Source organism: Poecile atricapillus, chromosome W, assembly GCF_030490865.1.
Source record: "Poecile atricapillus isolate bPoeAtr1 chromosome W, bPoeAtr1.hap1, whole genome shotgun sequence".
Lineage (NCBI taxonomy): Eukaryota > Metazoa > Chordata > Aves > Passeriformes > Paridae > Poecile > Poecile atricapillus.
The window spans coordinates 66123505-66195593 of record NC_081288.1 but is presented as its reverse complement, the minus strand read 5'-3'; the positions used below and the strand labels follow the sequence as shown (position 1 = coordinate 66195593).

The following is a 72089-nucleotide window of genomic DNA, read 5'->3' as shown; positions in this document are numbered from 1 at the left end:
GATTGGGATACCGTTTGGTTGGGGTTGGTGTTCCCAGAGCCCAGTGTCTGAGAGGTCTCCTGGAGGCCAAGTGAGAGTGGACCCTTCATTAGTGCGGTTCCCACAGTCCGCGAGGACCTGGGCCACGAACAAGGGGAGTGTGTGTGTGTGTGACTGAGGGGGCTCTGGAAGATGGGACAGAAGGGGAGCAAGCCTTCTGGGCCCATGGGAGGGAATAAAGGGAAGTTTCCCAAGTTCCCTCCTGATATCCCGTTAGGGCTAATGTTGAAATATTGGGATGAATCACCCCGGAGAAAAGAAAAAATAAGAGAAAAGATGATTTATTAGAGTATTGAGGTCTGGGGAGGAAAAGCAATTCATGGACCAGGAGTAACATGGCCCCCATTTAGCTCTTTTGATGAGTGTGTCCAACAGGACTTGAACCTCTGAGTAAACAGTAAGACCCCTATGAACCCAGAGGAAAGCGAGTATGCCTCCCTTTGGCTTCCAGAGGACACACACAAGACTGATAAAAATGTCTCCTTGTAGCCACTAAAAGATAAAAAGAAAGAAAGAAAAGGGGGGAGCGATGAATTATTATACCCACCTCCCTATGCCCCCCCTGAGGAAGAAGATGAAGAACCACAAGGGGAAATACAAGCACAAGCACCACCGTTACCACAGGAACCACAGAGACCATGTACACATAGTCAAACTAGGCAGAATTTATATCCTTTAAGGTAGGTGCCTATGCCGGGTGGGAACAACCAGGGCATTGGGTATGTGTCGGTTCTCCTTAATACTGGGGATGTCAGGGATTTTAAGAAGGAAATGGGTAATCTACTAGAGGATCCTTTAGGGGTGGCTGAACGTTTAGATCAGTTCTTGGGTCCCAACATATACACCTGGGAAGAACTCCAGGCCATCCTTGCCATATTATTTACAGCCGAGGAACGAGACATGATACAGAGGGCAGGGATGTGGGTTTGGGATCTAACACATCAGGCCAGACCTACCGCAGACACTAAATGGCCCATGCAAAATCCTCACTGGAATCATCAAGAACCAGCAGGGCGTAATAACTTGGGTGATTTAAGGTCCATAATAATCCAAGGGGTAAAGGAATCTGTCCCGAGGGGACAAAATATTAATAAAGCATTTAAAGAGGAGCAAAAGAAGGATGAGACCCCAACAGATTGGTTGGAACGTCTCCGAAAATGCATGCAATTATACTCAGGCATTGATTCCACTACACCTGTGGGACAAACCCTCCTTAAAACCCAATTTGTGGCTAAATCTTGGCTGGATATAAGGAAAAAGTTGGAAAAAATAGAGGATTGGCAAGAAAAAACCTTGGATGAGCTGTTGAGAGAGGCTCAGAAAGTGTATGTAAGGAGGGAGGAGGAGTTTCAGAAAAGGCAGACTAAGTTTCTGGTGGCTGCAGTATGGGAGGGGGTTCGTAACCCAAGAGAAAGAGGGTTTATTAAGGGACCCCGAGGGCCTGGAAAACCTATTGGGAAAAGGGATTTGAGTGAAGTTGAATGTTTTTATTGTCACAAGAAAGGTCATTTGAAGAGGAATTGTAGACAGAGGATTCAAGAGGAGAAGGTATTTGAACAGGATTAGAGAAGTCAGGGGCTCTATTTATTTGGGATCCATATAAAACCATCAGAGCCCTTGATAAAGTTGAAAGTGGGTCCTCAGCAAGAGGTACTCGAATTTTTAGTAGACTCTGGGGCAGAGTGGTCCACTGTCCAACGAGTACCTAAAGGATGTACACCTTCATTAAAACATATCCAAGTAGTAGGGGCCAGTGGAGAACCCTTTTCAGCTCCCATAACTGAGAATGTACAATTAGAATCAGAATGTAAATTTGGAGTTGGGCCATTGTTATTAGTTCCAGAAGCAGATTATAATTTGCTGGGACGGGATTTAATGATAGAATTAAATATAAGCTTGGAAATAAAAGATAAACAATTGGCAGTAAAATGATGTCCTTTAAGGACACAAGATGAAGAGAAGATTAATCCAGAAGTATGGTACACTCCTGAAACTGTAGGAAAATTGAATATTGAACCTTTTGAAGTAATAATTAAAAACCCTGAAATCCCTGTAAGAATAAAACAATACCCCATTTCCCAAGAAGGGAGAAGAGGGTTGAAGCCTGAAATTGAGAGGCTTCTACAAAGAGGTCTCCTAGAACCTTGCATGTCGCCCTACAATACCCCGATTTTACCAGTTAAAAAGCCGGATGGCAACTACAGATTGGTGCATGATTTGCGGGAAATAAATAAACTAACTGTGACCTGCTTCCCCGTGGTTGCAAATCCACATACATTGTTAAGTCAGCTAAGCCCCGAATATCAGTGGTACTCAGTAATAGACTTAAAAGATGCATTTTGGGCATGTCCTCTTAAGGAGGAGTGCAGAGATTATTTTGCTTTTGAGTGGGAAGATCCAGATACCCATAGAAAACAGCAGTTAAGATGGACTGTACTCCCTCAAGGATTTACTGAGTCACCTAATTTGTTTGGTCAGGCTTTGGAACAAATTCTCCTGGATTATGAATTAGGGACGGGGGTGGTTTTATTACAATATGTGGATGATTTATTAATTGCAGGGGAAAGTGAAGAAAGTGTTAGAGCAGAAAGCATTAAATTGTTAAACTTTTTAAGTATACAGGGGCTTAAAGTGTCCAAATCGAAACTGCAATTCGTGGAGGAGGAAGTGAAATATCTGGTACATTGGATTACTAAAGGGTGTAAGAAGTTAGATCCCGAACGGGTAAAAGGTATTTTAGCTTTAGAACTCCCTAAAAGTAAGAGGCAAATTAGACAAGTGTTGGTATTAATGGGATATTGTAGACAGTGGATTGAAGGTTTTAGCGGAAAAGTGAAATTTTTGTATCAGAAGTTAGTGGGAGAAGGAGCAATAAAATGGAGTGAAGAGGATTATCAGGCTTTTGAAAACTTGAAGGAAGATTTGATTCAGGCTCCAGTGCTCAGCCTCCCTGACATTAGGAGACCTTTTTATTTGTTTGTGGATAGTCGGGAGGGAACTGCTTATGGAGTATTGACCCAAGAGTGGGCAGGGAAAAAGAAGCCTGTGGGATACCTTTCTAAATTGCTAGACCCTGTAAGCCGAGGATGGCCCTCATGCTTACAAGCAATTGTGGTAGTAGCCTTGTTAGTAGAGGATGCTAACAAACTTACTTTTGGGAGTAAATTGAAGGTATTAACTCCACATAATGTTAGGGGAATTTTACAACAAAAAGCTGAAAAATGGATTACAGATGCACGGTTATTAAAGTATGAAGGAATTTTGATTCAGTCCCCCAACTTGGAAATAGAAACAACCTCTTTACAGAATCCAGCGCACTTTTTGTATGGGGGATTTGAAAAAAAACATATCTCATGATTGTATTCAGTGCATAGAACAGCAGACCAAGATTAGAGAAGATTTGGAAGATAGTGCGCTGGAAGAGGGGGAGAAAATTTTTGTAGTGGATCCTCTAGAGTAGAAGATGGAGAAAGGAGGTCAGGGTATGCATTAGTTAGTGGAAAGACCCTTGAATTGATTGAATCAGGTCCGTTAAGTCGGGCCTGGTCTGCACAGGCATGTGAATTATATGCAGTATTACGGGCATTAAAACTATTAAAAGGGAAAAAGGGAACTATATATACAGACTCAAAATATGCTTTTGGGTGGTACATACATTTGGAAAAATTTGGGAAGAGAGAGGACTTGTTAACTCCCAAGGAAAAGGATTGGTGCATGGGGAGTTAATTAGGCAAACTTTAGAGGCCTTAAGAGGACCCATAGCAATTGCAGTGGTCCATGTGAGAGGACACCAGAGAGGAGTAACTACTGAAATTAGAGGTAACAATTTGGCAGATGAAGAAACAAAAAAAGCAGCAATAATGGTTTTTAAACAGCCAGAAAATAAAAATGGATCCTTAAATGGGAATGCTTATCGGTTTAATTTGTCCTTTACTAAACAGAAGGAAGAAATATTTAAGAAAGAAGGATTTATTAAAAAGGGAAATCAGTGGTTCCTCCGCGATGGTAGAGAAGTCCTCCCAAAAGGACTTGCTTGGAAAATATTCAGGGATATTCACTATAAAACACACACTCATTGGTCGGTAAGAGCATTGGTGTATCAGTTTACCAATAAATACATGTGTATGGGTATTTATAATTTGGCCAAACAATTAGTAGGGGCTTGTATGACATGTCAAAAAGTGAACAAACAGCACCTGAGAGACAAAGTGCTGGGAGGATGAGAGCTAGCAATCAGACCCTTTGCCCGAGTACAAGTGGATTTTACCGAACTCCCCAAAGTAGGAAGATATCGCTATTTGTTAGTCATAATTGATCATCTCACCCACTACGTAGAAGCAGTTCCCACGGCCCGTGCAACTGCACAGACAGTGGTAAAAGCTTTTTTAGAACAAATAATTCCCCGATATGGGATAGTGGAGGTTATAGATTCAGACCGGGGACCACATTTTACTTCAAAAATAATAAAACAAACTCTGGAACCTTTAGGCATAAAATGGGATTATCATACTCCTCATCACCCCCAAAGCTCCAGAATGGTAGAGAGAGTGAATGGGGAAACAAAGAAGCAGCTAACCAAGCTAATGCTAGAAACCCGACTATCCTGGGTAAGGTGTGTGACATTAGCTCTTTTAAATATCCCCACTCAACCCAGGACTGATACGGGAATTTCACACTTTGAAATGTTATTTGGAATGCCATATGACATGGAAATACCCCCAGACCACCCGGTATTAGAAAACCAGCTGTTAAATGAATATATTTTAAATCTAATGAAAAGAAGGAATGAGCTGAGAAAACAAGGACTGATTACCCAGAGATCTCCCCTGAATGCACCTATTCACTGTGTACAGCCTGGAGACTTTGTCCTCATTAAAACTTGGAAAGAAACCTCTCTCACCCCTAAATGGGAAGGTCCTTTTCTTGTTTTGCTCACCACAGATACAGCTGTACAGACTGCTGAAAGAGGATGGACACACGCCAGTCGGATAAAGGGTCCAGTCACTGATGCATGGGAAGTGATTCCCCAACCTGATGAACTGAAAATCCGGTTAAAACATAAAACTAATGAGTGAAGTTGTGTTTTGCCCTGAACTTAATTGTATTTGTTGTCCTTTTATTTGTTTTAAGTGTAAGTTGTGTAAGGATAATTGGTGGGGACATTGTAGAACAGGGTAGTAAAATTTGTGGAGAATGTTACAACTATGAGAGGTTATTAACTTCAATCTATTTAGAGCAAGAGGTGAACATTGGGCAACTCAAAAAGGGGTCCCCTGAGTGGTGGAAAATATACGCACACAGAATCCATCCAGAAAAAGGGTGTGCACATCCTAATTCATCTGGGAGCGCACTTAATATATTAGGGGAATTGGAAATCATTGAGGTGGTGTGCAGGAAACACATACCCTGGGTACCGTGCTCAGCACCACAGGTAAAGAATAGAAGTTGGAAAGTGTATGTGAACCGGTGTAAAGCCAAAGGGAGAACCCCTGAAGAATACGACTGCTGCCGAGAAGATGGGATACCTCGTTGCTCCAAGCAAAGGAGTAGGCAGAGGAGCCAGAGACATACAGAAACTGTGGGGAACCAACACTCCCAGGGCAGTGACCCAGGAAGTTCCCAAACCTATGTCATACCTGCGTCCCTCTAAAACACCACCTCGAATCCTTACTGCAGAGGTAAAACACTGCATTATCGCTCCCTGCTGGTACCCACCATTTCTCCTGGGATGTATTTTGTGGATTTGTTGTCCAGCAGCTCTAATCACTCAACATGCCCACCAGCCTTTTAAATGGTCTCTTATTAGATGGAATGATCAAACTGTGCTCCAAAGTTAGGTTACAGTGGGACCTCCCTCCTTCACACCACAATTGTGTCAGCTAGCGCCTACAGAGATGTGCCAGAATCAAAAGAGTTTTTACATGTTTCCTAGCACTGGGCCTTCTTATTGTAATTATCCCGGGCATTATTATTGTGCCTACTGGGGATGTGAAACTATAGCATCTAACTGGAAAACAGTAGGGGATAAATTTTTAACTGTGGGGTGGGGGCCAGCTGGATGCAAGCCTCCCCGGCCTGATCCCTCCGGGGGCATGCAATTGGGCCACCGGCAGGTGGTATTTCCAGATGGAACTTGCACCCACCTTTATCTTAATGTAACCAATCCTGAGGACAGAGGATAAGTTGTGGGAAAAACACAGGGAATGAAATATTGGGAATCAGGAACAGACAGGGGAGGTCTCATTATTATTAAAAAGGAACCTGCTTTAGAAGACCCTCAGCCAGTGGGTCACAATCCTGTGATTAGAAACAGTCCTAATCCTGTTATCAAACCGGTTATCAAAAACAATACCAATCCTGCTACCAAGAACAATCCTCGCAAAATAAAAAAGCAGGCACCAACTGAGGGGCCCTCTAGAGCCATAACACCTCCAGTATACTGGACAGAAACCCTGACTCCAGAGCAAGGCTTGATAGATCCTTTATGGAAAATTATGAGGGCTAGCTATGCCTTTTTAAATGCTACCCATTTTGAGCTGGCCCAGCACTGTTGGTTATGCTATGATGTCAAGCCTCCTTACTATGAAGCCATTGGGACCCCAGAACCATTTAATCGAAGCAATGAGAGTAATCCAACACAATGCAATTGGAGAGACCAGAAGGTAGGACTTACTTTACAAAATGTAAAGGGAGCAGGAACATGTGTGGGAAACATACCAAAGAGAATAAAAGGATTGTGTAAAACCACTCTAAAGGAACCTGAAAAGGTCCAAGGGAAATGGCTTATTCCTGTCGGTGGAGCAAAGTGGATTTGTTCTAAGGTAGGCTTTATACCCTGTTTATCTTTGGATGTATTTAATGGTTCCAGGGAATACTGCATACAGGTAATAATTATGCCACGAGTACTATACCACTTAGAGAAAGAGGTCCTTGACAGAATTGAAAATAACAATCATAGAATACAAAAGAGGGAACCCTTGACTGCAATAACAATCGCTACACTTTTTGGGGTTGGAGCAGTAGGGGCAGGAACGAGGATTGCATCCTTAGTGAATCAACAGCAAGGGTTAACTAGCCTTCGGGCAGCAGTAGACGAGGATTTAGAAAGAGTTGAAAAGTCTATTACAGCTTTAGAAAGATCTCTTACATCATTATCTGAAGTGGTACTTCGAAATCGGAGAGGAATGGATTTGTTGTTCCTACAACAAGGAGGATTATGTGTAGCCCTTGGGGAGGAATGTTGTGTCTATGCAGACCACACGGGAGTAGCAAGAGACACCATGACAAAACTGCAGGAGGGGTTAGAAAAAAGACACAAAGAAAGGGAACAGCAAAAAAGTTGGTATGAGGCTTGGTTTTTCCAGTCACCCTGGTTAACGACTCTGCTATCCACTCTGATGGGTCCAGTGATTGTAATACTGCTAAGCCTCACTTTTGGTCCCTGTATAATCAATCGGGTAATATCAATAGTGAAAGGAAGATTGGAAGCAGCCCATCTGTTACTAATTCACCAACAGTCTGAAAGGGAAGAACTTGAAAGTGAGGTGATGTTAAATAAAGCAAGAGAGGTATTAAGAAAATTTGATAAACAAAATGAAAAATAGAAAAGGGGGAATTGTAATGAATTTTTATTATTTGATCAAATATAATATTATTACTAAAATAAAATATGATTGCTAAGGTTGTTTTAAAAAAGCTAACATTGCAGAAACGCTTAACCACAATGACCACATATCCGTCTGTGAAGGCAAGAAGCTGAAACTGCAGAGCTGAAGCTGCAGGATGATATCCGGCTGTACAAAGGGGAAGTAAAACATCTCCTTATTCAGGAGAAATGCCTACCCACGACCACCAAGAAGCAGAGGAAGGCCCTACCCACGACCACCAAGAGGCAGAAGAAGACCCCCTAGCAACAAGAGGCGCAGGAGACTCGTGGAGATGGTGGCTTTGGATCTACTGGAGTGCTGCAGGTTTTCTGGTCTGCATGCATTTACAATCAGCGACCTCAAATGACGTGTACGCTGAGTCTACCAAATGCCAGCCCGCCTCAGATCCAGCTCCGAGGTCTCATCGACATTGGCGCAGATGTGACGATTGTCTCCTTCTCTGCATGGCCTCCGTCCTGGCCCTTGACTTCTGTTGGTTCAACAATTGAGGGTCTGGGAGGTGCTACACAGACCTTTGTGGGCCAATGGTCTGTGCTCATAAAAAACCCAGAGGGGCAAACAGCTACAGTCTGGCCATATATCACTGCAGCTCCACTTAACCTCTGGGGGCGGGATGTTTTCGCAGCATGGGGGGTACGGATTAGGATGCATTTTTGATGGGGGCCGCTGTGGTGAAGGGCACACAGCGTTCCATGCTGCCTTTACGGTGGCTGGGGACCAAACCCATCTGGGAAAACCAGTGGCCCCTGGCAAAAGAGAAGTTAATCACCCTTCATGAATTAGTCCAGGAACAATTGCAGCAGGGACACATTGAGCCTTCCACTAGTCCCTGGAACAGTCCCATGTTTGTGATCAAGAAAAAATCTGGGAAATTAAGATTGTTGCAGGATCTCTGCAAGATCAATACAGTCATGGAAAGCATGGGGGCACTGCAGCCTGGCATGCCCTCACCTACCATGCTTCCTATGGGGTGGACAATTCTGATCACTGATTTAAAGGATTGTTTTTTTACGATTCCTTTGCATCCTGATGACAAGCAAAAATTTGCTTTCACGGTACCTACAATTAAAAACTCTGAACCTGTGCAGAGGTATCAATGGAAGGTTTTGCCACAGGGCTGCAAGAACATCCCAACTATCTGTTAATGGTATGTGGCTCAGGCCTTGTCCAAAGTTTATGAGCAGTTCCCTGAGGCATACTGCTATCATTACATAGATGATATCCTGGTGGCAGCATCCACCCAGGCCGAACTGCTGAGGATACAGCCTCAGCTGTTCAATGCCCTGCTTTCTTATGGTCTGCAGGTGGCTCCAGAGAAGGTTCAACAGCATCCTCCTTAGAAATACTTAGGAGTAAAAATCTTAGATCGAACCATTTGCCATCAGGAGGTACAATTCACAGATTCTCTCAAGACTGAATAATGCTCAGAAATTGATGGGTATCATCACGTGGTTGCATCCTTACTTGGGGCTGACCACAGCACAATTGTCCCCATTGTTCAATATTTTAAAGGGGGACCCTTTTTGGAGTCCAAGACACAGAGTGTGTGCCCTTGTTTCTGATACTTAGTTCTAAGATCCAGAAAAACACTGAATTTCATACAATATGAAATTCATGAGCATGTTTTCATGGTGATACGTGAAAACAAATGTTAAAGTTAGATAGAAAAAGCTAAAAGGGTGAGTGTGAAGATTAGAGAGTTTTCTTAAGTCACTGGGTGAAAAACTTAAAGTTTAGAGTTTAAGTTAGTTTAGAAAGCAAAAGATAAGATGGAGGATTTAGACTTGTTTATTTTCCTTCTTTCTTCTTCATGTTCTTTTTCTAGAGGTTTTTGGGTAATAGTAAGTGATTGGACAGAAAATGCTGCAGTACATCACACAGGTGATGGGTCATTGGGTCATTAAGAAAAATAATATACGTGTCTATTGTTAATTGGATAAGAATAAGTATAAAGATAAAAGAACTGCGTAGTTCAGGGCCATTTTGTGCTTTCAAAGCCAAAGTGAGCTACAAAGTGAGCCACAAGGCCATTCTGTACCATCAGAAGAAAATGAGCCAGATTGCAGTGAATTGAACTTATGTAGATAGTCTGGAGAGACCTGCCAAGTTTTCTGATAACATCCTAATAAACACAAGAAACAAGATCCTAACAGACTTTGGAGTTTTTGTTTTGACCTGGAGGACTGTGATAAGAGGGACTCCCCATGAAGGAGTATCCCAAAGGAGCTCAGCTCAGAGAAGACTGAGAAATCCAGAAGTGGAAAAAAAGTACAGAAGTGCAGCAGAATCAGAAAGAGAAAAAAGAAACAAAAAAAAAGAATTTTTTAGAAAAGTTACAACCCTGATCTGAATTCACCTCGAGAGCTGACTCCTGAAGCGCGGTGAGTACTGGAGGATGTCCAACAAGCTGTCTCTGCTCAGCAGGTTTACCAAGTTGTATTTGTTTTGGTTTAGGGCAAATTTAGGAGAAAACTTCTAGTGGGGCTTCCCCCCCTCCCCGGGAAGGAAACTCACGTGGCTCTTTTCCTTCACTCCTTAACCGGTTTGGGAAGAGATTTTTCTGAGAGAAGTGGAAAAAACCTGTTTATTTTACAGGCACAGCACCACCCAGCACAAAAATGAATGATATCAAATTACAAAACTTCTCGCCGTTCAGAAGAGATGACAAAACTTTAGAGGGTTTCTTTCTTGTGGGTGTTTGCTTTGTTATCAGTCCTTTCGTCGCTGGAAAATGCCGCTGCCTAGGCTGGGCTCCCGGTAGTCCACGGGTGCAAGCTCTCGGTGCTCCCCCGAGTCCCTAGTCTAAAGCAGGTTCGATTTGTTTCAGAAAAGGGAAAGAAAACAGTCTAGGAAGACCTCTCTGCTCCGGCTAGTTGGAAAGCCAAGGCGATCTGTGTCTTGTTGTCTGTCTGTGCTGTAGTCAAAACTCCCGATGTGGGGGGGGAGCAAGTACAGTCTCTGATAACAGACTCGGTGCTTCTTTTCCACTCACTTTTAGTCTTAGATGGAATTTTAAGAATATAAAACCTGTCTCTGGGTTAGGTGGACGAATGGGGATACAATTTAACATCATAATCAACCCAGGACATTCTACCCCTTATCTTTATATCGTCGACTTACTGCCAAAACTAACATTTTAACTCTGCACACCTTTGCATACATAAAAACTTCCCCTCCGTTCTACCTAAAAAAATACAAACAATATATTCATCATGCTTCTGTCACGCCTTACACCAAGTTACTGAATCTAGACATTTTACGCTAGAGAGTTGCAGGATTCTCTACTCTCTCATTTTACTCACTCAAAACACTATCTTTCACTTGCTCATACTTTCAACACTTGTACATTTCCTTATATTTCACGTCTGCATGGTTTAATGTACAGACAATGGCAGTAACCTTTTACCTAATGATCAGGTTTCTCTGAGGTACACAGCGTGTTGTTCTATCTTTCTGCATTATTCACTATGTACAACCTGGTCCTTGAGCAAAGACAACCCCATGAATGGGTTTGTCTGTGCTCGAGGTAGAATTGACCTAAACTGTCTTTTCTAGCAGATCTCTGACATGTACTACTGGGACTTTGTCTCTGTCTAGTACATGTAAAGACTCAGACTGGGCAGGACTTGTTTGGTTGGTGGAACTTTTGGTGTTGACTAACTAGGTGGCATTTGCTAGATGTTGCTCCCAGTTTTTAAAAGATCCTCCACGCAGTGCTTTTAAGGTGATTTTTAATAGTCCATTGTACTTAATGCCATGCTTTCTACTTTCGGTTCATCTTTACGATGCGACAGGAACTATTAGTGAAAAGAGCATAGCGTGTTTCTTCTGCTGGAAGCTGGTTATATGGTGGAGCTTTTTTAGCTCTTGTCACTTCTTCTTGTTCTTCATTTGTGAGACCAAAATTTTCACTTTCAGGCCAGTTTGTAATTATTTCTAAAATTTCAGGGCGGTTCAGTTTACTAATACGGGCGCGCTGTGTGATAAGAGCAATCCACTTGCTCTATGTGGCACTGGTTGCATGATGGGTGGAAGGAACTTTTCTCTTGAACATTTCTTCTAGCACTGGTAGTCGGGGTGCCAGGAGGAGTTGTGCTTTAGTGCTAATCACTTCTGAGGCAGTTTGGACTCCTTCATAGGCTGCCAAAATTTTTTTTTTTGTTGGGGTGTAATGGGCTTTGGACCTTCTATAGCTTTTACTCTAAAATCTTAATGGTCGACTTCGAGTCTTACCAGACACTTTCTGCCAGAGGCTTCAGGACAGACCATGGCTCTCGGTTGCAGAGTAGAGCACGTTCTTTACATCTGGTCTTGTTCTGACTGGGCTAAGGGCTACTGCATGGGCGATTTTTTGCTTGATTTGAGCAAAGGCTTGTTGCTGTTCAGGGCTTTAATGGAAATTATTTTTCTTTTGAGTGACCAGGTAAAGAGGGCTCACAATTTGACTGTATTCAGGAATATGCATTCTCTAGAACTCTATGGCACTTAAGAAAGCTTGTGTTTTCTTCTTATTAGTTGGTGGAGACATTGCTATGATTTTGTTGATGACATTAGTAGGAATTTGACGCCGTCTATCTTGCCACTTTACTCCCAGGAACTGAATCTCACGAGCTGGTCCCTTAACTTTGCTCTTCTTGATGGCAAAACCAGCTTTCAGGAGGATTTGGATGATTTTTTCTCTTTTTTCAAACACTTCTGCTGCTGTGTTTTCTTAGACAATGATGTCATTTATGTACTGTAGATGTTCTGGAGCTTCACCCTTTTCCAGGGCAGCCTGGATCAGTCCATGGCAGATGGTGGGGCTGTGCTTTCATTTCTGGGGCAGTCGGTTCCAGGTGTACTGCACTCTTCTCCACGTGAAAGCAAACTGAGGCCTGCATTCTGCTGCCAGGGGAATGGAGAAAAATGCATTAGCAATGTCGATAGTGGCGTACCACTTCGCTGCCTTGGACTCCAGCTTGTATTGGAGCTCTAGTATGTCTGGCACGGCAGCGCTCAGCGGTGGAGTCACTTCATTTAATGCACGATAGTTCACAGTCAGTTTCCATTTTCTTTCAGATTTACGCACAGGCTAGATAGGGCTGTTGAAGGGTGAGTGGGTTTTGCTGACTACTCCTTGGCTCTCCAGCTCTCTGATCATCTTGTGGATGGGGATCACAGCATCTCGAGTTGTTCTATATTGTCGGCGGTGCACCGTCGAGGTGGCAATTGGTATTTGCTGTTCTTTCACTTTCAGAAGTCTTACTGTAGATGGCTTTTCGGACAGTTCAGGCAAGGTGTTCAGTTGCTGGACACTCTCTGTCTCTACAGCTGCTATTCCAAATGCCCACTTGAATTCTTTTGGGTTTTTGAAATACTCACTTCGGAGGTAGTCTATGCTCAAAATGCATGGGGCCTCTGGGCCTGTCACAATAGGGTGTTTCTTCTATTCCTTTCCAGTCAGGCTCACATCTGCTTCTACCAAGGTAAAATCTTGTGATCCCCCTGTCACGCCAGTAATAGAAACAGATTCTGCTCTTACATGTCTTGATGGGATTATTGTGCACTGTGCACCTGTGTCAACTAAGGTTTCATATTGTTGTGGTTCTGATGTGCTAGGCCAACGAATCCACACAGTCCAAAAAACACGATTTTCCTTAGCCTCTACCTGGCTAGAGGCAGGGCTCCTTTAAGCCTGGTTATCTTTCTTTCTTTTGGTATATGTCTTGGATGTTCTTTCAAGGGGATCGGACATGTCATCATCATCATACTTGGCAGTTTGGCTACGGGCAACTGGAGCTGCTTCTCTTTTGGTGGAACTTCCTTTGTGACTCTTCTCTTCCTTCAATTCACGCACTCGTTGTGCCAGAGCTGCAGTAGATTTTTCATCCCATCTCCTCATGTTTTCTCCGCAATTACGCAGGTAGAACCACAGCTCAGCTCGTGGGGTATACTTTTTCTTTTGATCTGCGGAACACCTGCGTTGAGTGCTAGGATTTCTGATCTGTACTGCTGAGATTTGGAGAAGGTCTTCTTTAATCTCATCTTTAAGTTTTTTGTGATTCTCTTCTATCTTATCTTCTAATTTCAGCAGACGTGTTTCCACAGCTGTGATTTTTGCATGGGTGGGCCCATGCACGGCATCTGCGTATGCTCGAAGCTTTTTCGCCATATCCAGCACGGTTTCTTGCTTTTCATCCCGTTTCATCATTGCTAAAGCAGATGCATATTCTTGCGGCCCAAGTCGTACTAATTTTCGCTACATCACGGATGTACATGGCACTAAGTCAGGATTTTTAGTTGGTATGTCATCTGAAAAAACTATTTCTGCCACTGCCATTTCTCTCAGGCGTTGGATCTCTTGTTCGATGGTTTTTCATTGTGTTTGTTGCATGTAGAGGTCATTTACACACAGATATATTTGGGTTACACTTTCAAGGACTTGTGCCTAGAGACTGCGAGGGTTAGCCGCCCTCATCATCTCCTGGTCAATAACTGGATCATGTGACAGGGATTTCAGATGCCTTGCTTCAGTGCTATCCAGAACTGTAGCTTCACTTGCAGCATCTCACAGACGGACTAACTAACTAATTATAGATTCATCTGGTCGTCGAGTGTAGTCCTTCCTCAGGCCACGAAGATCTTTCAGGGAAAAGGACTTAATATTAGCTTCTGATCTTGTTCCAGTTGCTTTGACTCTTGGTTTTGTGTCAACAGGTGTTGAAGGTCTTTCTCTTGCATCTTCATCATCATCATCTATTGGTCGATCGGTTTTGTTTGTGTACTTTCTACTTTTTGTGCTAGTAGCAACAGCCATTGGTTGAGGCTTGCTGTCTGGTTTAGCTACTAGTTTTGTAACTGGGAGGTTGGCTGCAGCCTGAGTAATTGGGGTAGCTGTTGATTTATCTCTCTGTTCCCTTCTTCCTGTTTGCTGCCTTACAGTATCCAGCAATGCACGGTACGCATATGCCAGGGCTCAGCTTACTGCAATGATCTTTTTTTCTTTGGAATTAACTTGACACTTCTCTTTCAGGTATTTTCCCATCTCAGCTGGATTCAGAATTTGTTCATGTGGGAAGTCCCAAACTACAGGGTCAGAGAATTATTTCAGGATTTGGCCCATATCTTCCCATTCTCCACCCCACTCAGGATTTTTTATGCTCGGTTCAGGGGTCTCATCAGTCCTTCTAGAAATCTCAGCCCTCATTCTAGAGAGGCTGAAGACTGTATAGAGGAAACTTACTAGATTAAATGCCAGGAAGATGGTCTCTTTAACATTCAGGGGGAACTGAACACTCTCCAATAGTGATGTAACCGATTCAGAGGAGAAGAAGGAAAGGAAAGGTTGAAAAGCCTCGTTCCCTGCTTCTCTTTTAACAAACTGGGTGCATAACCATACCCATGAATCTTTTATATTTGGGACAGACTCCAGCACCTGAATAAACTTCTTAGAAATCATAATCACTAGGCCCAGCCCAATAGCTATTCTAGTCCGTGCCCCTCTACTGTAAAAGCTATGTGTTAGGGACAACACCGGGGCTAGTTGTGGATAAGAAAATAAACCAAGGGACCATAAAGGTATTAAAACTTCAAAAAAGCTTAGCGACCAGAAACACATGAAGGCCTGCACCTCAAAAGACATTATTAATTCAAGCAGCATGGCTGGATGGCTAGGGACTGCTTTATCTTATCCCAATACAAAGTAATTGCCACTTTAATACAATCAGTACAGGGTTTTTCCATTCTCTCGTGCCCCACGTTGGGCGCCAATGAATGTATTTCTTCTGGTTTAGGGCAAATTTAGGAGAAAACTTCTAGTGGGGCTTCCCCCCCTCCCCGGGAAGGAAACTCACGTGGCTCTTTTCCTTCACTCCTCAACCGGTTTGGGAAGAGATTTTTCTGAGAGAAGTGGAAAAAACCTGTTTATTTTACAGGCACAGCACCACCCAGCACAAAAATGAATGATATCAAATTACAAAACTTCTCGCCGTTCAGAAGAGATGACAAAACTTTAGAGGGTTTCTTTCTTGTGGGTGTTTGCTTTGTTATGAGTCCCTTCGTCGCTGGAAAATGCCGCTGCCCAGGCTGGGCTCCCGGTAGTCCACGGGTGCAAGCTCTCGGTGCTCCCCCGAGTCCCTAGTCTAAAGCAGGTTCGATTTGTTTCAGAAAAGGGAAAGAAAACAGTCTAGGAAGACCTCTCTGCTCCGGCTAGTTGGAAAGCCAAGGCGATCTGTGTCTTGTTGTCTGTCTGTGCTGTAGTCAAAACTCCCGATGTGGGGGGGGAGCAAGTACAGTCTCTGATAACAGACTCGGTGCTTCTTTTCCACTCACTTTTAGTCTTAGATGGAATTTTAAGAATATAAAACCTGTCTCTGGGTTAGGTGGACAAATGGGGATACAATTTAACATCATAATCAACCCAGGACACAAGTAGATCCCTCCACTGATATCACTGTTTTTATTACCTACCCAGATTCTCATCCTACAGGTATCATTGGCCAATGGAGTGAACAATGGTCTGATCCTTTGCACACTTTGGAATGGGACCTTCTGCCCCATCAACCAAAAAAGACAGCACCCACGTTGTTTGAATTGGTTGCTCAATTGATAATTAAATGCTGTCAGCATTGTTTGCAGTTAATGGCAGCTGACCCTGGGAAAACCATCTTCCCAATACAACAGGAGAAATTTGAATGGAGTCTTATCAACAGCGCTTCCTTACAGAGTGCGCTGCAAAACTTTTCAGGGCAGATTGCTTACCATCTGCTTAGCCACAAACTATTGCAATTGGCAAAGTCAGCCAAATTGTTCTTTCGGCCAAAAAGTAGTCGGGTGCCAGTGCAAGGACCCACTGTCTTCACTGACGGCTCAGGAAGAACAGGGAAAGCCATTGTTACATGGAAGGATGAATTTGAGTGGCAAGTGCTGGAAGGCCATGAGTCAGGCTCAGCCCAGTTAGTCAAACTAAGGGCTGCGACCATGGCATTCCAGCAGTTCTCTCAGGAACCACTGAATTTGGTCACTGATTCTGCTTATCTAGCCAAGCATTTGGATTGTGCACTTTTGAAAGAAGTTGATAACGAGCACTTATTTCGGTTGCTGAAATCTTTGTGGTGTGTAATCCAAGCCCAAGTTCACCCATATTATATCCTGCATATTCAGAGTTACACACCAACTTACCAGGTTTCATAACAGAAGGTAATGCCAGGGCTGATAGGTTAGCTAACCCTGCATGGGTAGCACCTCAGCCTGACAAAATTGCACAAGCTAAGGCATTGCATGATTTTTTTCATCAAAGTACACATACCTTGCAAAAGCAATTTCACTTAACACCAACTGAGGCTCGTGACATTGTCAGCTTCTGTGCTGACTGTCATGGACTTGTTGCACCTTTACCAGCAGGGGTAAACGCCAGAGGTCTAAAGGCCTTGCAGCTTTGGCAAACAGATGTCACTCACATTGCTGAATTTGGTTGATTTAAATATGTGCATGTGTCTGTTGACACCTTCTCATCTGCTATGTGGGTATCTGCTCACAGTGGAGAAAAAGGTCGTGATGTTATAGCCCATTGGAAGATCACGTTTGCGGTCTTAGGCATACCTTCTTCTGTGAAAACTGACAATGGTCCTGCCTACGCCTCACAGAAAACACGGCAGTTTTTACACTTGTGGGGAGTTTCACACAAATTCGGTATCCCACACTCTCCCACCGGGCAAGCCATTGTTGAATGCGCTCATGGTACCCTAAAGCGTGTTCTGGAAAAACAAAAAACAGGAATGACTGGAGAAACTCCATGCAGTCAGTTGGAGAAAGCTCTATATACAATCAGTCATCTCACAGTGCAAAAAAAATTCTGACAACCCTGTCATTTTGAATAATTTTCTTTTGTTGCAGTCCTCAGGCGAGACGCACCTGCCTCGAGTGAAAGTTTGGGTGAGAGACCTAACCACTAACAAGTGGCAAGGCTTGTGTGAGCTCATCACTTGGGGTTGTGGGTATGAATGTGTTTCCACAGATACTGGGATACAGTGGATACCTGCAAGGTGCATTCACCCTGACCTGTGACACCAAAGGCAGAAAGTAGCCAACAGGTGACCTTCGGATGATGATCAGGATGTCGATCATCATTCAGATGGTCCTTCTACAAGCAAAGAGTGAGCATTCTTCCCTGTTGGCAAGTTAGACTGACAGTTTTGAGCAGACTAACGATGTTTTGTTTGCTGTGTTAGTTTAACTAGTTGCATTAGAGTTAATCATCAGTTCCTTGCAAGAAAAACAAGACTTGACAGTGGTACATCAAGGATTTGGTAACATACGCCAGAAAATTTCCCAGATCATTCTAAATCGGTGTCCATTTGAAGTTTCATTGATAACTGAAAAGAGACCTCTTGTGCTGTGTTTGTTCGCTTTCCTGCAAGGGCCCAGCAGGAAATGACAAACTCTGCCTTTTTGCCCTAAAACAAAAAAGGGGAATTATGGATGCTAAACGTAGGCAGCAAGCAGGGAGCACAGTGCCTGTGGAAAAGCAGGCCACATAACTTTCTCAGACTCACCTGAGAAAGCAGCCTGGGAAATCATAAGGAGGAATCAAAACAATCCTTAGAGATAGAAGGCAGCCTTGCAGGTGTTGTTTGTCAGTTTCTTGTTTTCTTGCAAGAGAAGCTCAAGGGGTAGTGTACCCCACTGACCAATGATGGTGATGTGTTAGTTCACTGACCAATAAGAATTTCATCTTTCTGTACTTTTGCATATCGGTCTATAGAAGATCTGGAGTAATAAAACTTGCTCTCCTGTTCAACTCACAAGAGAATTGTGTCGTACTGCCTCACCGTTCCTAATATAGTGTGACACATACCCTGTCTCCCTGTGCTGTTGGTGGGAAGGAGGGAGGGGCTGGGGGTAAAAAGGTGTTATAAGGGCTTATTTTACTTCTCATATTCCTCCATTGATTCTGTTATTAATAAATTCACTTTGCAACCTTAAGTTGAGCCTGTTTTGCCCTTGAAGTGTTTCTCCTGGTCCTTAACTCATGAACCCTTTGTTAATTTTTTTCTGTCCTCTACCCAGCTGTGGCAGGGGAGGGTGAGCAAGCGACTGTCATAGGTGCCTGTCCTTGGGCCAGTGTCAAACCATGATAGAGGGGATTGTCCTGCTCTGCTCTGCACTGTTGCAGCCTTACCTTGACTATTGTGTGCAGTTTTGGGCAACACAATATAAGAAAGATATTAAGCTATTAGAGAGCATCCAGAGGAGGGCAACAAAGATGATGAAGAGTCTTGAGGGGAAGCCTTAGGAGGAGCAGCTGAGGTCGCTTGGTCTGTTCAGCTTGGAGAAGAGACTGATCACACTACAACTTCCTCATGAGGGCAGGAGGAGGGGCAGACACTTTTCAGTGGTGCTCAGTGACAGGACCCAAGGGAATGGCCTGAAGTTGTGTCAGGGGAGTTTTAGGTTGGATATTAGAAAAAGGTTCTTCACCCAGAGGATGGCTGGGCACTGGAACAGGCACCCCAGGGAGGTGGTCACAGCATCAAGCCTGACAGAGTTCAAGATGTATTTGGACAATACTCTCAGGCACATGGTGTGACTTGGGAATCATCCTGTGCATGGCCAGGCATTAGACTCAATGATCCTTGTGGATCCCTTCCAACTCAGCATATTCTGTGATTCTGTTAAATGGACCCCTTTTGCCACATCCTATTTATGTCCTCAAGAGCACCCTTGTGTGAGCAATGTCATTGACATAACTGAGTGAAATAGGATTTGCCACTGCAGCAATTATTTTCCCCTTCTGTCTTCTCCTTTCCTGTTCTCATATTACCTGGAATCTCATGAGTATACCATCTTGTTATTCCCTTTACACTCTGGGCTCACTGCATGTAGCAGGACGTGTCTACCTTCAGCTTCAAGGTCAGTTTAACTAACTCCATTGCTTATCTTATTTGAGGTAACTCAAATGGTGGCATTTCAAATACAGGGCTTAGTAAAAATTAATTGAAAGCACCACAGGATGTGGTGTAAGTTTGTTATAATTTATTGATTTGCATAACTTCTCAGTGCAGAAAAATGTGTCATCCCACTCTGAAGATGTTTCAAATGTCAACCCTTAAATAACAATTTAAATAAGGGGAAACATAAAGTCCTTTGCAGAGGTTCAGAGAAACCATCTTTATTTTGGGAAGTTATCGGAGAGTTTAAAACTGTAAGCACTGTCAGGATTAGGTTTTCATATTGTAAAATAGTGGTTGACTGATTAAAAAAAGCAAGCACTACCAACACCTTTCACTAGCTTCAGCAAGAGAACTTGGGGTTCTAAATCTCACTGGGTCAAATTTAATGGACTAGATCTTTATCTGGTAGAAATCAAAAAGAATTTTGTGACTGAAGAGTAGTTGTGTGACTTATTAAGAGTCACAGTCTTTTCCTTCTCTCCTCCTTTCATAGCAAGGAATTTTGAACTTTTTAGTTTATTCTTTTTAAAAAGAGGCTTTTATTTTTATACTGGTTCACTTACCTCTGGAATTACAAGGAGAAAAGAAAACTGAATTTTAGTTTATTTTTCCTAGAGACATTCTATGCTATGATTAAGACATACTTAGCATGATATCTGCACTAACATTATTTATGTGCTATGGAGATTTTTATATTAAACAGAGATCAGTCAGAAAGGATCATGTCTTGCTCAGGCTGAGCTATGAGAAATTGAAAAATCCCCACCAATATTGTTTTATGAGATTTAATGTTTTAATTTAGATCTTATCCTCTGACCTTGTAGAGTGATATAGCCAACCAAGAGCAATGTAAACAGTTTTTTAGGTATCTAAAATTATATACCAGGCATTTAGTCACTTATGACATTTCTTGCAGATGTTTCTAAAATGCCCACAACTGCTGTAGAAGGGCAGAGAAAAATTTGCACTGGGTTCTGTGGATTCTAGATCAAGCTAAGGATTACTCAAAGGATTTATTTCTCAAATATAAAAGACCAGTATATTTTGTAACTAATTTCTCCACCACATGGAAAATTCTGCTCAGTACAGTATCACCGTTAGACAGCTAAATAGTTTAAAATTTGCAGAGATGTTGTTTATGTGTCTGTGTAAACTTTAGCCATGACTCTGATATTCCCCTAAAATGTCACTCAGGATCACATGGTGTGGTACTTAATATACCCATGACATGATTCAAATATTTAAACTAGTTCTATTTCTAGAAATGTCACCAGTCAGTCTGTAACCCTTGTACCTTCTTTGCATCCTTGGTTAAAGGAACATGTGCAGTCTAGTACAAAATAAAGAATAATCAACATTTATGTTCAACTACATGAATATCCACCTAAGAAAACAGAGCTGACAACTTTCTCTTTAAAATAAGTTCAAGAAAGTAAAGGGTTAATTGCAAAAAAGTTTGTTTATATTAAAAGTAGTAGTTCTGCAAGTTCCTTAAAGGATAAAGTTGTTGTTTGTGTATTTATGCTGATTCAGTCTCGGAAATGGATGGAATGGTTTCACCTCTGTGCAGATCACAGGATCACTGTGTGCAATTTGACACTGCTGAAATAGTTTGAACAAGGTTTAAAACATTAATCAAATGTCCTGAAGCTCAGTTGTTTAAAGCATGGTGCTAATAACACCAAGGTCATGGGTTTGATCCCTGTATGGGCTATTCCCTTAAGAGTTGAACCTGATGATCCTTGTGGGTCCCTTCCAACTCAGAATATTCTGAATAGCAAGGAGAGTTTTGGTTCAATAGAATTTTTATGAGTTATTAATCTAAAAAAGGCATCTTTTTAGTGTTAGTAACGGACCTGATCTATAAAAAATGTATTTCTTTTGAAGCCTATATTGGCCTTTAACAAAGTCTGTAATCTAGATGTATTGTGAAGAGGGAAAAGTGGTTTAATGCCTTAAAAGAGGCATAATTTTTTTTTTCCTATCCTGTGATTCAGCAGCTCCACCTTAAATTATATTTGTAATCCTTTGGTCCATTTATCAGATAGTCCCACAGTTTCTGCAGTGACATTTACTCAGTCTTGGGGCTGGCTTTTATCTCAGTATTCTATGTATGGTAGGTTTTATATATGTAAATAAAATTTTAAAACATAATACACTCCTGACAGAACATTAATGTTCTAAAGGCTGGTTACAGGTAGCTGAGCAAATCCTGGGGAGAATAAAAAGGCTATGACCTCCAAGATCATGACCTTTCAGATTGCTTTTGCTAATTCACTTGAAGTCATGGATTACTGAATATTACTCTAGAAAAGGCAATTCCAATTTGGCTCTGAATTTGCTTACCCTTTATAGTGATCATGTGGTGGAAGATCAGTAATAATTGTGTTCAGCTATGAAGAAAACTTTGTTTTTGCAGACACTTAATGCTGTATGTTGTATGGTTTAGTGACTTTAAGTCAACATAGCATTTAATCCCCTCAATCACTTCACACATGAAATGACCACTCTCTATTAACTTTATCCACAAGATGGCTTTTAAGGAATTAATCAAAATTATTCACCATAGGAGTAAATCTGTTGCATGGAAAATACATAGCAGCTGTTACTGAGCCAATTGTTCTGTATTTCTTCACTTCTGTAGAAAAATATTTCTGCTTTCTTCAAGTTATAATACAAGTACAAATGTCCTTTGAAATAAAACTTCAAAGGATATTACCAATGACAAATTCCACTCTCAGAACTATTGAGCTGTACTTGAGCCAAAGGAATGTATAGTCCTGGAGGAATACAAAAGATATATTAAGTAGTTATCATGAGCTAAATCCAGTAGCTAAATTGTGAGCAGAATGACATAATAAAGGCAAAATGTATAAGGTTAGTTGTCCAAGCATTTTGTAAAGCTGTAAGTTAGATTCAAATCCCAGGAGTCATCAAAATGTCTTTCCTCACATTTGGCTAACATGAGAATAATCCCTCCATCTGACCCACAGGAAAACCACCTGATGCTGAATACCAGCTGATACATGTATATCTTACCCTTCACATTCAACAATCAATGGATACACAATTGTGGGTACTGCTGAAGTTTGTATCTGCCATCTGCAATGGAAAAAAAACCAGAAATATTAGAGGCTCTGGGTGACAACAGAGCACAACTGTGTGGGGTATGGGACAATCACCCCAGGCAGTGGTAAAGAAAAGCAGAATATCTAATGACTTTATTAAGACCATCACATTATGACCAGCATCCATTGCAAGCCACTGGCATTGGATAGCTGGTGAGCCAGACCCAACAGTGATGCCATGTTCAGTAAAGACAGGTGTACCTTCCCAGTTGCAGCATAGACTGGTATAGCAGTGCATGAAGTACATTTTTTGTATCTCCATGACCTGCTATGGTATTTGAGAAGCTCCTGCTTCTGCTTCTTTCTAGCTGGCATTCTCTTTTTCTTCTCATCAGCCTGCAATAACATCAATGATGTCTTAATCTTTGGATCTGAGTTAGCATTCCAATTTATATTTTTACAGTGTGAAACAACAGTTCTCATTTATTTACTCTGTACTGTTGTGTTTCCTGATGTGCTAACTTTTGCTTATCTGCATATAGAATATATACAGTGCTCTAGATTCAAGTCTTACACTGAAATAGTTCATTTTAGATAATTTCCCTGAATATTTCTAATACAGTGTGTAAAGTAGGTTAGGTGCTGAAATCCCTGACATCATCCAATTAATAAAAAAAAAAAGCTGTGTGTAGTGCTTTGGAAAAACACTCATTACTCTGGGAGTATCATCTGAATGACATGGTTGTGGTCTCTTGCTACAAATCCTAAACATGTCCTTCAAATATATAAAATAAAATTACTAAATTTTATACTTAGTTAAGATGCAGTTCAGTCCTATATGTTTCCAAAATAAAGTGCAAACATGTATGTAGCTTGTGGAGCATTGAAAGAACTAATTTCTACAGACTGATGCAGTTATAAACCAATTAGCAGAGTGGTGGGTTAACCCTGGCCAGCAGCTAAGCACCACACAGCTGCTCATTCACTCTCCCAGTCCACTGGAACAGGGGAAGGAATGGGAAGAGAAAATGAGAAAATTAATGGCTTGAGATAAAGATAGTTTAATAAGCAAAGGAAAAAGGAAGAAAACAAAATGAGTGATGCAAAAAAAATCATTCACCACCTTTCACAAGTAGACTGATGCCCAGCTAGTCTCCAAGCAATGGCTACTTTCCAAATCTCTCCTCCCTTCAGTTTTTATTGCTGAGTATGATGTTGTATGGCATGGAATATCCCTTTGGTCAGTCTGAGTCAGCTGTCCAGGTTGTGTCCTCTCCCACTACCAGCCTACTCACTGCGGAGAGCAGAGTTGGAAAAAAGAGAAACCCCTGAAACTATGCAAGCACTGCTCAGCAATAGGTAAAACACTAGTGTGTTATCAACACTGTTTTAGCTACAAATCTAAGTCACAGAACCATACCAGCTGCTATGAAGAAAGTTAGCTCCCCTCCAGACAAATCCAGTACCAACCTCTATACATTATTCCATACCATTTATGTCATGCTTGTGTCCCACACTATCCAATACATCCTCAGTCACCACTTCCCCTTCCCATCTCTTGCTATACACACAGATATCATTCCCTTAGTCTATGAGCCTTCCCTGTAAAATGTCCATAAAATGTCCATTGAGTTCACTTAGTCTGTGATTCAGGCTCCATTCATTATGCTGGTCACTCAGGACAAGAGAGATCTCACACTGTGTTGAGTTATTGGATGCTAAACCCAGCTCAGATTGCGTTGCTGCTGTACTTGCTTGGTTTCTTGCAAGGGTCATTCTCTGTTGGTTCAGGTGATTCCTGCCGTTGTACTTTCTATAATATACAACTCAAATGATGCGTTATTTTCCCCTAAGGTTAAATCTCCTTGAGGTGCACAACAGATTTCCCCACCATCCTGCATTACCCACAAATTATATTTGTTTGGCAAAACACTGGAACAGGTTTCCCAGAGAGGTGGTAGATGCCTTATCCCTGGAAACATTCAAGGTCAGGTCAGACAGGGCTCTGTGCAACCTGATCTAGTTGAAGATGTCCCTGCCCATTTCAGGGGGGTTGGACTAGATGACCTTTCAAGGTCCCTTCCAACCCAAACTATTCTATGAAACTATGATCAATGCCATGTTTCTTGGCCCAGGTACTCATGAAGTTGCTTTGGAAATGAGTCCTGTTGTCTGACTCAGTTCTTTCTGGGGTGTTGTGTGGTCACAGAACTTGCTTTACAAGGATCGGGATGGTGTTTCAAGTGGTGATATTAGTTACAGGGTGTTTTGAACCCTCCACTGATCACCTCCACCATGGTAATCATGCAGTGCTTGCCTTGGTGGATTCATGGCAGTGTGATAACATTGATCTTCCAGGCCTCCACATATTGATATTTTAGCCACTGTTCCCTATACCAGAGCAACTTTACTTGACTTGCTTTATTATGATGCATGTTTTGCTTTCATGGAAAACCTGTGTGATGGCTTCAGTGATCATGCCCATCCCTGGATGTTTATGTTGCATTTCTTCCTAGATGTGCAGATGTTGCATGGACCCACTGAGCTACAAATGCCTCATCCTTATACACCCAGTCCAGGTCCATTTGAACCACTTCAATTTTACAACCTTGCCTACCTTTTGTTGTTTCAATGTTCTTCAGTAGCCCAGTTCTTAGGCACATGAACATCTACATGACGTACCTTTACAGCAAGGTTCTCTACCTGGGCAGCAATTTCCTGCCACAATACATCAGCCCAGATGGGTTTACCTCTGTGCTGCCAATTGGTCATCTTCTACTGCTGTATCCTGTTGCACTATATTAGGAACGGCAAAAGTACGACACAGACTCTCTGGCTGGGTTGCACAAGATAGCAAGTTTTATTCTTCCAGATCTTCTTTTATAGACAGTTCCAAGAAGGTTCAAAAGGTAAAACTCTCATTGGTCATGAAACCAACACATCACCATCATCGGACAATTGGGAACTACACCCCTTGACTGTTTCTTGCAAGTAAACAAGGATCCAAACAACACCTGAAAAAGGTTGTTGTCCTTCTCCAAGGACTGTTTGGATTCCTCCTTATGATTTCTCAGGCCAGAGTGAGAACCTTGTGTGACTTAGTTTCACACAGGCTCAAGCTAATGCCTGAAGCCTAAAAATCTCTTATTTGACCACTGTCAGTTCCCACAGTATCCAACCTCATAGTACATTTCCCACCATCCATGAGTGTCGCTATAGGACACGGAATGATTCACACGGACACGGTTCAGTGTATGATAGGGAAAAGGATGATTTTATTTTTGCAACTTCAGTATTTATAGATTCTCGACAGTGACCAGGGATTGGATAGTTAGGTTACTACCTTACCAATCACACTGGTCATGCGAAACGTCCATCAAAAGATGTTTCTTGGAAAGAATGTATAAACATCTATGTTTATAGTTACTATCTCGGGAAAGTGATTAGAAACTATGAAAACAAGATTAGAAGGTTTAATTTTCAGGGTGACATATGAGTCAGGAGAGATAGAATACTGCCCACTTTTCTTGTTCAGTAATCTCTAGGGCCAGTTGAATGGCTTTCACTTCTTCCAACTGACTCAACTCACCTTCTTCTTTGATAGCCATTACTGAAACTTGGTGGGACAAATACCATGACTGGTGTGCTATTGCCAACTACCAATGGTGACAGGCTTTCCAGAAAGGACAGGCAAGGAAGGAGGGGTGGAGGGATTGTCCTTTATGGCAAGAAATTGATAGATTGTGAAAAGCTGTCTTTGAAGAATAGCCATGGGAAGTTGAAAGCTTATGGTTAAGAATTAGAAATCAAAGCAACAAAGGGAACTCTATGTTTGGTGTTTACTACAGGCTGCCCTATCAAAGGGAGCCTATTAATGAAGCCTTATTGAAAAACCGCTCAGACTATTCAGCCGAGTCTTCACAGAAATATGGCAAACATAATTTATTTCTATCTTTAGCACACTTTTATAGGGTCTGACAAGGTCCACGGGCTTAGCAAGTTACTATTGGTTAATACATATTGTTTATATTCTTTTCCCCAATACACGAGGCTATTGTTTTTCTTTATTCTCACTGCTCCAAGAGAGTTTCAAGGACACTGCCTTTAATATTGTCATCTGGATTTAAAGGCTGGCTTGTGCAGTCAGGCTTTTACTAAAATATCATGCTTTTACTTTGTTAAAATGTTTCTTTACAAAGCCTTCTTGCTCCAGCTACAGGAGGCACTGTGTTTGCAGGCTCTTGTCCTCCTGGGGAATTTCAACCACCCTGACATCTGCCAGAGAAGTATCACAGTGAGCTGAAAGCAATCCAGGAGACTCCTGGAGTATATCAAGGATAACTTCATAAGCCAGGTAATAGACAGCCTTACCAGAGGGGATGCAATACTGGGCCTGATGGTCACCAACAAAAGTGAGCTAATTGGTGACATCAGGATTGGAGGCAGCCTGGGTGTCATGGTTTTAAAGCAGTAACTAAAAAAATTACTAGAAAAATTACTTATTTCTTGCTGTGAGATATGGATTAGAACAAGAGCAAAACAGACTTAAAACTTAAAAGGAATAAAGAAAGTTTATTAACAAAACTACAAGAATAAGAACACCAGAATAAACCTCCAGAAAACTCCTTTATCCTCCACTACCCAACCATTTCCTTGTTCACATGACAATATAGAGACAAAAAAACTTTGGAACTTTGGTGTTTAAAACAGTCCCAATTCCTGCTAGAGTCTTTTCATCTGCCTTTGTAGAGAAACAGAAGTCTTCTTCTGCTAATCTATGGAGTTTCTCACAAGAAAACTATTTCTGTTATAGCTTTCTATTTCTCTGCTGCCAGCTGCCTGGAAATCTGTCATCAGAGTTCACTCCTCCCATTTCACATCACTCTGAGGTGTGTATGGGTCAATGAGTCTAGGGATGTAATTTTTAAGGATGAGTTATTCAAAGGCAAAAGTTTTCTTCATCTGTCTCTGTGAGCTTCTCTGGAAACAGGAGTTTTCTCTTTGCCTCTACAACGGCCCCAAATCTTCAACTATTACATCTCCCCCCTCTGTTCCAGCACCTCACTGTATCACAATTACTCTACCTTTTGCTCAAAAGCCACACTTTGTACACTCCATTCCTCCCAATATACTCTGTCATGAATTAAAGGAGTTTTTTCAGAACACTATTGTCCATCACCATAGCTTTAACAGAAAAATATTTCAGCTTATAAAGCATCTCCCTATTCTCTACCTCTTCTGAAGTTTAATTCTTTTCTTTACTGTCTCTAATAGTTTATAAAGTCTCTTTACATGTTGATTACTTTCTTTTCTTTCTCTGGAAAAAAGGATTAATCTGCAAGTCTCATCTAGGTAATGAAAAGGTTAAAATCTTGCCCAGGCTTTGTAGATGGTTCTGTGATCTCTGCCGGAGCAGCGGCTGGAGCTGTCTGCGATGGAAGATTCTTCATGGCTGCTCTGGAGAGTGTGGTCATTGTCTCAGCCCACCGCAGGTCAAGAGCTTTTTTTCTTTCTTTACTCGGCAGTCTCTGGTGAATTCAGTCACAGCAAAAACTGCAGCCGAGCCAGGGACCGGCCTGGCCCGGCCAGAGCCCGGGGGAAGCCCCGCAGGCCCCATCTCCTGGCCGGGAGCCGTGGCAGGCTCAGCCCAGCCCCCCTGCCCGGGCCACATGGCCTGGGCAGGGGATGGGAGGCCAGCTAGAGCTCTGTTACCTTTCACAGCCAGGAAACAAAGAGAAAGAAATTCCCAGGCTTAGGTCTTAAGGTGGTGTTCACGAGTTGATCTCACTTTTCAATGGTTAAAACTGCTGTCAATTCTTAGAAATGGCCAGCTGTTGGCTAGGAGAAAAACTCCCATCAGCCGCCAGCAGTTTTAACTTCCTTAGATGTTTCTCTTTGTTTTCTTAAATGCCAATCTATCACACTGGGCTACAGTGATCATGTGTTGGTAGAGTTCACAGTCCTGAGGTATGTGGGTCAGGAAAAGAGTAAAGTCAAGACCCTGAATTTTAGGAAAGCAAACTTCCAGCTGTTCAAAGAATTAATCAGTAGGACCTGCTGTGAAACTGCACACACACACAGGCATTCCAAGCATCCCAAAATGTCTTGAGACATCAGTCTTTTCCAGTTCCTGACAACTGGTCAAACTAAAGAGCAAGAAGGAAATGCATGGGCAGTGGAAGAATGGACAGGTATCATCAGAAGAGTACAGCAGCATTTCCCAGTTGTGTAGGCATGGGGTCAGGACAGTCAAGGCGCAGCTGAAATTGTCAAGGGACGCAAAGAATAATAAGGGCTTCTACAGGTATATCAGCCAGAAAAGGAAGGCCAAGGAAAGTGTGCCCCCTCTGGCAAAAATGACTCACAAACTGGTAACAATGGACAAGGAAAAGGCTAAGGTACTGTCATGGGGTAGCTTTACCTTTAAGATAGCTTTGAGAGCTAAGGAAGTTAAAGCTGCTGGTGGCTGATGGGAGTTTTTCCTCCTGACCAATTATCAGTCATTTCTAAAATTGACAGCAGGCTTGACCATTAAAAAGTTAAGTCAACTTGTAAACACCCCCTTAAGATGTACAGTCAGAGGTCTCTTGCCCTCTTTGGTTTCCGGCTTTTGACAAGGTAATAAGGCTCTGTCTTGGCCTCCTCCCCCCTCCAGGCCAGACAAGGCTGCGGGGGGGGGGGGGGGAGGGGGAGAAGCAGAGCCAGCCAGCCGGGCTTAGTTTTCAGTTTCTGCTGCTGGACTGAAACCTGACACCATGAACTCTTGCAGCTTTTCTAAAGCTTTTAATTCTTTTACTACCTGGATAAACGTACAGATTACTCTTTTTTCCCAGAAAGACAGAGAAAGAGAGACAATCAACATGAAGAAGACATCATAAAACCACCAAAAACAGTGAGGAAAAGAGTTAAGTTTAAATAAGAAAGAGGGAATAAGGAGATGCTCTACAGCTGAAATATCTTTCTGTTAAAGGTATGGAGATGGATAATAGTAGTTTAAAAAAGACTCCTTTAATTCATAACAGAGTATTGGGAGGAATAGAGTGTTCAAAGTGGTGAGAGAAAAAGAGAGAGTACTTGTGATACTGTGAGTTGCTGGAACTGGGTAAAGTGAAGATTTTAAAGCCTTGGGGGCAAAGAGAAAACTGCTTTCCAGGAAAGCTCACAGAGACAGATGAAGAAGACTTTTGCCTTTGAATAACTCATCCTTAAAATGACATCCCTAAACTCATGCCCCATACACACCTCAGAGTGATGTGAAACGGGAGGAGAAGATCTGATGACAGATTTCTGGGTAGCTGACATCAGAGTCATAGAAACTATAACAGAAATAGTTTCCTTGTAAAAAACTCCATAAGTTAGCAGAAAGAGACTTCTGTTTCTCTACAAAGACTGATGAAAAGACTCTAGCAAGAATTAGGACTGTTTTTGGCCACCAAAGTTCTAAAGTTTTTTTGTCTCTATGTTATCATGTGTACAAAGAAATGGTCAAGTAGTGGGAGATAAAAGGGTTTTCTGGAAGTTTATTCTGGTGTTCTTATTCTTGTAGTTTGTTAATAAACTGTCTTTATTCCTTTTTAGTTTTAAGCCTGTTTTGCTCTTGTTCTAATCCATATCTCACAGCAAGAAATAAGTAATTTTTAGTTACTGGTTTAAAACCACGACAGGTACTCAATAAATTTTTGCCTCAGCCTTCAATGGTAATCTTTCTTCCCATACCTCTCAAGTGGATACATCTCAAGGCAGAGACTGGGGGAATTAAGTCCCTCTAACTGTAAGAGAAGATCAAGTTTGAGACCACCTGAGGAACTTGAACACACACAAGTCCATGGCCCCCAACAAGATGCTTCCCAGAGTTCTGAGGGAACTGGCAGATGTAGTTGCAAAGACACTCTCCATGATATTTGAAAAGTCCTGTCAGTCAGGTCAAGTCCCAGGTGACTGGAAAAAGGGAAACATTTCACCCGTCATTAAAAAAGAGGACTCTGGGAACTACAGGCCTGTCAGCCTCACCTCTGTGCTTGGGAAGATAATGCAGCAGATCTTCCTGGAAGTTAGGCTGAAGCCATATGGAAGTCAGGGAAGTGGTTAGAGACAGCCAACATGACTTCATCAAGGGCAAATCATGACTGACTCATCTATTACCCTTATATGATGGAGTCACTGCACCAGCAGACAAGGGAAGAGCTACAGATATCAAATATCTGGACATCTGTAAGGCCTTTGACACAGTCTCCTATCACATTCTAGCCTCTGAATTGGAGAGAGGTGAATTTGAAGAACAGACAGATGGACTGGAGTTTAATCCTGGTAGGCAGCTAAGCTTCCTAGTGCACCTCCTCAAGTTATCTCTCCGAGGAGAAAAGGGTCCATTTAATTGCTGACTGTCTTCATGAGATGGTGCTTGGAGTACTGAGACAACAGTAATGTAGGGCCCAAATACCAGATGAGCATAATGTCCTAGGTAACCCAGAATGTTATTGTGTTCCATATCTATCTGTGCCCAAGAATTGTTACTATTTAAGGCCCAGTGTCTCTGCCAGAATCGGGATTGCGTGGCAGTCGGGCAGTGCCGGTCCCTTTAAAAGGTCAGGGCACCCAAGCTGACTTCCTCCTTTGCTTGGTGGCTTTTGAAGGCAGAGGCTCTGCTTCAGAGGGGGTTGTTTCAGGCAGGTTTGTGGGTTTGCAAGAGTAGCAACTCAGAAAAACTGCATTTCGCAATGAGAAACTGTTTCAGGGTAAATTTTGCAAATCCTATCGGCAGTACAAAGCTTGAGACAGTCCCTGGGCCAGGCCGCCCTGTGTCAGTGCCGACAGACCAGCTCTTCTCCCCCAACACAACCATAGCGTGTATGACAGCATCACCAACACCAGCAGAGTCCAGCAGGTGGCAGGAGGAAGCAGTGAGTGGAGGAGCTGACCCCCCACATGCCAGCAATTCATCTGCCACTGGAACTGCTCTGTAAGGTCCTACCTTCCCGGGAGGGTGGTTTTTTTTTGTCCGCCATCTTTTTCCCTTTGTTTCCCGGACCGCACGGTCGACTGGAAGGCACCATCTTGGGGGAGACAGCTGATGCCATTTTCCCGTTGCTGTTTTGCTTGTTAGTAAACTGTTACGTTTTCACTAATATATACTTGGTTTTCCTTATTAGTGGAAAGGGATTGGTTGAAACTAAGGGGAGGTAACTCATTTTAATGTCCAACTCTTTAAATTGTCTTAAACCAAGACACATAGCTAACACTATAGCTTAACATGGCAAGCCAGAACCTGGGAAGAATGGGGGAAGGCTACAGAGCCCTGGGGGTACAAGGAAAAAGTATTGGTGCCCAAGTTATCTTTTCCTCCATTTTACAATTACAGCCAGAAATAGATGTATAATTCAAATCAGCTTCTAGCTTTGTGGCCGGTGCCATTGTGAAGGTTTTGACTTTTATGATGGGACATTCTTCAATGACTATAGCCTATTAAGAAGGAATGGGATCCACCTGTCTAGGTGCCTCCCAAGATGAGAACCAGAAGACCAACCACCTCAAATGTATGTATACCAATGCACGCAGCCTGGAGAACACACAGGAGGAACTGGAGCTCTGCATTCAGTTAGAAAGTTATGATATCATAGGAATAACTGAAACATGGTGGGACAACTCACATGACTGGAGGTTCACAATGGATGGCTATAGGCTGTTTCATAAAGACAGGCAGGGAGGAAGAGGAGGAGTCATGTTCTATGTTAAGGAGAACCTTGAATGTATAAAAGTCAACTACAACAACTGTGGAAGCCTTATCGAATGCCTCTGAGTCAAGATCAGAGGAGTTGTCTCTGAGGGAGGATCTTACAGTAGACATCTACTACCAACCTCCAAACCAAGATTCTAAGACCAACAAAGCAATATTTAGGTCACTTAAGCAAGCTTTGTCCCAACAGAACCCGTTTTTTATGGATGACTTCAGCTATCCTGACATTTGTTGGAAGAACAATACAGCAGCTCACATGCCATCCATCAAATTCCTGGAATGCATAAAGAACTGCTTCCTCATACAGATGTTGGATGTGCCAACCAGAAATGAGGTGATAGCCTTGGCTGCAGTGATCACAATATTATGGAGTTTGGGATCTGGCTGAGCATGCTGAAAGTACTGAGACAAAGGTTTTAGATTTTAGAAGAGCAAACTTCAGCTCACTCAGAGCTCATTTGGGAGGGATTCTGTGGGAAGCTTCCGTGGAGGATAAAGGAGCCAACAAGTGCTCAGAATTTTTCAGGAACACTCTCCTGGAAGCACAAAGACAGCTCATCCCCTTTAAAGGTAAGGGAAGTAGGTGGAGCAAGAGACTCTTAGTTTAACTGTAAACTTCTGAGTCTGCTCAAAACCAAAAGTGAAGGATACCAGAGATGGAAAAGCAGGCGTATACACATTGAGAATTACAAGAGCATTGCCAGGGTGAGTAGAGATGCAGTTAGAATTAAAATCAGCCAAATATGTGAAAAACCACAAAGTGTTCTTCAGGGACATAGCCAACAAGCAGAAATAGATGGAAAATATTGGTCCACTGTTAAACAGACAGGAATCACCAACAATGCTGAAAAGGCGGAGGTTCTCAACACTTTCTTCATCTGTCTTTACCAGCACTGTGTGGCCCCAGGACCTGGGGAACAAAAGTCCAGGCTGATGCAAACACAGACCCACCATCAGTGAAGGAAGAGTTGGTGTGTGAACTATTACAGAAGCTTGGCCCCTGCAAATCGATGAGCTCTGAAAATATCCACCCAAGAGTGTTAAAGATGTCTGATGTCACTGTGAGGCCACTCTTCATGATGTTTGAGAACTCGTGGAGATCGGGGGATGTGCCAGCAAACTGGAAGAAGGCTAATGTCACCCCCATCTACAAGAAGGGCTTAAAAGAGGATCCAGGAAATTATAGGCCCATAAGTCTTACTTCAGTCCCTGAGGAAGTTATGGAATGAATCCTCCTGGGGGTTATCACAAGTCAGATGAAGCAAGTGTTTGGGAAAACCAGCACAGATTCACCAAGGACGAATTGTGTTTGACAAACCTGATCATCTTCTACAAAAAAGTAACCTGCTTCATTGATATAGGATGAGCAGTGGATGCCACCTACCTGGATTTCTCCGAGGCTTTTGATACAGTTTCACAGACTCTTTTTAGAGAAATTGATGTATTATCGTCTAGACAAGTTGTCTGTGCAGTGGGTGGGGGACTGGCTGACAGGCCACACCCAGAGGGTTGTGGCAAATAGTTCTTTTTCAAACTGGCAACTTGTCACAAGTGGGGTCCCTCAGGAATTGATATTGGGCCCAATGATGTTTAATATCTTCATAAGTGATCTGGATAATGATGGGATCAAGTGTTTGCCAATGATACCAAACTGAGTGGGGAAGTTGGCAACTTGTAAGGGAGAGCCACCCTGTAGGAAGACCTGGATAGGCTGAAAGAGTGGACCTACAAGAACCTTTTGAAGTTCAACAAGGACAAGTGTAAGGTCTTGCACGTGGGAAAACATAATCCAGGAGTGCAGCACAGGCTGGGATCTACCTGGCTGGAGAGCAGCTCTGTGGGAAGGGACCTGAGGATCCTGGTGGACAAAAAGCTCAATATGAATGAAGTGTGCTACTATGGCAAAGAAAGCCAACAGAATGCTGTCTTGAATCAACCAGCAGAAATGATGAAATCATTATCCCACTTTACACAGTGCCATGCCAGGAATACTGTGTCCAGTTTTGGTCTCTGCTACACAAAAGATGTGGACAAGACAGAATCCACAAAAGGGACACAAAGATGATCAAAGGAGTGGGAAACCTGCCATATGAGGAAAGGTGAGAGAACTGGGTTGGTTCAGCACTGAGAAGGCTTAGGGGACATCTTATCACCATGTTCCAGTATTTAAAAGGTGGCTACAAAGAAAATGGAGACTCTTTTTACAAGGAGTTGCATATAAAATACAAGGGGTAATGGATACAAGTTATACCTGAAGACATTCTGATTGGACACAAGGAGAAAATTTTTCACAGTAACAATCAGCTATTGGAAAAATTTCCCCAGGGAAGTGGTGGATTCTCCAACACTGGACACTTTTACAATTTGGCTGGACAGAGTGCTGGGCCATCTGGTCTAGACCTTGCTTTTTCCAAGAAATGTTGGACCAGAAGATCCTTGAGGTACCAAGTATTATACAGTTCTATGAAACGTGAAACACATCTCCTGTGTTTCTCATCTGACATATGTGACTGATGTACAAAGTAAATATTGTTTTGCAAGTCAAATTCTGAGGAAGAAAAAATGCATCCTCTTCTGAGGATGAAAAAATATGCATTCTTTTCCTCAGTCTTTTATAGAATTGGCCATTGTCTCTGTTAGACTCCAAGATCTCTTGTACTCTAGACATAATCCCAAAACCATAACTGCACTGGGAATATACTGCTGAGAATAATTAACAGAGCAAATTCCTGGTAAGTATCTTCCTGGATTATCTTCTCAAAGCAATGTTGCCCAAGATGACTTCCTCTCTCTAAACAGCTCTCTTTTCTTCCCTAGCTCACTGAAAATACATACTACAAGAATTTTATAGGAACATGTCATGAGGCAGGCTCTACACATTTTAATCTTTAAAAGAGCCCTCCCTCCACCACCCTACTCTTCAAACTAAGAACATTATTGAATTGCAGCAAGGCCTCTAAATTTGAAGTCCTTTATGTTCATTCTTATTTTAAAGTTCTGTGTAGTACATGTGGTATAAATGCAAAGGAGTTTCTCTCTTTGTCTTGAAGAATGAAAAATCTCCATTTCTTGAGAGACAAACATAATCCTAGTTTGGTACCTCAAGACTGATTGTCACATGAAAAAAGGAGATTTCCTCAACCCTTAGTGTGGGGAAATTTACTCGACCATTAATATTTAATGTCTGTCAGTGCCCCAGGAAAGCTGAGATCCTTGTGCCCAGCCATTCTGTCAGCATCCCCTTATGGAGACCCTTCACTGAGCAGTCCTGCTGGATTGGAGGGCAGTTCAACTGATTCATTCAGGGAAATGCACCAACAGGATAAGGGAGACCCCTCAGCGGGTCTTCCTACTTTATGACCCTTCAGTGGGCCTTCCATTGTATTCAAGTATAATCCCTGCTGACGGCGATTGCCAGCGCCCATGAAGGACTCACACTAACAGTTCACAGAATAACACTCTTTATTAATATAAAAAAACTGTGACAGGTTAAAGTTCGAGGATTGCCAGTGATAGTTTCTGACTGAAAAAACATATTCAAAGCAACATACAGACAAGCTCTAATCCCCAGTAAACGTATTCAGTGCACATAGAATATGGTTCTTACCCAATAGGCATCCCTATTGGAGAGAAGATAGGTTCAGCCTATCGATTGATCCCAGCAGTTATGATGGAGACTTCCCTAACTTTTCCCCCATTCTTGACTTACTTTTATACTATTTCTTTGTGTTTAGGTGGAGCTTGAGTGTCTCTAGTCATGCATATACCTTTGTTACTGATTGGTGTAAAATTCTCTTGCTTCACTTTTAAAGATACAGTCAAAAAATATGGAGCACATTCCCAGTGAGGGGTGTTTGTACCTTGGAGATGGGTAACTTTGTGATGGAGGTGTGCTCTAACATTACAATTAGGCTATAATAAACCAAGTTCATCTGAGGAGAACAATTTCACCACAGTTGTTGGCTCAGCAGCAAGACATCTTCTGTCTCCCTTGGTTGACAGGTGCTATGTGGTTTATCAGCTGCAAAGTACAATTGAGTTCCCCTCCCTGGAAGGATTTCAACAGAGCCTGGCTGCGGTGTTTCTACTCTGCTCCAGCCTCTGTTCCATCTCCCTTAGCAGGTGCTATGGTTGCAGATTGCGTGTATGGGGGATCATTGGGGAATAGGTCTCAAGCATGCCAACCACATTCCATCAAGGGAGCAGCAACTGTATTTTACCCTATAATTTCTGTACTGTTATAACTTCTGTTAGAATATGAATATAACTTTTCAGTTTCCTCTAATTTTACTCCCAGAGATCTTTCCACACTGATCCAGAAAATGCTACTCATAATGTGCCTCTGCTAAATGACACATTGTGGCTTGAAGAAATCATCTCACTTTGCTTTCTTTAGTCATATTTGTTGTTCTGAAAGATGATCGTATACTTCCATAGTAATCTAAATGTTAAGAACAATAGTACTGATCCAAACCAGGGGTCTTCATAACCTAGTACTCTGTCCAACAATGGTCATATATTGATGCTCAGAGAAGAGAGCAGAACAAACATGATAGTCCTTGATACTCTCATAGCTTTCAGAAATTTTCAGATCAGGGAATTCTGTTAGACTGTTTTCATGTGTCTGTTTAAAGCCCACAATTAATTTCTTCCATGTACTTGTTTAGTTTCCTGTTGAACCCATGTGAATATCTTGCATATACATCATCCTTTGAGAAGGGAAGAGTGTCCAAAGGAGGACAACAAAGATGATGAAGAGTCTTGAGGGGAAGCCTTAGGAGGAGCAGCTGAGGTTACTTGGTCTGTTCAGCTTGGAGAAGAGACTGAGGGGAAACCTGATCACACTACAACTTCCTCATGAGGGGACGAGGAGGGGCAGACACTTTTCAGTGGTGCTCAGTGACAGGACCCAAGGGAATGGCCTGAAGTTGTGTCAGGGGAGGTTTAGGTTGGGTATTAGAAAAAGGTTTTTCACCCAGAGGATGGCTGGGCACTGGAACAGGCACCCCAGGGAGGTGGTCACAGCATCAAGCCTGACAGAGTTCAAGATGTATTTGGACAATACTCTCAGGCACATGGTGTGACTCTTGGAGATGAACCTGTGCACAGACAGGAGTTGGACTCGATGATCCTTGTGGGTCCCTTCCAACTCAGCATATTCTGTGATTCTGTGAGATTGCATAAAGATTCACCTAACTTTGTTTTGAATGTTTGTCCTACTATTTGCCTTTCATGGACTGTATTCTTATATTGGAAAAGGCAATGAAAAGTTGATCTCTTTCCATGTTTCCCATGCCGCTCAGGATTCTTAGGTCCTTACCCTATTCCTCCTCCAAACTGTCTCTTTTTCAGGCTGATAAATTCTGGCCTACTTCAACTTTGTTCATATGGAAAAAAAGCAAAAAGTGTTTAACAGGTCAGGCTAGTATGAAAAAGCACATGAGTTTCTGTAGGTAATAGAACTGAAACTTAGCACCTACCTAATGCCATATCCTGCCACATCTGACTTTTCTGACTGGACAGCCACTTAGAGTGACCAGGAAACATTTTCAATAAAAATATAGAACTCATACTTTTGACTTTGCAGGATGGCTTATCTCACTCCATGCCACAAATCCATGCAATCTACAATCAGCATTATATAATTGATTATACCATGAAATATTCATAACCTCCATATGTCACACTATATTAGGAACGGCAGAAAGTACAACACAGACTCTCTGGCTGGGTTGTCCAAGAGAGCAAGGTTTATTATCCTAGATCTTCTTTTATAGACAGCTCCAAGAAGGTCCGAGAGGTAAAACTCTCATTGGTCATTAAACTTACACATCACCATCATTGGTCAAGTGGAACACCACCCCTTGACTGTTTCTTGCAAGTAAACAACAAGGATCTAAACAACACCTGCAAAAGGTTGCTGTCCTTCTCCAAGGACTGTTTGGATTCTTCCTTATGCTTTCTCAGGCCAGAGTGAGAACCTTGTGTGACTTAGTTTCACACAGGCTCTGTGCTCCCTGCCTGCTTTCTTGCATTTAGCATCCACATCCATATGATTTTTGATGCCTTGAGAGGCTACCTAGAACAGAGGTTAGACAGTGTTAAAGAAATAAAGTAGGTATTTATTAAAAGGCCTTCAAAGTATGCACCGTGTGCAGTACAAGAGCCTGACCGTGGCTATACCCAAGATGGATGACGGGTCACGAGTTTTCACACTTTTATAAGTTCTGGTCCATTTACATATTGGGGTTAATTGTCCAATTACAGTTTCAGGTTATGAAGTCACATCCTCCCAGACTGCTCTCCTCAATTTGCTGTTCTTTATACTTTTTTGGGCCTGAAGCTGCAATGATATCCTTGGTTCTTGGACTGGAAAAGGATTGTTTTGTTTAACTACACTGTGAAGAGAACTTTTTAACACTTTATATGAAGTTTAGAGTTACATACCAATGCAGTACAGAATCTGGAAAGCTAAAACTTAAGGCATCATGTTCAACCTCCTTTCCTCTTACCCCTTTTGCCAAAATACTCCTACTTTATATACTTTTGCATGCCATTTCTTACTCCAATATTGCATCTTTTTGGTCAGTGGAAAGACACCTCTTTGTAATGCATTTTTGCTATGAAGCAAGCTAAAGCATTTAATTATGGCCCTAAATCATTAACACAATTAAAATACTCTGGGTGTTTGGTTTAGAATTGTGTGCTCAATATAACACTAAAAATCAATTGATTTCCAAGTCTACCAGAGGTATATATATAGAAATACAGTAAATTCTAACCATTTTTCTTCATGCACTGTCTCAATGCAAACCAATAATTAAAATTATTGATTCATTTATTGGAGTACAGTTAAAAGTGAGTGTTTATTTTTATTTGCATTGCATGAGGTCTTCTGTGTTGACTTCAGGTTGTCTTCTCTTTTAGAAATTGTATCCTTCCAAGACAAATGGCTAGCACATTCTGTCGTCTCCTGGCTGGCCGTGCAACTGCTGCATCCTTTGCAGCAGCAGGCACAGGGATCCTAACCGTTGGGTACCTCTTCAATAAACAAAATGTTAAAGCTACTCTTCAAGAAAAACGAAAACTCTTCCCTCCAAGGTAAGCTCTTTGGGTTAACTAGTCAGCTGAACATAGGGCCCAGCTAACTGAGCTAGGCATAGCATTTAACTCTTGGGGGAGGAAGATCTCCATTAAAGCTGCAGAGCACCTATTCCCTCACTCAAACACATCATCTATGTGTCTGCATATGGATTGTTAACTGTCAACCTAAAACCCAGCATCCTTTATTAATAACTCCAGTTTTAGATAGCACTGACAATGGCCTTCAAGGACAGAAAATAGGGATGTTAGATCATATCAACATACTTACAAAATCATTGCCAAACAATTACAAGCCTGAAAAATGGTTCAATTTTTAGGCAAAGCACCAAATCAGTCCTTATTTTATCTTGTCAGCTCTTGAATGCTTTCAGTGTCTATTGGACTGACTGATCTCATAGATTCTAATATTAGGAAGCATAAAAGTATTTTCATTATGCAAGTAGTAAAGAAATGTCTTCTATACTGTACTTGAAATATTCTTATATCTGTTCAAATCCTAGTTGGTTGGTAATTAGAAACTAACTACAAATATGTATGCTGACTTTGCTGGCCATATTTGTGAAAAAACAAAACACCCAAAAAAGGACCATGCTTTGACAGATTTTTTTTATTTTTTTTTCCCATGGCAAATAGTATCTTAGTTCAAATAAACTCTTATAAAAGTAATGGGGTTGTGTTGGAACCCTAGGCACAGAGAATTTCACACTTTCTGTGCTGACAGGCACAGACCCACAAGAGAACACTGTGTTTGACCTGAGGCCATGGAAAAGGCTTCCAAAATGAATAGATAGAACTGAAACTGTGCGTGTGTAGTTTGAATAGAAGTGTGTTATATCACTTGGTGGAAAATTTAGACTTTAAGGTTTTAGAATATAGTAATATGTATGTAACAAGATGGAGGTTTTAGGGCGTTAGCGTGCCTTGTTCTTTCACCTTCTTCTTCTTGGGTTTTAGGTAATATTGTGGGGCTGGATAGAAAAATCCACAGTGCAGAACACAGGTGTTTGGTTATTGGGTTATAAATAAAAATAAAGTAGTTGGCATTTTATAATTGGGTAGTTGACACTTAAAAGGCCTTGGAAAAAGAGATACCTGTGGCTCCATTTTTTAGACTGTTAGCTTAGTGTGCAGACGAACTCATTGTTTGTGAGAATGTAATATATATAAGAAAAAATAAATAACTGAGTCCAAACACAAAAACCGTCTCTCTTGCTCATTAATGCCGACCCTGAGGAAAAGAACCAGATAAAACACAGGACATTCAGCAGGGTTGTGCATAAAGCAAAGTACTATCAAAAAAAGGTAAATGTGATCTGACTCACAAAAATGCTTTCTGAAAGCATAATATCTTAATTTTCTCTGCTTTATTATACTGTACAGCTTTTGGTAAATAAAACCATTAAAACAACCCCAAATATTGTAAAATAGATTCCTAGCTGATATAGATTAGACAGTTACACTGATGTCCACAATGCTGCAAGAATATCTCAGTTCAGAATGAGAGCTCTTATTCAGTTAAACATAATTAATTTCCTACTTGAACCAAACAATGTTAGAGCGCTTTTAATTCTCAATAAGTGTCTTAGCAGATATTTAATAGGCTTTAATACACTTTCAAGGATTCATTTCTTTGGTTGCTCTAAGTAACAGAAAACTGCTATTGTTTGTTAGTGGAGTTGCCCAGCAGTGCAGTGTGGAGTACTTTGTGTGACTTCAATATACCTCCCTTCCTAAATTTCAGTGCAATGTAATGTGATGGGTTATTTTTGTGTGGCTGCCATATGCTCACACAGCCACTCTTACTCCCCCTCGTCAGCAAGACAGGAGGAGAAAATAAGGTTAAAAACCTCATGGGTAGAAATAAAGACAAAGAGATTGGTCTCCAATTACCATAATAGGGAAAACAGACTTGACTCAGGGAAGAATAATTTTAAAAAATGCCAATCAATTGTAACAGAATAGGATATTGATAAATAAAAACAAAACTAAAATCACCTGTCCCACACACCCCTCTTCTTCCCAGGCTTGACTTCACTCCTAACTCTTTTACCTCCTCCTCCCAAAGCGGAATAGGCAGGGATGAGGAATGGGGGTTTTGATCAGCTCATAACACTTTGCCACTCCTTCCTCCTCACGCTGTTCCTGATCCAGAGTGGGTTTCCTCCCATGTGTTGTATTGCACCATGTTACGATAAGTGATTTATCCTTGTTGCTCCCCCCCCTCTGGGTCTGAGGTGTGTTGGTTCCTTCCCCCTCACTCCTCTTCTTCAGTTTCTCCCCATTGGCTGTAACCTGCCTTCCCCCACCCCCTTTTCCTCTGTTCAAAAGTCCCCGTGAGAGAGATTCTCGCTCTCTCTTTTCCCTGGAGAGTTCCGAGAATAAAACAGGGATGGTGTCCCAGAAGAGAGAGTCTCCTCGTCTTTTATCTCTGTCCTTGCTAAAACCCCGTCCCACCCCCGGTGGACTGCAGCTAGTTGGGCAACTACCCGGGGCTGTGAGCAGAGGGAAAATAGCACCCATGGGATACAGTCTTTCACTAATTGTTGGTTTTGCATGGCCTGGTTTTTGGTAACGGGGGGGCCATGGAGGTGGCTTCTGTGAGAAGCTGCTGGAAGCTTCCACCGTGTATGGCAGAGATCCAATCAGCCAGTCCCTGATGGCTCTGAAGATGAACATGCTACTGGCCAAAATTGGGCCAATGAGAGAGGCTAGTAATGCCTCTGTGATAACATACTTAAGAAGAAAATCAAAACAAAGTGGAGGCACAGATTTTTTCCTAGCCAGAGAAGAGGAGGAGGTGAGAATATGTGAGGGAAAACAACATGGTGAAACCAAGGTCAGTGGAGAAGGAGGGGGAGAAGGTGCTTCAGGCGCTGGAGCAGAGATTCCTCTGCAGGCTGTGGTAAAGACCATGGTGAAGCAGGTTGTCCCCCTGCAGCCCATGGGGATTCTGGGAATTCACAGGGGATGCAGAGATCCACTCAGCCCGGTGGGGAGGTGCCCACGCTGGAGCAGGTGGATGCCTGGAGGAGGCTGTGGTCCAGTGGGAGACCCCGTGGAGAGAGGGTGCCCCTGTTTCCAAGCTGGAACAGCCTGTCCTTGGAGGACTGCACCCCAGGGAAAGACACACATCACAGCAGTTTTGGGAGGACTGTTTGCCCATGGCGGGGAATTCACATTGCAGCAGGTGCAGCAGGACTGCTGCTCGTGAGAGTGGACCCATGATGGAGAAGTTCACGGGGAACTGTCTCCCATGGGAGGGACCCCACGGTCTCACAGGGGAAGGACTGTTCTCCCAGAGCAGTGGAAGAAAACCTCAGGTGATGAACTGATCAAAACCCATGCCCTGTCTCCCTGCACTGTTGGTGGGAAGGAGGGAAGGGTTGGGGGAAGAAAAGGTGTTTTAAGGGATTTTTTACTTCTCATTATCCTACTCTGATTTTGTTAGTAATGAATTCACTTTGTACCTCCAAGCCAAGCCTGTTTTGCCCTTGGAGTGTTTTCTCCCAGTCCTTATCTCAACTCATGAATCCTTCATTTAATTTTTTTTTCTCCCCTGCCCAGCTGTGGCAGGGGAGGGTGAGCAAGCAGTTTTCTTGGGTGCCTGGCATTTGACCAGTGTCAAACCATGACAATGAAATTCAGTGTGAATACCTCCAAAGAACAAACTGCAGTTCTTCAAGAACTGGTCCTGCATGGGTCCTCCACAGACCACAGTTCCTGCCAGAAAACCTGCTCCTGCATGGTCTACTCTCCATGGGCCACAGTTCCTGCCAGGAGCCTGCTCTATCATTGGCTCACCATTGATATGTGGACAAAGACTCCAACTAATTAAAGTTAGAAAGTGATATGTTTATTACAACGCCGGGTACACTCGGCAGAAATCTCCCACAGGCATGTGCGAAATCCATGGGGCTCTTGCCCTCTTTTTATCCACAAAAATCTTACATATTCATATAATTATTCGCTACACCTATACATATGCATTACCTAACCCCGCCTACCCCCACTTCGTATTAAAATGAGTTCAAAGTCCTTTCACACTTGCACAGTTCCTTCCTCCAAATGAGTAGGTGGGTTTCAAAATGGATCAGTGGTCTCCTAAGATGAAGTCAGGGATGTCTTCCTCACCTTAAACTTTTTACCTTTGTCTTGTTGGCAGGCTCTCTGGTCCCTTGGCCATAGTCCAGACACCCCAGCCTGGTTCCGGATGGTTTTGGGACCCAGGTGTAGTTATGGTTTCTTCATCTTGACAATAGCTCATCTTTCTTGTCTCCTACAAACGCAACTAAGTCAAGCAAGTAATATATTGTCTTAGCTCTAACTAGGTCCATCTGGTAATAATTAATCATCTACATAGTTTCTACTGCTAAACTCTTAATCAAAATATACTGCTTCTGGCTTGCTAGCTACATTCTAAGATTCTAAGTTCTTTTAACCCTTTGATTCACCATGGGCTGCAGCTTCCCTCAGGGAACATCATTCTCCTCCGGCATGGGATCCTTCATGGGTTGCAGGGGTTCAACCTAACTCACCATGGTCTTCACCACAGGCTGCAGGGGAATCTCTGCTCTGGCACCTGAAGCACCTCCTCTGCCTTCTTCTTCACTGACCTTAATATCTGCAGGGTTGTTTTTCTCACATTTTTTCTTACTTTTCTCTTTCACAACTGCTATGCAGTATCTTTTACCCTTTCTTAAATGTTATCACAGAAGTGCCACCAGCTTCACTGATTGGCACAGCCTTGGTCAGTGGTGGGGTCCATTTTGGAGCACACTGAAACTCTCTGAGCATGGAGGCAGCCCCTGATTTCTTCTCATAGAAGCTATTCCTGCAGCCCCTCCACTAGAAAAATCTTGCCACATAAACTGAATATATGTATAAACCAAGAACTAATTATATTTTTCAGCTATGCTGTGCATCCCATATTTTCTGATCATTTAAGTAGTTTCTTAAACTAGCAAAGATTACTGTTTAAAGATATATTAAGTGCTTATATTGCTTTTTTCTCTTCAGTGCAGACTATCCTGATCTCCGCAAACATAACAACTGCATGTCTGAATGTCTCACACCAGCAATTTATGCCAGGCTAAGGGACAAGATGACTCCCAATGGCTACACTCTAGACCAGTGTATCCAAACTGGGGTTGACAATCCTGGCCATCCTTTCATTAAAACTGTGGGCATGGTTGCAGGTGATGAAGAATCCTATGAGGTAAAGTATTTTCACAGTGCTATTATATTTTTTTCAGTTTGTATGGTATATGTCACAAGACCTCATTATATGAACACATATTCTTAGTCGAATATGGACTTCTAAGAAAAATTGTGTCCGAAAGAATATATATGGGGCAAATCATGTACATTTTCCCTACTCTTTATGAGGATTTGAATGCTATTCTACATTAGGAAATGCAGTAAATATGAGGCATTGCTAAGGAGGCCTCTCTACTGCAGTCAAAGTCAATAAAATATTGTTGCTTGGGAGCAATCCTCTATTTGCCTCCAACAGCTGCTCTCTTTCCTAATACTAAACATAGTTTATGGAAAAACAACAAGAGACATCAAAATAAAGGTAATATGGAAATTACACTGTAAAACAACTGTGGCAGAACTGAAAAGAAAAAGGCTTCTGTGAAGTGCTTGGCATCTTTAAGCCATAAATAGTGGACCCTGACAAAAGCCAAAGACAGTATTAGTATATAAAAAAGAAGAAAATCCTAGTTTTTATTGACCTGTGTGGTCTGCTTCCTTCAGTCTACTATACAATAGTATATTATTATATAATCTCTTAAGAGTATCCCAAATGTTAGGCTGCTCAACATGGAAAAAGACATCTGGTATTCTGGGACTACCAGCTTCTGTGATTTGTTTTACTTATTTAGATATAGTGACTGCCTTGAAAAGCTCTGCTAGAGTTATTGCTGCACAACAGAATGGAGGTGTGATTGTGATCAGTGTTGACATACCTGTGCTAAATGGTTCTAAGTAGTACCAGTAGTCAATGGCAGTGAAGACAGGTATTCTCATATGACCTAAGAACAGGGAACAAGCTGCCTGGGGACTGAACACGTATTTTAGTTGCTAACAAATCCTGAAATTTAATCTGGTTGCCATCACATATAGTACCTATCTGTGGTAACTAGAATAGGCTTGTAAGTAAAGTAAGGTGCAATTTTTGTTGTGAAGGTGAGAAACCACTATAGAGTACTGTTTAGGTCAAAATGACTGAAATCCACCACAAATAATCTCCCAATTTATTGTTAAGTAACAGAGGGTGAAATTCCATGTTCTGCTTCTAAGATGTACAGAAGAAACTCAGAGCAATTGCAAAACTCATGGCAAACTACTGGCAGTTACCATCTACATAAACAATAAATCTATTGAAAATAGATTTTGAAAGGTAATTTTTTCAGACAAATGTTCAAAGATACAACCCGCATATGACCCTTCCCTTTATATTTACCCGTTAGCACTTGCTGACATCCATGGCTATCATCCAGGAGCCTGTACCAAGGGATTTCCTTTGTGACTGAAGTTAGTGCATTAAATTTTTTCTATGATAGTGAAGACTTTTTGTAGATTCTCTTGACTCCACAGGTATTTGCTGAGATTTTTGACCCTGTCATTAAAGTGAGACATAATGGCTATGATCCATGTACAATGAAACATCACACAGACCTGGATGCATCCAAGGTAGGATTTAAATAAAATAATGAGGAAATAAAGATTAAATGCTGCTGTTTACAGTGATGATATTGTATGTAATAGTACATTTTCCCCCCCTGATCAAACTTCAAAAAAATTAAGGAAACTTGTCGCTCTATTAGGAACGGCTGGAAGAATGACACAGACTCTCTTGGGAGTCGATCAGGAGAATTTCTCCCAGTTTATTGCTTCAGATCTTTTTTATAGACCGATACGTGAAAAGTACAGAAAAGAAATTCTTATTGGCTAGTAAACTAACACATCACCATCATTGGTCAGTGGGGCTCACCACCCCTCGACTTTCTCTTGCAAGAAAACAAGGAACAGACAAACAGCACCTGCAAGACTGTTTTCTGTCTCTGAGGATTGTTTTAATTCCTCCCTATGATTTCCCAGGTCACTTTCTCAGGCAAGACTGAGAAAGCTATGTGGCCTGCAATTTCTACAGGCACCGTGCTTTCTATTTCAGAGTTAGCATCCATAGAAACTGGCTAAAGAAACTGAAATGCCACAAATTACTGAAATAGCACATCCCACAGGGAGTATGTCTAAATGAAGTAAGCTCTGGTTCTGTCCTTTCTCATTGCAAGCCTGTTAGTTTACAGCTTAGATTTGCTGGGGTTTTCAGCATCTGACAAGCTAGCATCTACATGGCCTTTCTTTCTCTTCCTTATTCTTTTCTTTTAATTTCCTCTCTTTACTGGACCACTTTCACTTGACTACTTTATTCAATTACACCCTGATATTATGCAGAAGTGTCAGAGGTACAAGACTGTGCAAAAGGAGCAAGCCAGGAGCCAAGAGTGACAGCAAGACAGGCAAAACAACAGCTCCACCAAAGGCACATTTCCACAGTACCCAAGCAAGTAGAGAACAGGTGAATGGGTCTAGTTACAGTAAACAGGTTTAGCCAACAGGCCAGTGATTGACAGAAAAGCCCATAGTAACAAGGCAAGTCTGAGGTCAGGTCAGCAAGGCAGGGTCAGGATAAACAAGGTACAAGGCCAGGCACAGGCATACTTACAAAGTAACTCAGACAAGGACTGATCAGTGCCTTAAATTAAATGCAGCTCAAACCAAGGTGTAAGGACTGCAGATGAAACTTCTCAGAAATCTTTTTCAGACAGCTATTTTCAAAGTTGTTTGATCCATGGTTACACAACTGTGCAATATCAGAGCTGGATAAAACCCAGTGGAGAGAGGGTGAAAGAGGTTTGCAGAGATCCTTGGTGCACTCATGGCCCTAACAGCAAACTAGTTGCATTCCTACCTTGTTCTTAAGAGAGGTATTGATCCCAGCTGGTACAAAACATTTGGGCCTTTGCCTAATGACACTGTGAGCGTGTTCATGAGCTAAAGTTATCCATGTATTTAAGGATCAGAGCGAAAGCATTCCCCTTCTGCACACAGAGTCAAGTCTTAGTCATTGCTTAGTATTTCCTTCATAGTTCAATAACTGCATTGATTAGTATCATCTTAGACTTTCTTCTTTCAAAAGAACTTCCACATCTGGCCTTCTTTCCATGTTCATATACATGTTTCCAAAAGCCATTCAGATATTTTCATATTCCATGCCAGAGCTAAGAAGGATCAGCTGGTTACTTTGCCACATTCAGTCAGCAAAATAACTTTGGAGTTCCTAAAAACCCTTAGTATTTGAAACACTGAGGGGTTCCTGATGTTCTGTGATATCTAGAAGAAGTTATAATTCCTGGGCAGAAAGGTGACCCATTTTTTATGATGGTGTACAAAATGGGTGTCTGCATGTAAATTAAAAAACATTTTTCCTTCAGATCACCCATGGTCAATTTGATGAGCAATATGTCCTCTCATCACGAGTACGTACTGGTCGTAGCATTCGGGGTCTCAGCCTTCCTCCAGCTTGTACCAGGGCTGAGAGAAGAGAAGTGGAAAATGTTGTAGTCACTGCTCTAGCTGGGCTGAAAGGAGACCTTTCTGGAAAGTACTATAGCTTGACAAATATGTCTGAGAAGGATCAGCAGCAGCTTATTGATGTAAGTATAACTCCATGTTACATGTCTGTCTTTTGCATGTGTCCTTTACTAAATGAGATGTCTTTCATGTCTATTTCTTCTTGTGTATAGGGGTGATTGATACCAGCACAGGTTGGTTCTCTGTTTCAGTGGCAGTGTCTGTCACAGGGGTTGGAGTAAGCGCAGGACGTGACACCGGGGCTTGAGTAGCCACAATGTCTATCATTGGGATTGTAGAAGCCTCAGTGCCTGTTGTTTTGTTGTCAGATCCAGAGACCTCTTCCCCCTGAGGGCACTGAGTAGTGTAGAACAGGGCTCTGTAGGCATTAGCCAGGCCCCAACAGGTTGCAGTGATTTGTGTCTCTCTGGAATTGTCAGGGTGACAGCATACTTCTTCTTTTACTCGTTTTTCAGAATTCTGCAGATTTTCAGGGGTTCCAAAATGTTGGAGACAGTCACTGTCCTAGGTACTTTCTCATACACCCTGCCATTCATAACTATCCATCCTTGAGACAGATGTCTGGGTGATGTTCTTAAATAGCTGTTTAACCTTAAACAAGACCTGAACCATATTCAGCAACATTCTGGCTCCTAGAGAGAGGGAGGGAGGGAGGGAGGGAGGGAGGGAGGGAGGGAGGGAGGAAGGAAGGAAGGAAGGAAGGAAGGAAGGAAGGAAGGAAGGAAGGAAGGAAGGAAGGAAGGAAGGAAGGAAGGAAGGAAGGAAGGAAGGAAGGAAGGAAGGAAGGAAGGAAGGAAGGAAGGAAGGAAGGAAGGAAGGAAGGAAGGAAGGAAGGAAGGAAGGAAGGAAGGAAGGGAGGAAGGGAGGAAGGGAGGAAGGGAGGAAGGGAGGAAGGGAGGAAGGGAGGAAGGGAGGAAGGGAGGAAGGGAGGAAGGGAGGAAGGGAGGAAGGGAGGAAGGAAGGGAGGAAGGGAGGAAGGGAGGGAGGGAGGGATCTCCCCCTCCCCCATATGTTGGCTCTCTGGGAGAGAAAAAGATGTCATTATTAAAGTTCCCAATAGATGGCTTTTTTGATAGTGGGCAGGGTCAGTACCAAAGACATGGACACCAGCTTAAGGAATAGTGTAATTTACTATTATACAAAACTGCAAAGAATTATAATGGATAAGCTAAGCAATGCACATAATCATTAGCAAAGAATTACAAAAGGATAAGCTAAGCAATCCATCTAATCATCACTACAAAAGAATGCCTACAGTGATTAAGAAAGATACATCATCAATTACCCCAATACTTTACCACTTCATCCAGATCCACACAAAAGCTGGAGGAAGCCACTGTCACAACAAAGGACTGGAGGACCATTCCTGGTAACTGGGAAATTCTACAGGTGCACCCACCTACAGGCAAAGAGGCTTCTAACTTCACTGTGACAGTAGCCCAACTTTTATGTTGTTGAATAAACAAGCTACTATTATTTTTAGTATAGAAACATCTGGTTTTATTCTCCTGCTGGTTTTCTCCCAAAGCCTGGCCAGGTCTCAAGGAGGAACCAAAGGAGTTGTCTTTGTTCGTACAACCCCAGACAAGGCCGGATGTGGCCTTGTCTGGTTTCTAAATACAGAAACGTAAATACATGTTTTGCCGATGAACAGATGCATATGTCATATTGCTAATAATGCTATTTCTATGAGTGGATACATATAATGTTTGATTGGAAGGTTCATCTAGAGGTCAACTTTGACCCAGGGCCTGTTTTTCAGGCCTTAGTACTTTGGTAGCTCCCAAAGTACAGAGGTGGTGGCAATGCTGAGTGCATGTACCACCTTAGTTTTACCACAAGCAAGTCTACTATATCATAAGCCAATACTACAAAGTCCACTGCAATCATAATCTGAGCCCAGGTCCCAAGGACAATAAATATCCACAGGGAACACATACACCAAGTAAGGCATTATGTAAAAAACCCCGAGAACAAGCAGAACAGCTCTGAGAGTAAATGAATCAACATTGTGACCAGCAGCTACTAAACCAATACAATGAATGCTTATAACAAACTTGTTTTAACATGGTCTTTTCCGATCTTCCATGATCTCAACCCAAGAAAAGTCTGTCATCGTTTAATCCCAGCTGGCAAGTAAGTACCATGCAGCTGCTCCTCAGCTGCTCCAACTCCCCTCAGTTTATATAATGAGCATGATATTCTATGGTATGGAATATCCCTTTGGCCAGTTCAGGTCAGCTGTCTGCGTCATGCTCCCTCCTAGCTTTTTGTGTACCTCCTCATTGGCAGACCATGGGAAACAGAAGTCCTTGAATTAGAGTAAGCACTGCTGAGCGACAACCAAAACATCAGTGTGTTATCAACATTATTCTCATACTTTAAGTCAGGAAAGAATCAGGTTCACAAGACATGCTATTTAATTTAATTATATTGACTATCTTCATATTAAATACATAAGACAGGGTTTTACTGCTTCTCTTAATAAACTTCAATTTATTTTATATCTTTCTCTGTTTTTATTTCTCTTTCTGGCCCCGTTTTTGTGTCCAGGATCATTTTCTCTTTGATAAGCCAGTGTCCCCTTTGCTAACATGTGCTGGGATGGCACGTGACTGGCCAGATGCCAGAGGAATCTGGTATGTTGTGTGATACGTAGAAGCTTCTGTCATATTTTAAAACATGTATTGGAATCTCCTTGCTTCTCCTAACCCCACAGTCACTCTGCACTGGTACTCACAGCATGTTCAGTTTGGTTTTAAATATTTATGTAGTGTTTTAAATGATTAATTGAAAAAAAAATTAACACCTTTATATTCTTATAGGCAAAGACAGAAATGATGCAAGGATTGTTAAAGTGTTAGAAACCATAGAAGATCTTGATAGCAGTCACAAAGGAATTAGGGCTTCTCCCACAATAAAGGTGGAAGGATCAATACCCCAGCTGAAGTGCATCTACACCAATGCCTTCAGCATGGGCAGCAAACAGGAGGAGCTGGAAATCATAGCACAGATGAAAAACTATTATATAATTGCAGTCATGAAAACATGGTGAGATGACTCAGAACTGGAGTGCTTCAATGGATGGCTATAAACTCTTCAGATGGGATAGACAAGGAAGGAGAGGCCATGGGGTAGCCCTGTATGTTAGGGAGTGTTTTGACTGTTTAGAGCTTGCCGATGGTGATGAAAGGGTTGCATGTTTATAAGTAAGAACCAGGGAAAAGGCTAACAAGGTAGATATCCTTGTGGTCTTCATCCAACCAGGATGAAAAGGCAGATGAAATATTCTATGAGCTTCTGGGAGTAGTCTCACATTCACTAGCCCTTTTTCTCTTGGAGACTTCAACTTACCACTTGTCTGCTGGAAAAACAATACAGCAGAGAGGAAACAGTCTAGAAGGTTCCTGGAATGTGAAGAAGAAAACTTCCTGACACAGCTGGAGAATGAGCCAACTAGGAAAGGCATGATCGTTGGACTTTTTGTTTGTGAAGAGAGAAGGAATTATGGATGATATGACATTTGGAGGCCATTTTGAGCACAACGATCATGAAATGATAAGGGTTTCAATTACTAGAGAAGTAAGGAATATGGTTACCAGAACTGCTACCTTGGACTTCTGGAAGGCAGACTTTGGCCTGTTTAAGGGCCTGGTTGAAAGAGTCCCTTGTGAGGCAGTCCTGAAGGGAAAAGGAGTCCAGGAAGCACAGCTAGAAGTTAATATGGCAACTTCCATAAAAGACAATAAAAATAGTTCTATAAATACATTAACAACACAAAGAGGGCTAAGGAGAATCTCCATCCTTTATTGGATGGGGGGGGAAACATGAGGATAAAGGATGAGGAAAGGCTGAGGTACTTAATGCTTTCATTACCTCAGTCTTTAATAGGTCTGATTTTTCTCAGTGCACCCAGCCCACTGAGCTGGAAGACAGGGAGCAGAATGAAGCCCCATTATCCAAGGGGAAATGGTCAGTGACCTGCAACACTACTTAGAAATACAAAAGTCAATGGGACTCAAAGGGATCCTTCCAAGAGTAACTGAGGGAGCAGGAGAAGAATTCACCAAGCCACTTTCAATCATTTACCAGCAGTCCTGCCTAACCGAGGAGGTCTCAGTTGACTGGAAGTTGCCAAATGTGAAGTTAATCTACAAGAAAGGCCAGAAGGACGATCTGGGGAACTACAGGCCTGTCAGCATGACCTTGGTGCACAGGAAGGTTATAGCAGATCATCATGAGTGCCATCAAATGGCCATGTACAGGACAAGCAGGGGATCAGACCCAGTCAGCATGGGCTTGACTAACTTGATCTCCTTCTAAGACAAGGTGATCCACTTAGTAGATGAGGGAAAGGCTGCAGATGTTGTTTAGCTGGGCTTCAGTAAAGCCTTTGACACAGTAACAAGTGATGTTCCTCAGGGCTCAGTATTGGGTTCAATTCTGTTTAATATCTTTATTGATGATTTGTATGAGGGCATTGAGTGAACCCTCAGTATATTTGCAGATGACACCAAGTTAGGCAGGAGTGTTGATCTGCTTGAGGGCAGGAAGACTCTGTAGAGGGATCTGGACAAACTAGATAGATGGGCTGAGGCCAATTGCATGAGGTTCAACCGGGGTAAATGCCAGGTCCTGCATTTGGGTCACAACAACCTCATGCTTGGGGAAGAGTGTCTAGAAAGCTGCTCAGTAGAAAAGGACCTGGGGGTGTTAGTCAATATCCATCTGCATATGAGCCAGAAGTGTGCCCAGGTGGCCAAGGAGGCCAATGGCATTCTGGCTTGTATCAGAAATAGTGTGGCCAGCAGTGCGAGGGAAGTGATTGTCCCCTTGTACTTGGCACTGGTGGGGCCACACCTCAAATACTGTGTTCACTTTTGGGCCCCTCACTACAGGAAAGATGCTGAGGTGCTGGAGTGTGTCCAGAGAAGGGCAACAAAGCTGGTGAAGGGTCTACAGCACAAGTCAGATGAGAAGTGACTGAGGGAACCAGATTTGTTCAGTCTGGAGAAAAGGAGACTGAGGGGGGACCTCGTCTCTACAACTACCTGAAAGGAGGTTGTACCCAGGTGGGGGTCAGCCTCTTCTGGGTAACAAGCAATAGGATAAGAAGAAATGGCCTCAAGTTGCACCAGGGGAAGTTTAGATTTGGTATTAAGAGAAATTTCTTCACCAAAAAGGTTGTGAAGCATTGGAACAAACTTCCCAGGGAACTGATGGAGTCACCATCCCTGGAGGTATTTAAAAGACATATAGATGTGGCACTTAAGGACATGATTTAGTGGTGGACTTGGCAGTGTTAGGTTAATGGTTGGACTTGATCTTAAGTATCTTTTACAACCTAAATAATTCCATTATTATATGGTTCTACATAAACAATCGTTAATAACAGCAACACAATGTAGCACCATAAACATGGATCCTTCTATGGGGTTTTTTTAATATCTGTTTTTTCTATTTCAAGATAAAAGTTTGATTTCAGAAAGACTGTGAATCACCATGAAATTATTTCCACAGGCTTTTGTCAGGTTTTACAGTGCATGCTTCCTGACAAAGCAGGTTTAACTTATCAGAATAATACTGGATAGGCTTCTGAACATGATGCAGTATTGCCATAGAACAGATTTTTTTCTTTGTGGTATCTGAGTGGTATCACTCAGCATTCCTTAATGCAATGGGAAGATTCATTCAATTAAAGGAGAAGCTGAGTCAGGCCAACATTAATCTCTGGAAAATCCTACCCTGACTATTTGTACGTGACTGAAAATTAAATAACTGAACCACTTTAACTATAATGTCAGGCCACAGGATGCTTGCTCCTGTTCAGTTTTGCATTGTCGAAGTGTGAAAAGTGAGTTGCAGTAAAAGGCAGACTGCAAGTTACGCTCTCAGTGAAGTTGCAAATTTCACGTATTTCAAACTCGGTCATATTCTACTGTTTGTATGTACAAATCTTATCAATCACTTTCTACATTCTGTAGAAAGATTGTTGCAAAAAACAGAAAAAAAAATGAAGAAAAGCAAGGAAAATTGACCTCAGGTTTGATCTAGCACTTTATAAACCTAGTCATGACTAATCTGTCTGGAACAAGAGAACTTCTCTGTAGGCATTATCTTAATTGACAAGCCAGCATCTTTAATGCAGTGTCCAGAAGCAACATGTAGCTGTTTTCCTCAGATATATAATTTGACTTATGTGGCAATTCAATGTTATAAAGTGATATGAAGGGCACTGGGATTTGATTTAGAAGACAAAATACAATTAAGTAAGGTCATATGGCTGTGCCCTCAGTTTTTTTTCTAACTGCACAATTTTCTAAGAACAGTAAAAGCTATCCCCAGTGACTGAAGATGCAGAATTTGGCTTCTCCCTTTACCTGTTCCCTTAGCAGCTATACATCCCAACTGTGTTAATGTTTGAAGACATGTTCTTTGTAGCTGAGCTTCAGGGCAGCATGATGTGATCAGAGAAAACTGCTCTTTTCACTGTAACTTGAGAAACTTGCATAATTCCATTGGCATGGGGGAATCAAGATGTGAAAGTAGCTTAACTGCATCCTTAACTGTGCAGAGCAATGTTATTTTGCAGTGCTTAACCTCTTCACAGTCCTGAAAGACTGTAATGAAACTAAGGATACTGAGAGTTATTTTTCAGGGCCTATCTTCTGCTTTAAAGCTATTCATTTTTCTCTCAACCAGGCATAACAATGACAAGACATTTCTTGTCTGGATTAATGAAGAGGACCACACCAGGGTGATCTCCATGGAAAAGGGTGGCAACATGAAACGGGTGTTTGAAAGATTTTGTCATGGTTTAAAAGAGGTAGTAACTCAATGAATTTATTATGCCTGTTTGTTTATTGTTGGGCTGTTGTCAGCATTACTTAGCATGATTAACACTGAACTGACATCTCCAGAAGCAACAAAATAAAGTAACACCAGTTGAAGTAGCAACCCACATTAATAGCAGTTAAAGAAGGAAAGAAATTGTTAGCTGAGTTGTAGGAAAAATAGATAAAATGTCATTTTAGCTTTTATATTACAATCTTCAGCACTGAATGACTAAAGAAATGTTTTTTTCTTTTTCTTTGGAAAATTTGCTTTATTCGTCTCACTCTGGCAAAGCAGCTTTCACTCCAGCTTCTCTGGATTTCTAGACTCCCCTGTTTCAGGAAATCCCCAACAGCTGTATAGCTTATGCAATTGTACACTCTCACATTGTTTCAAAGCCACCAGCACAGGCCTTCACCTGAAAAAAACCCAAACAAATACCACATGGCAAAGTAGGGAAAGCGGGGAACTATAATGTCTTCTATATGTATGTTACCCAAAAAAGGAAAGTCAAAGAAGGTGTATAGATGTACAAAACACTTGCTCGTGATGAGAGACTTCTCCAGGGTCAAGCTGTTCAGGTATAAGCAATTTATTATATGGGTAAAGGGAGGGAGAGACCCGTATCCGCCGCCAGCTGCGGCATACACGTGGTCAGGGAGAGAGAGAGAGTGGAGCCGGAAGAGCAAGTGAGGAGAGGTTAAAGAGAGAGAGGGGGGAATAAGAGTAAGAGAGGGGGGAGTAAGAGAGCTTAAAGAGAGCTAGGAGAACAAGAGTATTAAGAGAGAGAGAACACAAGAGTATTAAGAGCGTGGGCAGAATAAGAGAGCGAAGTTCTTGTTACAATACATTATATGCTTTTCTATAGTGAATATTCTAATTCCCAGTAACCAATGACTACGAGACACACCCACTAAAGAATTTACATATAGCCTATAGGAACTACTACATTACCATACAGTGTTACATTTCAAACTCTAAAAGCTTTACAAATTCGTCTCTTGCTGCTTGACCTTTGGATTCTCCATCTGCAGAAGGACATTGTTTCATCAACAGGGATTCTCCTTTAGCTGGCGAGGCTATTGTTCTTTGGATATTTATTAACTAGCACTCAGCATCCCATGACTCAAAGCTAGCTCTCATTTCTACTTTGATTCTAGGCTTCATATTTTCAGAATCTTTTGCTAAACAATCATATTCATAAGGTTTCCCTGTTTCATCCTCCCCAGCAAAGGTGTACCCTTCCTGATAAACAATGCTTGTGAACTGGTAACTGGATGAGAAGGCTGAGGTACTCAACAACTTTTTTCCTCAGTCTTCAATAGAAACCTCTCCTCCCACACTTCTCCTGTAGATAGACATCAGGATGGGGATTGGGGAGCAAAGTGCTTCCTACTGTAAGTAAAGATCAGGTTCATGACCACCTGAAGAACCTGAATGTACAGAAGTCTATGGAATGCAATGAGATGCAACCCAGAGTTCTGGAGGAATTGGCTGATGTAGTTGCCAAGCCAGTCTGCATGATATATCAAAAGTCTTGGCAGTCAGGTGAAGTCCCAAGTGACTGGATAAAGGGAAACATTGTACCCCTCTTTAAAAAGGATAGAAAGCAGGACCCTGGAAATTACTGACCTGTTAGCCTCACCTCTGTGCTTGGGAAGATCATGGAACAGATCCTCCTAGAAACTGTGTTAAGGCATATGGAGGATGGGAAGGTGATTCAAGGCAGCCAGCACTACTGTACCAAGGGCAGATCCTGCCTGACCTCCCTAGTGGCCTTCAATGATGGGGTGATTACATCAGTGGACAAAGAAAGAACTACAGATATCATTTATCTGGGCTTCTGTAAAGCCTTTTACATGGTCCCCCTCAACATCCTTCTCTCTGAACTGGAGACAGATGGATTTGATGAGTGGACTGTTAGATAAGAAATTAGTTGGACAGTCACATCCAGAGGGTAGTGGTCAGTGGCTCAGAGTCCCAATGGACATCAGTGGTGAGTGGTGTCCCTCAGAGGTCTGTATTGGTGCCAGTATTATTCAAGGTCTTCATCAAGAACATAGACAAAGGGATCGAATGCACCCTCAGCAAGTTTGCAGATGACACCAAGCTGAGTGGTGCAGTTGACATGCCTGAAGGACAGGATGCCATCCAGAGGGACCTGGACATGTTCAAGAAGTGGGACCGTGGAAATCTCATGAGGTTTAATAAAACCAAGTGCAAGGTGCTGTACCTGGGTAGGGGCAACCCCCAGTATCAATACAGGCTGGTGGATGAACACATCAAAAGCAGCTCTGCTGAGAAGGCCATGGAGGTGCTGGTGGATGAGAGGCTGGACATGAGCTAGCAATGTGTGCTTGCAGTCCAGAAAGCCAATTGTATCCTGGGCTGCATCAAAAGAACTGTGGCCAGCAGGTCAAGGGAGGTGATGTTTCCCTTCTACTATGCTAATGTGAGACCCCACCTGGAGTGCTGCATTCAGCTCTGAGGTCCCCAGCACAGGAAGGACATTGACCTGTTGGAGTGAATTCAGAGGAGGTCACCAAGATGATTAGAGGGGTGGAACACCTCTGCTATGAGGAAAGGATGAAAGAATTTGTTTTGTTCAGCCTGGAAAAGAGGCAGCTTTGAAGTAACCTAATTGTGGCCTTCCAGTACCTGAAGGGAGCCTACAAGAAAGATGGAGAGAGACTGTTTACAAGAGCATGTAGTGATAGGACAAGGGGGAATGGGTTCAAATTGAAAGAGAGTAGGTGTAGATTAGATATTAGGAAGAAATTCTTTACTGTGAGGGTACAGTAAACTTTACTGGCACAGGTTGCCCACAGAAGCTGTCAATGCCCCATCCCTGGAAGTGTTCAAGGCCAGGTTGGATGGGGCTCTGAACAACCCGGTCTAGTGAAAGGTGTTCCTGCCCATGGCAGGGGGGTTGGAACTAGATGATCTTTAAGGTCCTTTCCAACCCAAGCCATTATATAATTCTATGATTATCTGACTGAGGAAGTGGTCCCTGAAGGTAAGTTTAGAGCATCTCTAAGAAATTTTGAGTATGGGGTGAGTTTGGGAACATGGAAAAACAAAAGTGCCTAGTGCATGCTTCATTGGCATCTGGGTGTTTCACTAGGATCTGATACGGTTTTTAGGCATATCCATGAGACTGAATAATGTACAGGATTGGGGTCTAAGTGACATAGTTTGTGGATGTTGTTTCCATGTTTTCCTCTGCTACTGTGCTTATCTCTTGTTCAAAAGAAGTGGACCTCTGGACATTGACATATGAAGTGGTCAGATAGCTTTGTAAACTGTGACCAGAGCAAGTGTATGAGGCAGGAAATCAGATCTAGTTTCTTACAAGCAATTTCTGCATCCTCACACAATATTTAAATGTCAGGAGAGTCCATTATGTTGTATTCTTCTGCAGAATGGAAATATTTGCCTATATTGCAGAGGACTTGTGAATCTGAACTGGCACAGGTATCTGATTCTCTTCTGACTGGTTTTAATGAACTGAAATTGTATTTGGGTCACAGAATTAGGTTTCAGAAGTGTATCTGAGTGGACAGAATAGTGGTTTATTCAAAGGTCAATAGACTGAAGAAGCCCTTGAGCCTATTAGGAGAATTTCTGGGCGGATGCCCCGGAAGAATCTGCCACAGGCTTCAAGAAAGCCTGACTGCTTAGGATGAGACACAAAAGCTTCTCCATGGTGGTATGCAACACTAGGTAAATTTACCTAATTTCCTATAAGTCAGTGCCCCTAGACTATTGTCTCCTGACCCCATACTTAACCTGAGACACTGCAGAAAATCCTGGTCTTTTGTCACTGGAACCTTTTGTGGGACTTTGGAATAAACCTCACTGGAATACTATACAGAAGGCCCTTCCTGTCTTTCTTTGCTGACCTATCCACAGTGTGTGTGACTTTTGGATACAGTGACTGTCTGTGCCCACCCAAGCGGCTTCCTCAAAGAGACGCTTTGGAGTGGTAGCAGCAACACTATCCATTTTCTGCACTGCTACAATAGACCTTTGTGATATTTCTGAGGATAATGATTCCAGTCTCCTTTGTAACTGGGTTTTAGAATTACTAATGAAAAATAATTATAGAGGACCTATATAGTCTTTTCATAGTGGAAGCAGGGCTATGAAATTTAAGCATTTAGAAATCAAGTGTCCTTCACCTAGCATCATGTAATCACCTTGAAAATTATATAAAACTAGGCTTTGCGTCCTTTTGTTTGCTCCACAGTTGAGATGTTTGGACTTGTGCTTTGCAACTTTGCTCTAAAAGCACCTAGGCTAGAAAATCATTTATACTATAGGTGAAAGTCAGAATTATTATGTCAGCATATAGTTTCATGGTCTAAGGCCATGTGATTAAGTGCTAAAGAGCCTTCAAGTTAATGGTAGTTAGAAAATGATGAAGAAATTTTTGTAATATTCACTGAGGAACTTGATGCATGATAAATACAAAGGTTCATACTAAAGCCAAACCAGACTTTACTTGAGTATATCTATATGTACTTCCATTGGTAAACAGTGAAGTTAATCATCAACATAGATACAAAGTAAAAAGAATAAAAGAATTTTATCTATAAACAACTGTCAGAAGATGAGATGTTTGTATGCAGTTATGCAATTCTTTTTCCTTTTTTTTTTTTTTTCCTTCATAGGTTGAAAGATTAATTAAAGAACGAGGCTGGGAGTTCATGTGGAATGAACGTCTTGGATACATTCTGACTTGTCCTTCAAACCTAGGAACTGGTTTACGTGCTGGAGTCCATGTAAAGCTGCCAAAGCTTAGCAAGGTACATAAATTGTTTAAAAGGCCAGTGATGTAAATTAGGTCTTCATGTGATTTATAAAGAAACAAATAAAAAATGACAATTTACAGCAATTGGATGTTTGCAAGATGTGCAACATCTAAGTCCCAGGCATAATGCAGGACTGAGCATACTTGTATAATGAAAATTATTATATTTGTTATGGAAATTAATCTACTCAGCAGACAAACATCAAGACAGGCTATAATCCAAAGACAGAGGAAATTGTCTCTGCCTGTCTTTCTGGAGATGGCATTAGATCATGGATAATAACAATAAACAAGGCAAAAGACAATATGCACGAACCTATTTCTTCTGTTAGGATCCCAGGTTTCCAAAAATCCTGGATAACTTGAGGCTACAGAAGCGTGGCACTGGTGGAGTGGACACAGCAGCTGTAGCAGATGTGTATGATATCTCCAACCTGGACCGCATGGGTCGATCAGAGGTAACTTAATTTGTTTTATTCCTTGCTTTTAAACTCAGATCTGTACTAGGACCATTTCCCTTTATCTGAGTTCACTAGGAATTGTCATTTTTTGGAGTTATGGCAGTTTTTTCTCCTTGTGTATTTGATCTAATGAAAAGGTTTACGCAACAAAAAATTACTACTGTGCATGCAATGTTTTCCAAATATGAAAAGTTCCTGAGCAAGTTCCATAAATGTGACTGGTTTACATCATGTGCTGAAGCATTTTGTTGAAAGCATGCAGGTACTAGAAACATTTGGTTGTGGTAACAGAATTCCCTTGGGACAATGTTTCTCAGCATCACAGCATGAACTTTTATACCTGAATACCTCATGGAACACACTGCTATGAGATAGGTGTACAGGTTGTCTCTTCAGTGTTGGGCATGAGCTAGGCATCTATGAATCATAGAATCATAGAATGGTTTGGGTTGGAAGGGACTTTAATGATCATCTAGTTCCAACCCCTCTGCTATCAGATGGGATGTCATCAACTAGATCAGGTTGCCCAGGGCCCCATCAAGCTTGGCCTTGAACACTTCCAGGGATGGGGCATCAACAACTTCTCTGGGCAACCTGTGCCAGTGCCTCACCACCCTCACAGTAAAGAATTTCTTCCTAATATCTAATCTACACCTACTCTTTCAATTTGAACCCGTTCCCCCTTATCCTAGCACTACATGCCTTGTAAAAAGTCCCTCTCCATCTCCATCTTTCTGAATGAGGTTCACTGAAGTTGTACACTGGGAACAGTTACATACTGTACATTGGACAGGTATCTGCTGTACCCAGTGCAAAATGCTGATGAAAGAAGCAGGATTTTAGGACTAACCCACACAGGGAATCAAGCACTGACATTAAGAATAGATTAACATGCAGTTTTCCTTTTAGGATTCACAGTCATGCACTTTCACTGTATTGAGTTTGGCTGGGATGGTATTAATTTTCCCCTGTGCATCCCCTCTAGTGCTGTGCTTTGCATTGATAGCCAGAAAGGTCTTGATAACACACCAGTGTTTTGGCTACTGCTGAGCAGCGCTGGTGCAGCATCAGTGCTGTCTCCCCCTTCGCCAGTAGGCTGAGGGTGGGAAAGATCTTGAGAGGGGGAATAACCAGGACAGCTAACCCAAACTGACCAAAGGGATATTCCATACCACGTGACATCTGTTCAGATATAAAAGCTAAGAAAAGGAGGAGGAAGGAGGGGGGGGCATTCATTATTTATAATGTCTGCCTTCCAGAGCAACCACTATGCATGCTGAAGCCCTGCTTCCTGGGAAGAGGCCATAGATCACTTGCTGACAGAAAGTAGAGAATAAAATCTTTGGTTTTTTTCCCATCGCTTGTGTGTATGCGACCTTTGCTTTTTCTTTAATAAACTGCCTTTATCTTGACCTATGAGGGTTTTTTCCCATATTATTTTCTCCCCCCCCCCCCTTCCCCCCATCCAGCTGAGGGACTGATAGAGTGGCTTGGTGGGCAACTGACATCCAGCCAAGGTCAACCTACCACAGCAAGTTATTCTAAACAGCTGTGGCCAAAAGCCTAGTCCTGCCATCCTACAAACTCCTAGTCATGTGAAGGAACCCTCACTTCCTTCCCCTACCCTATGCATCCAGAAGCTTTCAGGGCACATGCTACTACTGCATTGGGGAAATGAGTGTCTCCTCCTCTACTTGCACTCCCATTCCAATTACTTTTCAGTTGACTGTTTTCTCATAGGAGAACATAATTTTTGCTTTTTCAGTCACTCAAAGAACTATATGGCTTTAAAATTTAATAGCACAAAACTATACTAGTATCTTCATATCACAGAACAAGGTAGTTTCTACAGTTGATGATGTATAGATTATCCTCTGCAATTCACTAGTGTCCACTTGGATGCAGTGCATTCTTTCTTCTACAGTACTGACTGTATATTGAATAAAACTGTTGTATTTCACAGAATATAGGTAAACAACAGTCTAAAACATCAAGAAGTAAGCACATATGTACAGATTCTTTAAGCATGCTAAACAATAAGGGAGGGCTCTGCATGATTCTTCCGAGTCATTTCAGTATTACTCATATATCTCATTACTATCCATAAAGAAAATACAACTATCCTACTTTCTACAGAAGAAAGAAAAAGTGCCAGTAGTCTTCACAATCATTTACCAAATGTCAGACCAACGTTCCGTAGCTTTTAAGCCCAAACACATTTGGATAAAGGCATTAATCCAAACCTCACAAGTTGCTGTTGGCAAAACACCAGAACCTCTTTACTTACACTGGCATTCGTTGCTTCAGAGAGAACTGCCCAGTGACTCTAAATATCCATGGCACTGCCTTTTCCCTTTCTTTGTCCTAATATGTAAATTGTGAGAACATAGCAAATGGATTCCCATGGCTTTGACATGCTGTAGTTCTTGGCCTCTTGTATTCTCAGAGTGGTAACATTTTAAATAGGTCTCTAAACTCATGCTTAAACCTTTTATTTAAGCATTTCTGTTTGTCTATTTATATAGGGATACATGTAGGATCAGGATTTGGTGGAAATTAGGAGAATATTTGAAAATTTCTAATATCAGAAGGCCAAGCTCAGCATGAACAGGAGAAGGGAATTACTATGGGCTTCCACTTGGCCAATGTATGACCCATATTTCCTGTATCACAGCATGTGTGATCTCTGTGTCCAGGTCATGATTCTCCTTGGGTCCAGCTTTACTTGCAGTCTTTGCCATACAAACCAATTTTTTCCTTCCTCTATTAACAGTGTTGCCTAAATCTTTTATTATTATTGTTTTTCTTGTTGTTTTAGGTAGAACTAGTTCAGATTGTCATTGATGGAGTCAACTATCTAGTTGACTGTGAGAAGAAACTGGAAAGAGGTCAAGACATTAAAGTACCACCACCATTACCTCAGTTTGTCAGGAAGTGATCTTGCGGCTGATGTCTCTTAATGATAAAAAATATGGCTGCCATTTTGACAGAAAGGCACCTCTGTATATCTCTATTTAAATACCTTGCTTAATAAAACACTGCCTGATACCAAACATCTCTCTAGATGCCTGGTCACACTAACAGAAAATAGTCGTAGTGCAGCATTAGTAGGACAACCACTTTGTAGGGACTGCTTCCCTTTTCCCTTTGTCTTCTCAGCAACTTTTACCTAGGCTTTGAACCCTTCTTTCTTGGCTGATGATAAAGAAAGTATTACTTGAATAATGCAAAACGCACAAATACATAACTCTAGTTTGTATGTATACTTATGGCCATATTTACACAGACTTCTGAGCACCTGAGTTTTATTCACAGAAGCACTTCTCCTGAGTGCCTGTCCAGAGTACAAAAATCTCTCAGTCTGAAGGGCAGGTGCTTGCAAAGTGCTCATTACTTTTTCAGCATTCAGTACCATGTTCAAAAGTTAACTGGAGCAAGAAGCTGCAAATGGCTTCAGTCTCTGAAGCCTACCACTTGACCTGTCATCTGGAACCCATTGGTGTCTCTGTATCAGAGATGTCTCTTCTCTGTCCAGGACTGGTTTGCAGACAAATTTCTTTACCATGTCATCCCAAACCCTCAGACTTTATTAGCCCTGGTAGAGAGTTCACCAGTTCACCAGGTCGCTTTCAGGTGTTTTCCTCAGGTACCATACCGTAATCCTTTAGCTCCCAGCCCCGGAAAATCTTCCGACTATCTCCAATCCACCCAGGGGTGGGAGGGTGATTTGGCAAGGACAAAGGTAAAAGACAAGGAGGCTCTCTCTTCCCAGGACACTGTTTCTCAGTTCATTCCAGAACAAACTCCAGGGAAAAAGAGAGAAAGAGGCAGCAATCATGGGGATTTTTAAACTGAGGGGAAAAGGGGAGAGGAAGGCAGGTTACAGCCAATGGGGACAAACCGAAGGGGAGGGGCGAGGGGGAAGGAACCAACACACCACAGACCCAGAGGGGGAGCAACTGGGTAAAACCACTTAGCGTAACATAGTGCAACATGACATCTCCCCCCTTTTTAATTATATAAAGTTAAAAGAAGGGCATTGGGCTTATTCTGATACAGAACATGAATTTGTCCATCACTCGTGATTAGTGGGCCGGTAAGATTGTTTTTGGTCCATTAGTTCTATGTGGTTGACTTCTGAGATAGTAGGGATTAAACTGCTGAGGGCTTTTAAAATCAAGCAACGTATAATCCTGAATGCCAACACTATTAAGAACAAAACAACAAAAAACAACAGGATTGTTTTAACTATCGAAGTCCACCACCCCGTGAGTCCCCAGCCTTTGAATAGTTCACTAAACCAGTCCTCGGATTCTTGCTTCACTTGTCCAATCAAACTCTTCATCTCTTGGAAAGCTATGTGGACGCTGGGAGCTTTTGAGGTTAGGTTTTAGTCAGAAAAGTCCTTTAAATTCCTGGCATTCGTGTCCATGCAGCAGCAGGAGGAAGTCTATGGCCACTCAGTTCTGGAGCGTGGCCTGCCTGGTGATTTCCTGGTCTTCTAGGAGGGAGATGAGGGCAGTGGATGTTAAATTTTCCTGTTTGACTACCCAGCATTCTAGATGCCCTAACTCACCTAGAGCTTTGGCAGCTGTGACCCATGGAAGAAATACAGACGCAGCAATTCTTTTTGATTTAGCCCAATGAAAAACTTCGGAATCACAGTTTGGGTCCAAATTATCAGCGCTTCTTTTATGAACTCTGTTGATCAAATTGTTTTTACGAACCCATTTGCCAATTAAGGTTTGGTTGGGTGCTAACAGGGACAACTGCCCTATGGTACATGGCCCTCCTAAAAGCTGAGATGGGATTCCTGCCCATGCCCTATCTCCACAAATTAAGAACAAACCCTTAAGGAGATTTTTTGGATGTGAGTGGAGTGGTTCATGTGCTGTAAGATGACTTAGAATATCACACCATTTCATGGAACTGAATTCTTCTTGAAATTGTAATATGTTGTTAAAGGGTCTAGTGTCGCCCTGAGAATCAGGCCTTCAATATTGTTTTCTACAAGTTCTAGCCACTTTCCCAGGAAAGTAACTATAAACATAGGTGTTTATACATTCCATTAAAGATATGCTTTTTGATGGTCGTCTCTCACGGCCAGTGTGGTTGGGAAGGTGTTAACCTGACAATCCAATCCCTGGTTGTAGTTGGAAACCTATAAATACTGAAAGAACAAATAAACTATTCTCTTTCTTTCACCAAACCTCAAGCTGCGTTCGTGTGAATCATTTTGTGTCCAACAGTTACACTCTAGTGTCGGATAATGAGTTGTAAGGAAAATGAATACAATAAGGTGCCAGGGAGGAACCCAATAGTCTAATTCTTGGGGTTCCTTATCTGCTTTGGGCAGTTTTGGTAACCATTCCTCCACAGGGTTCTTAATCATTACAGCCCGCCTACGATTTTCATGTGTTCGGATGCTGTGTGATTTAGGACCTGTGTTAGACAAAGGAGTGTCAAAGCTGGCTGGAAATTCTCCAGCCTGCAATGGAAACCCTACCAGGCAAGTGGACATGGGGTCTATTGCTACTGCAGTGGACAGGCATATATTTTCTTGCTGGAGCATTTGTGCCAGGGTCACCCAAATGTTCTGGCGTGTCTGAGGACAATCCACGCAGCTGTCAGACTGCTCAGCGTGAGCAGGATGACAACTGGGATAGGGTGTTGCTATATTTTATATATTAGTAAAGGCCTGTATGCACAAACCAGCCTTTGAAATAAGTCGTGATATTAAGGGCTAAAGTCCTTGAAACCTTCATGCAGAAGAGAGAGTAAAGCAAAACAATATCCCTGTGTGTAAGAGAAAAAATGTAAACTGTGTGTGTTAGCCAATAGTTGCTTGCTCTGCCTGCAGACCCTGTAGAACCCTATAAAAGTGTGCTAAAGATAAAAATAAATTGGCATTCACAATTACTTCTGTGAAGACTGGTGAAGAGCTGGCGGTCTCTCAATAATAGGGCTTATCATGGGGTTGAGTGGGAGGTAGGTTTTCTCTAAAAAAAAAGAAACAAACATTTTTAAAGCATATTCAAAGTCAGTGGGTGTCTGCCGGAGACTAACCAGATGTCAGAAAGGTTTCCTCTCCCTCTTTCCAGCAACGTCTTCTTTTGGAAGCGACTGCCACTTGTTTTTCATCCCCTTCTGCTGGAGCTGGGTTTTTGGAAATGAAAGGTTTTACCCCCTTTTGGGGTAACCAACGCGGGCCTGTGAGGGTGGATACACACGCGTAGCCATGCCCCCAAGTGACAAGTTCATAGGGGCTCTTGGTCTGCCAGGTTTCTGGGTCCCTGATTAAGACCTGTGGACGTTGTGACAGCTTAAATTGATCACCACTGTTAAAATGCCAAACCACCAGAGGATTCATGTTTTCAAATGAACAATTCAGGAAATTGATAGCAAACATGGCTTTGCAGAGCTTTTGTTGTGGTGACATCCACGCTGTTGCACTGTTCTGCCTGGCCAGGACTTGTTTGAGTGTCTGGTGGGTACACTCAATCATAGCTTGACCTGTGGGGGAATGTGGGATGCCAGTCTTATGTTCCACCTGCCACTGCTGGACAAACTCTAGGAACTCCTTGGATTTATACGTGTTGAGGGTTAGGTGGGAATTTTTACCCATTATGTGCTGGGAAACCTAACTACCGGTACTTAAGGGTGCTCACAAAGGACAAAGAGTAGCCGGGCCCAGGGTGGCAGGGGAAGGGGGCAGAAAAAGGAGGGTGGGGACAGTTTTTAGCTGGCTTTTTCCTCGGCTTCAGGGAAGAAGGACGTTGGTGCGCTGGGTCGCGGAGCTGCTTCTTCTCCTTCTCCCCTCTTGGTTGGTGGCCTCGCACCCGCTGTCCTGCCAGGCATCGCCGTGGAGCTGCTGATCCACCTCATCCACCAGCCCAGGATCTCAGCTCATCCCTGCTGTCCCAGCCGACTGTTTCCTCGGAGCCCTGCAGGAGCACCGGGACTGACTGCCCGAGGGGTTTGTGAAAACAAAGCCTCTCCTCCATCCCGTCTCAGCCGAGAAAGCTGTCCCGGGGTCCCTGGTTCTGTTTTCTTGTTATTGCTGTAGTTATTGTTTGTTTGTTTACTGGTTATACTAGTAAAGAGCTGTTATTCCTATCCCCAGATCTCTGCCTGAAAGCCCCCTTGATTTCAAAATTATAATAATTCGGAGGGAGGGGGTCTACATTCTTTCATCGCAAGGGAGGCTCCTGCTCTCCCTAGCAGACACCTGTCTTCTAGAACCAAGACAGATTTTGGCCGCCCAACGTGGGGCACTGAGAGAAAAAGGGCAAAAAAGGAATAACAGTTCTTAAATAACCTAACTTTTGTGTGCTGGATTTAGAAACCTTGTTAGGTAGAACCATGTTGTTTAGCTTACCCAGGTTTGTGGGCCATGTGGTCACAGCTATATTTCTCCCATTTGCTGCACCTTACCTAAATATGTGTCCTATAACTAAGGCTACTGTGGCTATTATCCAGCTTGTTTTGTGGGTTGATAAGGTGAGGAATTCATGGATGTTTAACGTCCTCTGGACAGCGGGCTCATGGATTCAGAGCTGTCACACACTAACTGGATGGTTTTCAGGTTACTTTAATAATGGTACCTACTGGGAGAAAAAGACAGCTGGGGAAATTTTCTCCCAACCTTTCACCCAGTTCCTTGGGCCTACCCCGCCAGTTTTCAAAGGGTTAAAATCTTCTCTGAATGCTAATGACATCATACAGTGGCTGGTGTTGCTGATAGGCCTGTTCTACTTAGCCTTCAGAGACAAAGGGAAAGAGACCGGAGGTGCTGCTCCAGAGCCTGCCCCTGCCCCAGAGACAGGGAGTGGTGCTCCAGAGCCTGCCCCTGCACCAGAGACAGGGAGTGCTGCTCCAGAGCCTGCCCCTGCACCAGAGACTAGGGGTGCTGCTCCAGAGCCTGCCCCTGCCCCAGAGACAGGGAGTGCTGCTCCAGAGCCTGCCCCTGCCCCACAGCCCACCTCAGAAATGAGCCACCTAGAGTGGATGGGGGCTCTGGTGAAGGAGATACGTGAGATGAGCCAGAAGATAGAGTGCATTTCCTCAGCTGCTGGGAAACCATCCCCCTGCCCCAAAGAGGGAGAGTCTGATGGTGCAGCAGTGGAACCCACAGATGTTACAACCATCCAGGTTCCAGATGAACCACAAGGGCAGTCACAGCCAGCAGCTGTTGCCCCTGTGGAAACGAGGAAGTCTAAGGTGAAATCACAGCACCCTGCTGATAAGGATAAGGAAGAAGGGTCCTCACAACCCACAGGGGAGCCAGAAGTTGAAATCATCACTGAGTCTCTGACATATGACAGTCTCCGTAAGTTACAAAAAGACATTGTGAGGCGGGGGCGTGAGCCTTATACCACCTGGTTACTTCGGGTCTGGGACCTTATGGGTACAGGCGTGCAGCTGGATGGTGGTGAGGCGAGGAATGTGGGACCCTTGACGCAGGACTCAGGTGTGAATCAGATATTTGTCAGGGAGCAAGGGCCCCTTTCCCTCTGGGAGCGGCTTTTGATGAGTGTAAGAGAAAGGTTTGTCCATAGAGAGAGAATGGAAGAGCACTATCATAGAAGGGAATGGAAAACCATTGAGGAAGGGATCCAACAGCTGAGAGAAGTGGCTATATTAGAGGTCCTTTTTGGAAGGGGTGGACAGCATGATAATGACCCCGACAAAGTCAGGTGCACTGGGCAGATGTTGTGGAGTCTGGCAAATCTAGGGCCACGTGACTACACCACCTATATTGCAACGATTAATGCCGATAACGGCCGAGAGACGGTGGGTTCTGTTGCCACCAGGCTTAGAAATTATGACAGTATGGTCCATGGCCCACATCAGGCTAAGATTTCTGCTGTGATTAAGGAACTCAAAGAGGAGATGAGGGAAATGAGGGAAGAGATGAGGAAGAGCAGTTCCCATATGGCACCAGTGCGGGTCACAAGCCCAAAACTCCAAGCCCCACGTCCCCCAGCTAGAGAGAGAGGGTACACCTCACGAACCGAGCTGTGGTTCTTTCTACGTGACCATGGGGAAGACATGGCAAAGTGGGATGGGAAACCCACTTCTGCCCTGGCAGCACGAGTGCGTCAACTCAGGTAGGGAACCAGTAACCAGAAAGGTTCCACTAAAGTGAAGGTAGCCTCAGCCTCCCGTGACGAAACTGCCAGATATTACAGAAAAGAGGATGATCCCCTTGAAGGAACCTCTAGCATGTATGCCCAGGGAGGAGAGGATGACCAGTGCTAGAGGGGCCCTGCCTCTAGCCAGGAAGAGGCACGGGAAAACCGGGTCTTTTGGACGGTGTGGATCCGATGGCCTGGCACATCAGAGCCACAAAAATATGAAGCTTTAGTTGATACTGGTGCACAGTGTACCCTAATGCCATCAGGACATGTGGGGGCAGAACCTGTTTCCATTGCTGGGGTGACGGGGGGATCGCAGCAGTTGACTCTGTTGGAAGCTGAGGTGAGCCTGACTGGGAAGGAGTGGCAGAAACATCCCATTGTGACTGGCCCAGAGGCCCCGTGTATTCTGGGCATGGACTTCCTTCGAAATGGCTATTACAAAGACCCAAAGGGACTCAGGTGGGCTTTTGGAATAGCTGCTGTGGAGGCAGAGGACATTAAGCAATTGAACACCTTGCCTGGACTATCAGAGAACCCATCTGCAGTAGGACTCCTGAAGGTGGAAGAACAGCGAGTGCCAATTGCCACCTCGACGGTGCATCGCCGACAGTATAGGACAAATCGAGATGCTGTGATCCCCATCCACAAGATGATCAGAGAGCTGGAGAGCCAAGGGGTGGTCAGCAAAACCCACTCACCCTTCAACAGCCCCATCTGGCCTGTGCGCAAGTCTGACAGAGAATGGAGATTGACTGTAGACTATCGTGCATTGAATGAAGTGACTCCACCGCTGAGCGCTGCCGTGCCGGACATGCTGGAGCTCCAGTACGAGCTGGAGTCCAAAGCAGCGAAGTGGTACGCCACTATTGACATTGCTAATGCATTTTTCTCCATTCTCTTGGCAGCAGAATGCAGGCCTCAGTTTGCTTTCACGTGGAGGGGAGTGCAGTACACCTGGAACCGACTGCCCCAGGGGTGGAAGCATAGCCCCACCATCTGCCATGGACTGATCCAGGCTGCACTGGAAAAGGGTGAGGCTCCAGAACATCTGCAGTACATTGATGACATCATTGTGTGGGGGAACACAGCAGTGGAAGTATTTGAGAAAGGAGAAAAGATCATCCAGATTCTGCTAGAAGCCGGCTTTGCCATCAAGAAGAGCAAAGTCAAAGGACCTGCTCGAGAGATCCAGTTCCTGGGAGTAAAGTGGCAAGATGGACGGCGTCAGATTCCCACTGAGGTCGTCAATAAGATCACTGCAATGTCTCCACCAGCCAACAAGAAGGAAACACAAGCTTTCCTAGGTGCCATAGGTTTTTGGAGGATGCACATTCCTGAGTACAGCCAGATCGTGAGCCCTCTCTACCTGGTTACCCGAAAAAAGAATAATTTCCACTGAGGCCCTGAACAGCAGCAAGCCTTTGCTCAGATCAAACAGGAGATTGCTCATGCAGTAGCCCTTGGCCCAGTCAGGACAGGACCAGATGTGAAGAACGTGCTCTACTCTGCAGCCGGGAACAATGGTTTGTCCTGGAGCCTTTGGCAGAAAGTGCCTGGGGAGACTCGAGGCCGACCACTGGGATTCTGGAGCCGAAGCTACAGAGGGTCCGAAGCCAACTACACTCCCACAGAGAAGGAAATCTTAGCTGCCTATGAAGGAGTTCAAGCCGCCTCAGAAGTGATTGGCACAGAAGCACAACTCCTCCTGGCACCCCGACTGCCAGTGCTGGGGTGGATGTTTAAAGGAAAGGTTCCTGCTACCCACCACGCCACTGACGCTACATGGAGCAAGTGGATCGCCCTCATCACGCAGCGCGCCCGTATTGGAAACCCAAATCGCCCTGGGATTTTGGAGATAATTACAAACTGGCCTGAAGGTGAAAACTTTGGTCTCACTGATGAAGAGGAGCAGGAACAAGTGACACGGGCTGAAGAAGCTCCACCGTACAACCAACTGCCAGCAGAAGAAACACGCTACGCTCTATTCACTGATGGTTCCTGTCGCATCGTAGGGATGAACCGGAAGTGGAAAGCAGCCGTATGGAGCCCCACACGACAGGTCGCAGAGGCCACTGAAGGAGAAGGTGGATCAAGCCAACTTGCTGACCTCAAAGCTGTTCAACTGGCCCTGGACATTGCTGAAAGAGAGAAGTGGCCAAAGCTCTACCTCTACACAGATTCATGGATGGTAGCCAATGCTCTGTGGGGATGGCTGGAAAGGTGGAAAAAGGCCAACTGGCAACGCAGAGGAAAGCCAATCTGGGCTGCTGATGAGTGGAAAGACATCGCCACCAGGGTAGAGAAACTGTCTGTGAGGGTCCGTCATGTAGATGCCCATGTCCCCAAGAGTAGGGCTAATGAAGAGCACCGAAACAATGAGCAGGTGGATCAGGCTGCAAAGATAGAGGTGTCAAAGACAGACTTAGATTGGCAACACAAGGGAGAGTTGTTCCTAGCTCGATGGGCCCATGATGCCTCAGGTCATCAGGGTAGAGATGCCACCTATAAGTGGGCACGAGACCGAGGGGTGGATCTAACCATGGACAGTATTTCTCAGGTTATCCATGACTGTGAGACGTGTGCTACGATCAAGCAGGCCAAGCGGTTGAAGCCCCTCTGGTACGGTGGGCGGTGGTCCA

At 42.8% G+C, this 72089-nt stretch overlaps 1 protein-coding gene and 1 long non-coding RNA gene across 5 annotated transcripts; both read left to right on the top strand.

Moving 5' to 3' along the window:
* Positions 1-19454: 19454 nt before the first annotated feature.
* On the top strand, positions 19455-67434 carry LOC131591467 (creatine kinase S-type, mitochondrial). Of its 4 annotated transcripts, none has more exons than XM_058862206.1 (10): positions 19455-19595; positions 39365-39538; positions 44558-44756; positions 46142-46237; positions 48043-48264; positions 50756-50841; positions 54905-55028; positions 59710-59844; positions 60182-60307; positions 67075-67434. In XM_058862206.1, the coding sequence occupies exons 2-10, from the start codon at positions 39387-39389 to the stop codon at positions 67183-67185; spliced, it is 1251 nt and encodes a 416-aa protein (XP_058718189.1). In that variant the 5' UTR covers positions 19455-19595; positions 39365-39386; the 3' UTR covers positions 67186-67434. The 4 variants fall into 4 exon arrangements, with proteins under 4 accessions (XP_058718189.1, XP_058718188.1, XP_058718190.1 ...); XM_058862205.1 differs by lacking the exon at positions 67075-67434 and adding an exon at positions 63129-63363; XM_058862207.1 differs by lacking the exon at positions 67075-67434 and adding an exon at positions 61570-61722.
* Positions 48279-49853, top strand: LOC131591472 (uncharacterized). The gene is made up of 2 exons (XR_009280386.1): positions 48279-48710; positions 49513-49853. It is a non-coding gene; the product is annotated as an uncharacterized LOC131591472 (long non-coding RNA).
* Positions 67435-72089: the final 4655 nt, after the last annotated feature.

What these genes read in the sequence shown, in the direction of transcription:
- LOC131591467 (XM_058862205.1), top strand. Translation starts at nt 39,387, where the DNA reads ATGGCTAGCACATTCTGTCGTCTCCTGGCTGGCCGTGCAACTGCTGCA. An exon ending in TTTGTCATGGTTTAAAAGAG is followed by an intron (nt 55,029 to 59,709) that starts GTAGTAACTCAA and finishes TTTCCTTCATAG; the next exon opens with GTTGAAAGATTAATTAAAGA. An exon ending in AGCTGCCAAAGCTTAGCAAG is followed by an intron (nt 59,845 to 60,181) that starts GTACATAAATTG and finishes TTCTTCTGTTAG; the next exon opens with GATCCCAGGTTTCCAAAAAT.